This window comes from Furipterus horrens, unplaced genomic scaffold (genome assembly GCF_987537825.1).
Source record: "Furipterus horrens unplaced genomic scaffold, mFurHor1.1.pri manual_scaffold_17, whole genome shotgun sequence".
Classification (NCBI taxonomy): Eukaryota; Metazoa; Chordata; class Mammalia; order Chiroptera; family Furipteridae; genus Furipterus; species Furipterus horrens.
The window spans coordinates 59,165,680-59,237,768 of NW_028327187.1; the positions used below are offsets into that span (position 1 = coordinate 59,165,680).

A 72,089-nucleotide genomic window follows, 5' to 3' on the forward strand; every position below is an offset into this window, starting at 1 on the left:
TAATTTCTGACTTGTGCTCTAAATCTAAAGGGGATGTTCCTAAAAGAGATTTGGAAGGGTCTCCCATAAACTATTTCAAAAGGGCTTAATTTAAGCCCACTTCTGGGTGCTGCTCTAATTTGGAGCAAGGCAATAGGGAATGCCTGGTCCCATTACAAATGTGTTTCCTGGCATATTTTCACCAGTGTCTTTATTGTGTGGTTCATTTTCTCAGTCTTTCCCATACACTGAGGCTCCAAGATGCATATAGTTTCCACTGAATTTGTAGTGCCTCTCTAATCTTCTGGGAGATCTCTGAATGATGGTCCATTGTGTCTCTGAATGCTATGAGGAACACCAAACCTAGGGATCATTTCTTTAAGTAAAATTTTGCTACCTCAATTGCTTTCTTCATTCTAGTGGGTTGTGCCTCTACCCATCCAGAAAGGGTGTCCACAAAAACTAATAAAAATTTGAAGTATCCTCTGGTTTTAGGTATCTGTGTAAAGTCTACTTGCCAGTCTTCAAATGGGCATAACCCTTTATATTGTACTTCCTTTTCTGCTGGGGCACATTGTGTTGTAGGAGTATTTTTGGTGCATATTTGACAGGCTTGGGTAATCCTCTGAATGGTCCTTTGCAAATGAGGGCCCTTCAAATGTGGCCTAATGAGGCCATCAGAGCATCCCTTCCATAATGGTCCTTCATGTAGGTGTCTGAGGATGGGATACACTAGAACTTTAAGTAGTATGATCATACCATGGGTGTTGATCTTTCATATAGAATTTAGGTCAGTGTTAGGATCCTCATTCACAGGCCCATTCCTCATCTCATTCTATATAATGGGGTTTCAATTTTGACAAGTCCAAGCCGGGGATCAAAGCTCCCAGGTGTGGTGACCCTTCGGTGGCTTGTCGGGCTGCTTTGTCAGCAGTTTGGTTTCCCTGGCTTGTTTGGGAACCAACTCTTAGGTATCCTGGGCAGTGTGTAATGGCAGTCTGGTTCAGTAGATTCACTGTCTCTAGCAATTGTAAAATCTCTTTTGCATGTTTGACATCCTTGTTCCCTGAGATTAAGATACCTCTCTCTTTCCATATTGCCCTACGGGCATGGACTACCATGAAGACATCTTGGGAGTCTGTGTAGATGTTAACCTTCTTTCCCTGGGACAGTACTGAGGATCTGGTGAGGGATATCAGTTCAGCCTTTGGTGCTGAGGTTCCTAGTGCAAGGGCTTGGGCTTTTATTACCTTGAACCCAGCTCATTGTTGGCCATTGTCCATGAAGCTGCTTCTGTCTGTATATAGTTCCCAGTCTGGTGGTCTAGTAGGTCTGACCTGCTGGAATAACTTTGGTCAATGATTTCCAAGCAGTCGTGCTTGAGGGCTGAGTCTCCCTCTGTGTCTGGGAGCAGGGTGGCTGGGTTCAGGTTGTGGTAGCCTGCAAGGTAACGTTTGGGTTGTCTAGCATAATGGCCTGGTATTTTCCCATGCACCCTACCATTAGCCAATACCCTTCTTTCTGTGATAATAGCATTTGACCTTGTGTGGTACTAATACCATATTAGGCTGCCCCAAAGTGAGCTTCTCTGCTTCCTGTAAGCTGTCACAGGTAGCTGCCACTGCCAGTCTTCTTAGGTATTGCTAGCTATCAATAAATAATCTATGTATTATAAAAAAACCTCCTGATTTCAATTGAATATCCCTTATGTCTTTTGATAATACTCCTCCAAATATAGCCAGGGAGTTCTTAAATCCTTGTGGCAACATGGTCCAATAGTATTGAGGCATAGCTTTAGTTTCTGGATCCTGCTATTCAAAGGCAAACAGTAGTTCAGCCTGTTCATCTATTGGGGTGCGGAAAAAGGAATCCTTCAAATCTAGAACTGAAAACCATTTGCTATCTCCAGGCACCATGGTCAACAGAGTAAAGGGGTTGGATACCATAGGATGAATGTCCTGAACAATGTCATTTATAGTTCTAAGATCTTGTACAAATCGATATTCATCTGAGTGGGGCTTTTTGATTGGCAAAATGGGAGTGTCATAGGGAGACTGGCATGGCCGAATTAGTCCTGATTTTAATAATTTCTGCAATACTGACTGAATCCCCTCTAAAGCTTCCTTTTTAAGGAAATACTGTCCCTTCCATGGGATCCACACCCCTTTTAGATTAATTTTTATGGGTTGGATGTTACCCACTTTTCCTGGGGTTCTGTTGCCGCAAATGGTTTGATCGACCTGCTCATTGGTCTCAGGTGGGAAGAGTTCGCCTCCAGAACCTTCCAGGCAAGTCAGGCATTCCTCAAGCTGGATAGCATGTTCCAGTGAGACCTCTACATATAACTGCTGCTTTTCAGGAGAAAAAAAGTTATTTGTGCTTGCAATTTACAAAGTAAATCATGCCCCAACAATGGAATGGGGAAATCTGGCAGACAGAGAAAAGTGTACATAAGCTTTCGATCCCCAAGCTGGCATTCTAGAGGTTGAATGAACACCTGTTTTTGAAATTGTCCAGACACTCCAGTAATCATTACTGCATCTAAACTTTTCTTGGTTAATTCTGTATTTTTCATTGGATATCTACAAGGAAATCAATTAGATACTCTCCACCATCATTTCTACCCAGGGCTCATGTGGAGAAATAGTAATAGGTCAGGAGATGTCTAAGGGAGCCCCTGGGCCTTCTCATCCATCATCAGACTCCTCTTTTCTTTTTAGCATTTCATGGTGAGGGTTTCTATCCTCTTGATTTCTCCTTTTGAATATTGGGCATGCCCTTCCCCAGTGGCCCTCCTCCTTGCAGTAGGCACATTAATTGGTGCCTAATGGGTATTTCCTCCTTCCTACAGGTTCCATCTCTCCTTCTGGTTTCCTCACCTTGTTTCTAGGGACAGTGTGACCTTTCCTGACTTCCTTGCTCCATAGGCATTGTAAACTTCAAAGGCTATGTCCACAAACTGGGAGGGATTCATTCCCAATGTCCCATCTAAATGCTGGAGTTGCCTTCTGATATCTGGGACACTTTGCCCAATAAAAGTCATATTTACCATCCCAACATTTTATGGTACCTGTCAGTCAGCATCAGTGTGCTTTCGATAGGCCTGATAGATCCTTTTTAAGAATTCAGAAAGATCTTTATCTGTTTTTTGTTGAATGGCCAGTATCATACTCAAGCTTTTTTGCTTAGGCACCCCTTTCTTAAGCCCTTTCAATATGCATCTTTTGTAATGTTCTAGGAAGGTTAGGTCCCCACTATTCGGTCCCACTTGGGCTCTGTCAAGGGAATGGCCACAGCAGGGCTGGGGGTATACCATTGGGATTCTCTTTGTGGAGGCATTCAGCCTCTTCATTAGCCTTATTTATAACCAGCCACCTTTCAACCACCATTAGCAGAATGTTAAGGAAAGCCTGTACATCTGCCCATGTTGGATGATGAGTGGCAAAAATGGATATGAAAAGGTCTGCCATTTTCTGAGGATCCTCCCTATATGAAGGGTTGGAATTCCTCCAATTCCATAAGTCTGAAGTAGAAACAGAGTATGAGCCCAATAGTAACCAGTGGGCTGGCCTTCCTGATTTACTCTGCCTATAGGGTATTACCTCAAAGGGAATTTTCTTGCTCTGGACAGGGATACTTCATGGCCAAATTGGGTGCCCTGACAGGTGTTTGAAGGGAAGACCCCCTCATCATACAGGGGTGGGGCCATGGCTCTCTGGGCCCTATTTCTAAAGTATCTAGTACTGGGAGTGGTGATGGGGCAGTATTGCTTCTAGTAACCCTGTGTCCCCTGGGTTCGGGGCATTAATGAGACCTATTTCTTCATTTCCCTTTACTTCCTGTGTCCTACTATCAGGGAGGGTTTTTGAGGCCACTTCACCTGTCCCTGCTGAAACCTCATTATACAACAAGATAAACACCTTAACATAATGTACTTTGACTTACAGTCAAGATGGAGGTGTAGGTAGACATGCTTCACCTCCTTGCACAACCATAGGGGGAATTACAACCAGATCTCAAAAACAAGTAACAACCAGAACCATCAGAAAATTGAGCTATATGGAAGTCCATCAACCAGGGATTTAAAGAAGCCACATTCATCCATCAGGGTAGGAGGGATGGAGTCATAGAGATGAGGTGGAGAGGTGGTGTGGCTCGGATAAGCAATGGTGGTATGGCAGTGGCATGGACGGTTCCACATTCATGTATGGTAGATAAAAGTAAGGAGGGATACCCTGGGGCCAGACCACACAGCCCAGGGTTCCAGCACCAGGAAGATAAACTTCCATTACCTCTAGCTGTTAAAACCAGTAGGTGCTGAGGCAACATAAGAAACTGCTGGATTTTCACCACTTAAAGGGCCTGCATGGTCCCAGAACGTACATAAACCCCAGGGCAGAAATTGGAAGAACACCAATCTCATAGAGGAAGTGGGTGAAGTGACTGGAAATGGGGTGAGTGCCAGGAAAATTGCCAGAAGCCAGGCAGCAACATTGTCCTTTCTCCGAGTCCTGCACCACAAAGAAAGCCACGAAACAGTGAAAAAGGTGGACCTACCCTACCAAAGGCTCCACCCCACATGATCTATAAGTGCCTTTGCTACATAGGTCATGCTACTAAGACAGAGAGTCAAAACAGCTCTACCTAATACACAGAAACAAACACAGGGAGGATGCCAAATTGAGGAGGCAAAGAAATATGGACCAAATGAAAGAACAGAACAAAACCACAGGAAAAAAAAAAAAAACTAAATGAAATGGAGATAGCCAACCTATCAGATGCAGAGTTCAAAACACTGGTGATAAGGATGCTCAGAGAACTCACAGAGTATGGTGAAGGAGAGGAAGATGGCGGAGGAGTGAGGGGAGTCTGCACTTTATAACTCCCAAGACCCGTCTGTAGTTTGGACTAATTGCAGACAGAACATCTCAGTGAGCATCTGGACACTGGCAGGAGTTGAGCCTTGGCACTGCTGGATTAGAGAAGACCATCTGGGAATGACCTGTTTGGTGAGGATAGCGGAGAAAAAAGGGACGAGATGGGATTTCTGACTGGGTTGGCTTCCTGAGCTGCGGCTGGAAGTACACAAAGACTTTTTAGTGACCACAGGCTTCCCCAGAGAGGAATTGGGAGGAGAGCGGGTCTCTGCTCACTGGCAGAGCCAGGAGTGGGCCAGGTGTCATCTGGCACTGAGAGACAAGAAACAGCATACTGCTGTGTATGTAAGAACGTGTTTTTCCTTTATATTTTTCTCTTGTATTCTGTGGAGAGGGGAGGAGAGATTGGGGATGAGAGGAGATTCTTGAGGAGCGCAGGCGCAGAAGTGCACTTGCCCACTCCCCAACCCTCCCCTTGGGTCATGCGAGTGCACACAAGGAGGTGCCTTTGTCTGTTGGCCAAGGCGTGCAACAAAGTCGCTGGCTACACGTCCAGGTGCCCTTTGGGCGCACCCCAACGGGCATAAAATCAACGTGCCAGTGGGCGCAAAATCAATTCTCTGGGCATGCAGGAGACCATGCACAGACATCCCTGGCCCACCCCAATAGGCGCCAAACCAACGCACAGAACACTTGTGCAGGTGCTACTCATGCCCTCCCAAGCGGCTGCAAGAACAGCGGGCAGCCACAAGTCAAAGACGCCCACTTCCACCATGCACAAGTGTCCGGGACCCCGCCCAAGGGGCAAGAAACCAACTCCCAGGGCACAGCTCAGCAGGCTTGAGGCCAGCGTGCAGGCCACTGTGTGCGCGCACATGCGCACGCACACAAGCAACCCGGCCAGCTCCAACAGGCGCCAAACGAACGCGCTGGCCAAGGTGCACGGGGGTTACCCGGGTGCGCGACCAACACCGCACGCAGGCACACACTGCTGCCACCATGATCAGGAACCTCTGGCCCTCCTCAATGGACTAGGTGTGGATCCAGAAAAAGAAGACGGCACACAAAGGCTGAACTGAGTAAAAACTTTCTTTTTAAAAAATTTTTATTTCTATTTTGGTTCTTTTTATTTGTATTTTATTTTATTTTAATTTTTTAAATTTCTTATTTTTTATTTTAATTTTCATTTATTTTTTATTTTTTTAAACTATCTCTTTAATTTGTTTCATACCATCTCTCCCTATCATCCTTCCTCTTTAATTTTTGTTTGTTTGTCTGTTTTGTTTAGCCTCCCTTTCACACTAAATATATAGCATATAACTACTATATAAATCTAATACTATACAATTCTACTTTCTTACTATATTCTGCATTCACCCCTCTCTTTTTTTGTATTATTAACATACAATGTAAATATTACTTACTGTCTTGTATAGTGTCGACACTACTTGATACTATTATTACTCTATCATCCCCCTCTCAAAAATCAACTTTTTCTTCATTAAAAACAACTATTATCTATTCTTCCTATAGTATAATAGCCCCAATCTCTCTACATTTATATTAATACTGGCGCATTTGCTGCAGATAGTGGGATAGAGGGTGGGGAATATTTTTGAGGTTGTAGGTTTCCTGCCTGGGCTGTGTGCTTACGTTTTTAACAGCATTTCCACAAAAGAACTCAAGACAAGGTGGGCAGAATGACTCTCAATCAACTAGCCAGAGGGAAAGTCCCACCAAAGAGCACCTGAAATATAACCAGACGGCATAAACAAATGACATAAAGGGTATCCCAAGAACATCAGGCTTGGGAGATCAAAGAGACTGCACCACTGAAACCCCCAGATCTCCTATAAAGAATCTCATACCTCAAAGGAGAGAAATCAAAGCAGACAAATCCAAAAAACAAAAACAAACAAGAAGAATCCAACATGGAAAGATGCAGAAACAACCTCCCAATGAAAGGGAAAGAGGAAGCCCCAGAAAGAGAGGTAGATGGAATAGACATAGCCCAAATGTCAGACATGGAATTCCAAATAATGGTGGTGAAGAAGCTCAATGTACTCGACAACCTCAAAAACAACTACGACAACCTCCAAGGAAGTTACCAGCAGCTCCAAGAAAATTACAGGGAACTTGCAGAGAACTACACCAGCATTGAAAAGGACACAGAAACTATTAACAAGAACCAGGAAGAAATGAAGAATACAATCTCTGAACTGAGAAACACAGTAGAATCAATCAAAAGCAGGCTAAACGGAGCAGAGGATCAGATCAGTGAGTTAGAGGACAATGTAGGAAAAAATTATCAGACAATACAACAAAATGAAAAAGATTGAAAAAGTATGAAGAAGGTCTAAGGGGATTACAGGATAACATGAAACAAAACAATATTCAGATCATAGGAATACAAGAATGAGAAGAAAAACAAGGGATAGAAAATCTGATAGGAAAAGTAATGTCAGAAAATTTTCCTAACCTGATGAGAGGAAAAGTCATGCAAGTTCAAGAAACACAGAGAGTCCCAATGAAGTGGAACCCCAAAGGCCCACTCCAAGGCACATCATTATTAAAATGGCAACATTCAAAGACAAAGACAGAATCCTAAGAGCAGCAAGAGAAAAACAGCAAATAACATACAAGGGAGCTCCAATAAGGCTATCGACCAATTTCTCAACAGAAACACTACAAGCCAGAAGGGAATGGTCAAAAATATTTCAAGCAATGAAAAACAAAGGACTACAACCAAGAATACTCTACCCAGCAAGGCTCTCATTCAAAATGCAAGGTGAAATAAGGAGTTTCTCAAACAAAGGAAGACTAAAGGAATACATCTCCACCAAACCAGCATTGCAAGAGATGCTAAAAGAAGTGATCTAAGAAGGAGAAGGAAAAAAAAAAAAAAAAAAAAGAGGGAAAGGAACACAGATACAAAGGGAAATAAATAAATACATGTCAATAATAACCTTAAATGTAAATGGATTAAATGCTCCAATTAAAAAACATAGGGCCCTGGCTGCTCTGGCTCAGTGGATTGAGCATCGGCCTGTGAACCAAGTGTCACTGGTTCGATTCCCACTCAGAGTACATAATTAGGTTGCATGTCAGTTCCCGAGTTGGGGGCGCATGAGAGGAAACCACACAGTGATGTTTCCCTCCCTCTCTTTCTTTTTTCCCCTCTCTCTAAAATAAATAAATAAATGAAAAGACATAGGGTAGCAGAATGGATACGAAAACAGGACCCACATATTTGCTGTCTACAAGAAACAGATCTCAAAACAAAAGATTTACACAGACTGAGATTGAATGGATAAAAAAAAGTATTTCAAGCAAACGGACATGAAAAAAAAGCTGGGGTAGTAATACTCATATCAGACAAAACGGATTTCAAAGCAAGGGCCATAAAAAAAGACAAAGACATTTCATTATATTTAAGGGAACAATCTATCAAGAAGATATAACATTGATAAACATATATGCACCCAACATAGGAGCACCCAAATATATAAAGAAAATACTAGAAGATCACAAGAAGAATATTAACAGCAACACACTCATAGTAGGAAACTTTACACTCCATTATCAACAATAGACAGGTCTTTGAAGCAAAGAAACACCAAGGATATACAGGCATTGAACAACACACTAAACCACATGGAATTAACTGATATATATAGAACTTTTCACCCCAAAGAAGCAGAATATACATTCTTTTCAAATGCATGTGGGACATTTTCAAAGATAGACCACGTGATAGGACACAAAAGGAGCCACAAAAAATTCAAGAAAATTGAAATTATATCAAGCATCTTTTCAGACCACAATGCCTTGAAACTTGAAATCAACCTCAGAGGAAAAAAAAAAAAATCAAAGACATCCAAACACATGGAGAATGAATAACATGTTACTAAAAAATGAATGGATTAAAAATGACATCAAAGAAGAAATCAAGTTTATGGAAACTAATGATAATGAACACACAACAGCCCAAAACCTATGGGACACAGCAAAAGCAGTCCTAAGAGGGAAGTACATAGCAATACAGGCATATCTGAAAAGGATAGAAGAATCTCAAATAATAAATATAACCTGAAAGTTACAGAACTGGAACAATAACAACAACAAAGCCTAGGGCAAGTAGAAGGAAGGAAATCCTCATGATTAGATTAGAATTAAATGACATAGAGATTAAACAAACAATTCAAAATATCAACAAAAGTAGGAGCTAGTTCTTTGAAAAAATAAACAAAATCCACAAGCCTTATGCCAGGCTTATCAAGAAAAAAAGAGAAAAGACCCAAATAAACAAAATCAGAAATGAAAGAGGAGAAATCACAACTGGTACCACAGAAATACAAAGGATTTTAAGAAATTACTACAAACAACTGTATGCAAGCAATTTGACAACCTAGAAGAAATGGACAAATTTCTAGAAACATATAACCTTCCAAAACTGAATCAAGAAGAAGTAGAAAGTCTCAACAGACCAGTAACAAAGAAGGAAATTGAAACAGTAATCAAAAGTCTTCTGGCACACAGAAGCCCTGGACCAGATGGCTTCACAGGCGAATCTTACAAAATATTTAGGGAAGAACTAACTCCTACCCTCCTCAAATTATACCAAAAAATTCAAGAAGAGGAAAAAATACCAAACTCTTTTTATGAAGCCAGTATTACCCTAATTCCAAAACCAGGACAAGACACAACAAAGAAAGAAAACTACAGGCCAATATCACTGATGAACATAGATGCTAAAATCCTCAACAATATTGGCAAACAGGATCCAGCAATACATCAAAAATATCATACACCATGATCAAGTGGGATTCATCCCAGGGATGCAAGGGTGGTTTAATATTCATAAATCAATAAATATAATACATCACCTAAACAAAATGAAAGAAAAAAACCACATGATCATATCAATAGATGCGGAAAAAGCATTTGATTTAGTAAAACACCCATTAGTGATGAAAACACTCAGCAAAATGGGAATAGAGGGAGCATACCTTAACATAATTAAGGCTATATATGAGAAAACGGAAGCCAACATCATACTCAACAGACAAAAACTGAAAGCATTCCCCCTGAAATCAGGAACAAGACTAGGATGTCCACTCTCTTCACTCCTATTCAACATAGTGTTGGAAGTCCTAGCCACAGCAATCAGACAAGAAAAAGAAATAAAAGGCATCCAAGTTGGGAAAAAAGAAGTACAACTATCATTATATGCAGATGACATGATAGTATACATAGAAAACCCTATAGACTCCACTAAAGAACTACTTGATATAATAAGTGAATTTGGTAAAATAGCAGGGTACAAAATTAATATACAGAAATCTAAGACATTTCTGTACATCAACAATAAAATATCAGAGACAGAGACAAAAAAGAAAATACCATTTACTTTTGCAACAAGAAAAATAAAGTACCTAGGAATAAACTTAACCAAAGAGATAAAAGACCTGTACATTAAAATTACGTAAATTGAAGAAAGAAATTAAGAAAGATACAAATAAATGGATGGGAAGTATCAACATCATCAAAATGGCCATACTACCCAAAGCAATTTACAGATTCAATGCAATGCCTATTAAAATACCAATGACATATTTCACAGACGTAGAAAAAATACTTCAAAAATTCATGTGGAACCAAAAAAGACCCTGAACAGCCAAAGCAATCTTGAGAAAGAAGAACACAGCAGGAGGAATCACAATACCAGACATCAAACTATACTACAAAGCCACTGTGATCAAAACAGTCTGGTACTGGCAAAAGAACAGACATATAGATCAATGGAACAGAATAGAGAGTCCAGAAATAAACCCAGGACTATATAGTCAACTAATATTTGATAAAGGGGGAAGGAACATAAAATGGAGTGAGAAGAGCCTCTTTAACAAATGGTGCTGGGAGAACTGGACAGGGATGTGCAAAAAAATGAAACTAGACCACCAACTTACACCACACACGAGAATAAACTCAAGATGGATCAAAGACTTAAATGTAAGCCATGACACCATAAAAGTCCTAGAGGAAAACATAGGAAGGAAAATTTCAGATATCTCACGTAACAATATTTTCACGGCTACATCTCCTAAGACAAGAAAAATAAAGGAAAAAATAAACAAGTGGGATTACATCAAACTATAGAGTTTCTGCTCAGCAAAAGAAAGCATCAGCAAGATGAAAAGGAAACCAACCATATGGGAAAACATATTTGCCAATGATTTCTCAGACAAGGGACTGATCTCAAAATATATAAAGCGCTTATACGACTTAACATCAAGAAAACAGACAACCCAATTAAAAAATGGGCAAAGAACCTGAACAAACACTTCACTGAAGAGGACATACAGAAGGTCCATAGACACATGAAAAGACGCTCAACATCACTAGCCATCAGAGAGATGCAAATAAAAACCACAATGAGATACCACCTCACACCAGTCAGAATGGCCATCATCAACAAATCAACAAACAACAAATGCTGGCGAGGATGTGGAGAAACGGGAACCCTACTGCACTGTTGGTGGGAATGCAGACTGGTGAATCCACTGTGGAAAACAGTATGGAATTACCTCAAAGAACTAAAAATGGAACTTCCTTTTGAACCAGCAATTCCATTGCTAGGATTATACCCGAAAAATCCTAAAACCCTAATTCAAAAGAACTTACACACCCCTATATTCATAGCAGCACTATTTACAATAGCTAAGTGCTAGAAACAGCCTGAGTGCCCATCTGTAGATGAATGGTTCAAAAAACAGTGGTACATTTACACAATGGAATACTATGCAGCAGAGAGAAAGAAGGATCTCCTGCCATTTGCAACAACATGGATGGAACTAGAGAGAATTATGCTTAGTGAAATATGCTAGTCAAAGAAATAAAAATACCACATGATATCACATAATACAGGAAGCTAAAGAACAACATAAAGAAATGAACTAAATAGGACAAGGAGCAGAATAACAGTCAATAGGGGGGTGGGGGGAGGGAGAGAAGAGGAATAATTAAGGGAAGGGTTTAGTCAAGGAACGTGTATAAATGACTCATGGACATGGACAATGGGGAGGGATATGATTGTGGGAGAAGGGGTGGGCTCGGTTGGGGGGAGCACTGGGGGAAAAAATGGGACAACTGTAATTGAAAAACAAAAAAATAAATAAAAAATAAAAAGTAAAAAAATAACAAAGGAAAAACGAAGGTTACACAAATTGAAATAAAGAAAAATATACAGGGAACTAACAGTGTAGGGAGGGAAGCTCGATTCAAATCAACAATTTGGAACAAAAGGAAGAAATAAATATTCAATCAGAACAAAATAAAGAAACAAGAATACAAAACAAAAAAACAAAAAACGCGGAGAGGCTGAGGAACTTGAGACAACTTTAAACATACCAACATTGGAATCATCCAAATCATAGCAATGCCAGAGGAAGAAGAGGAGAGCAAGAAATTGAAAACTTATTCAAAAAAAGAATGAAAGACAACTTCTCTAATTTGGCAAAGGAAATAAGACATATAAGTCCAGGAAGCACAGAGAGTCCCAAATAATTTGGACCCAAAAAGGACCACACCAAGGCACATCATAATTAAAATGCCAAGGGTTAAAGGTAAAGAGAGAATCTTAAAAGCAGCAAGAGAGAAGCAGAGAGTTACCTACAAAGGAGTTCCCATAAGACTATCAGCTGATTTTGCAAAAGAAACTCTGTAGACAAAAAGGAGCTGGGAACAAGTATTGAAAGTGATGAAAAGCAAGGACCTACAATCTAGATTACTTTATCCAGCAAAGCTATCATTTAGAATGCAAGGGCATATAAAGTGCTTTCCAGACAAGGTAAAGCTAAAGGAATTCATCATCACCAAGCCATTATTACATGAAATGGTAAAGGGACTTATTTAAGAAATAGAAGAAGATCAAAACTATGAACATTAAAATGACAACAAATTCACAACTATCAACAATTCAATCTAAAAAACAAAAACAAAAACAAACTAAGCAATCAACCAGAACAGGAACAGAATCATTGGTATGTAGATCATTTGGAGGGTTATCAGCTGGGAGGTGGAAGGGGGAGAATGGAGGAAAATGTGCAGGGATTAAGAAGCATAATTGGTAGGGACAAAATAGACAGGGGGATGTTAAGAATAGTATAGGAAAGGGTGAAGCCAAAGAACATACAGGTACGACTCATGGACATGAACTAAGGGGGGGATTGCTGGAGGGATGAGGGTACCAGCTAAGGGGATCAAAGTGGGAAAAATTGGGACAACTGTAACAGCATGATCAACAAAATGTACTTTAAAAATATAACGGATTTCATCCCATTTGCAAAACGATTCCAATTGCATGATGGTATAATTTAGGAAATAATTTAGCCTCCCCCCACAGTCTAAAATATACGTAGGCCATATATTGTTATAATAAAAAAAAAATTACTCCTTTGACATTGGATGATGGCTGTACACAGACCAATTTGCTAAAGTTCAGCCCAGCAGGCTCCCTCCAGGAGCCGAAATAGAACAGCCCTCTATGGCCTGACATACAGGCCCACAACTATAACCATGATAAGGCCACAGGCAAACTGGGAACATATAAACAGAACTTCAATTTACAACTCCATTATTCCAAATGAGTGCTCACAAGCAAGTCTTCTACCAACTGGTACCATAAACAATGGCTCCCAAACAGTACACCCCCGAAAAAACTGGGGTGATCCTTGCACAGTCTTAGAGCCTGCCTCCTTCCCAGACCTGTTTCCTTCCACCAGCCAGGAATTTAAGTTGGCCAACATCTTGAGCAGGAGTGCAGGGAAATACCTGGAGACTGGGAAATCTCCACAGTTCCACTCTTAGGGTTGGCCTGCCAGAGGCAGCTAGTGCCCCACATTGGGTAGCATTTCTCTTACTGAATTAAATTGGGGTTAATCTGCCTACCATCACCCATAGGCAAATTCTGGAGGCAGAGTTTTGGTGAGAAAATGAAAGAGGTCTTTTACTCAAAAGCTGCACAACCTGGGAGGATGGCAGGCTCCTGCCTCAAAGCCCACCCCCTCCAGAACACCCAGAGGAAAACCTAACCACCCTCTGCTGGACCCATATAAAGCTGTACCCAGAGTTCCTTCTGCTGTTTAAAAATACCGTCTTCAGGAACTGCGGGTGGCTGCTGCACAATCATCCAGGCGGCTTGGCTTGTTCCAGGTTGTAGTCCAGCTTTAGGCCTCATGTGGGGCCAGTGCAAACATCAGCCACATGGCTTCCAGGGCCCACTGGTACCATGAAGCACCAGCCCACATGTTGACATAGTGGGTCTAAGAGAGTGTGTCTCTCCCTTCCCTTGGTTTATGTAACCTACACCTGTGGGCCAGGCTGGGTGCTCAAATTTTCATATACTTCAGAGGGTCTGCCTGCCCTAACCAATCTTGTCTTTTCCCAGGCTAGACTGACAGATCTTCACAGACTGGAAGGGAGTAGGAAGACTTCTCCCTTAGCCAATCACTCTTGCTAACCTTGTGCATGCTGAGCACAATAATTTCTTCCTACCACATCTTGCCCAGGGGCAGGGAGCATCCGTCCTCAAGAGCCATGCTAGCATGGTTACCCAGGCAACTTGGCAATGCCCCTACAGCCCCTCCCCTCTGCTCCTCTTGCACTCTGGGCACCAGCTAGGTTACCAGCACCGGACAGGTTACCAGTATTAACTGTGTGAACAAATTGCTTAAAATCTCTCTCTCTCTCTTCCCTTCCTCATTCTGTTTCTCTAAAGAACCCTGACTAATGCAAACCCTCATGTCCATCAACAGATTAATGGATAAACATAATGTGGTATATCCATGCAATGGAGTATAATTCAGCATAAAAAGAAATGAAGTATTGATACATGCTACTACATGAATGAACTTTGATAACATTATGCTAAGTAAAAAAAGCCAGAAACACAAAAGGTCATATATTTTATGATTCCATTTATATGAAATGTCCAGAATAGAAAAATCCATAGAGATAGACAGTAGATTAGTGATTGTTCTAGGCTAGGAGGAGGGGAGAATGGGGGCGGTACTTAATGGGATTAGGATTCTTTTTGGGATGATGAAAATATTCTGGAACTAGGTAGTGATAATGGCCGCACAACTTGGTACTAAAACCACTGAATTGTACAACTTAAGTGGGTAAATTGTGTGGTATGTGAATTATATCTCAATGCATCCATTACTTATAGAATGAATCGTATCCATTATAAATCTCTCCTATCCTTTCTCTCCACCACGCATGTAAGTAGAGCTTGCCGACTGCCTGGCGAACCATTTATCCCCAAATTCCATGCTGCATTTTGTGATAGTACTTCTTTCCCTTCAATGCTGAGATCATCATTATAACTGATTTTAAAAAATAAAAATGCTAGGGGTAAGGACTGCAGGGAATTTATTTGTGTTTTGACTCCAGGCCCAGATGCCACCTATGGAGGATATTTACAAGGTAGTGGATTAGAACAGTAGGCAAAAACCTTGGTCCTCAGGGAGCTTATAGGGAAAAGAGAGGCACAGAAACAGTGAATGATTTTGCATCAGGTATTTTTAAAGAATTCTAACAATCCAAACTGATTATTCTTTAGAAGAAAGCCATTCTTCCATCCTAGCTACTGATTCTCTGGGCCTTGCACATCACCCCACTAACTAGTGTTCTGTGAATTGACTATTAGCCACTTGCTGCACATCTCTTTCCTTTCCCCTTCGCGTAGGGATGCCAGGTACCTCTTACAAGTCAGCTCTGGTTGCAGTGGCTCTGAAAGCTCAAACCTGTCCCTGAGCCTTATATGATTCAGAGGGTTTCTGAGTCCTGATAAAGATGTCAAGAGCTTTTAGTCCAATTTTCTGTTCCTGCTGAATTGAGAGTTGTAGGTAGGGGTGGATGGGGAATTAAATCTTGGACTACCTTTTCCTGCAGAACTGTGATTCTGCAAGAAGAGGAAACTGACCCCAAACACTACCTAGCATTCAGGGAATAGGCAGCCTAAGGGTATCAACAGTTCCACCGTCTCTAGTTCTAAGAAGAGTAAAGGACTGAAGTCTGGATATTGCCTGAAAGAGGAAAGAGAGTTGGACAGAACAGGGAGAATTCTCAGTTTCTCCCAGCAGGGCAAAAGGAACAGGGAAATAAGAGACCAGAGGATTTAGTGACCTAAAGCGCCAGAGAGTCCTGGGGCTGAAAATAGAGAAGGTGGTGGGTGAGGGGGATCAGATGGCAGGGAATTTACAGGTCTATACCAGCCATAGGGAAATCCCAAAAAAGTATAACAGCAGGGGTTCTGCCTTCAAAGAACATATGGTAATTTAGTTGTGGAATAAAAATTAATACATTTGAAATAATTGGTAATATGGTGCTGAACTCTGGTATTGACAAAAATGCACTGCAGGAACTATGAGAAGGGGCAGATCATGTAGGCTGGCAACCTCTGTGAGCTGAATGACTGAGACAGTGGGTGTCCCAAGGAACTTTGTGCCTACAGCTTTTAGAGGTGAGTGTGCCTGATTCTTGTGTGGTTTCGTGGAAGAAGCATAGGGGAGGAGGCTTCGCCGTCATTACTGTTTGTCAATCACTAATGTCATCAACAAGAACTACAATAAACATTAATTGAGCATTCCTCTCTGGGTCTGCACTTCTGTTGGAGTAGTAGGGCAAACACAGAAGTTGTTGAAGGACTAGGACAAGAGAGCATGTGCCAGTAGCACAAAACAGAGGGAAAGTGAGGGTTGGGGAGGTGAGAGAAGGCTTCCTGGAGGAGGTAGTACAGGAATATCTTGGAGCTATTGCTAGTAAAGTGTCGTAATCTTTTTGCTGGTGGAGGGTCTTGCCTTCGATGTGTTAAAAAAAAAGGACGCCTGTACCTGAGTTGACCCTTAAAGGAAGGTTAGGGTTTGGACTATAGAGAAAGAATGAAGGGGGTTATAAATTGCCTCAACAAGGTACAGAGGTGGGAGTGAGCAAGGCAAATATGATTAAGTGAGAAAACCTGCTGGACTGGACGAAAGGTAATGTAAGCAATACAGTTGGAGAGGGAGGTACTAGTGTGATAATCATAGGGTCTTGAATGGCAGACAAAAGGAGTTATTTTGGAACAAAGTAGGAAGGCCTTGTAGATTTATGTACTTGGGGAGTAATGAGGGCACAGGGAAGGAGAAAAGGCAAAGGAAAAACACTGGGATTCTACATTCTTCCTAGCTTCAGTCTCCAGTGTTAGGGTTACCGACTCATCCTACCTCAGCAAACTGAGATGAGTTTGTCACCTTACTTCAGTTCCATCTTGAGAAGAGGCTCATAAGAAGCCTCTAAGAGGGTCTGCATCATATACTGTTGGTGGAGAACCTTGTGACAGTTGGAAAGTCCCAGCCAATCAACACCACGTGTGAGGTGTTCTCAGTGTTGTGCTGCCTTGTGAAACAGAAAATAGAAAAGATCAGCATGCTAGACCAGCTGGTAGCACAGGTGCAGACCAAGATGAGGCAACTATTTCAAAGACAACAACTTTAGAAGTTGATCTATCTGAATCAGCCCTGGGGCAAGGAGGCAGAAATTGCAGGGATCTTAAAAACCAACACAACAAGACTGACTGTCTTTCATCATTTTGGTGGCTGCTACTTGGCCTCTCCTAACATAGATTGTTTTCACTAACTTCCTGCAGCAAAAGGAGATTGGCACAGTCTCTGCTACATTTATATTACTACCAGGATGCAGATGTTTTCTTTTTCTCTGGAGCTTAGAATTATGCAAATGAAAACAAAAGCTCATTGAGGTGCTCTTAAGAATCCAGGCAATTTTCAAAACTCCAAGACACCCTCTTCGTTTTAATTAACAGCTATCTTGGCTCCTTTCCAGTTTATTTAGAATTTGGCACCTCTTCAGAACCTTCCAGCCAAAGACCTGTAAGTCATTCTGAAGTTCCTATCCTGGCCTCATTTTGCAAGTGGAGAAATCAAGGCATATAATATGAGCTTTCAGTGTCTGTGGGCTAACCTTGAGTCTTGACACCCCCGTATCTTCTCCTGTCTTCCCTCTACTACATATGGTCTTGCTTGGAAAGAAACCACTATGGCGAATTGCCTCCCAGGTCTTCCCCAACCCCACCGTGATATTATCTGGAGGGCAATAGGACCTAGGGAGGTTCAACCCTAAGGCCTAGAGAGACACACCTGCCTAACCGCGTGGGTTGAGCGAGTGTGGGAGCAAGTGAGTTAGGGAGGGCGGGGTAGAAAAGGGCGTCTGCTGTTTGGGGGGAAGAGTATACCTGTGGCTCCCTCAGGGTTGGAGAGTCGTGGTGAGAAGTGCTTCTGAAGATTGGCCCAAGCCCTTTTGTGTCGCGCCTCTCCAGATCCAACGGGACGTCCCGCCCTGGAACTCACAGGCTGGCTTTGTTTAGCCCCAGTTCTCCCTCCCATTTCGCTGGCCACCGTCTTCAGTGCCTTAGTTCCCGCAGCCACCATCCTCTCACAGCTGAAGTAGGACCCCGGCAGCGGACAGCACTCAAGTTTGGCGACATCTGCCCAGTCAGGTTCGCGCCCCGCGCGTCGTACTTATCACAAGCAGTTTCTTCGTGGGGAAAAAGCCCCTCCACCTTTCTCTTAATTCTGTAGCGTTTTTCTCCCCGAAAACTGCGCTGAAGGACAGGGTTGTAGTTTTTCTCAGGCTGCTGGCGGCTTCCGTGGGGGCGGAGCTTGCGAAACCCGAGGAGCGTTCCCACTGAGACCCCTCGATTGAGCGCGGGTCCTGAGAGAGCACCCGGCGAGAAGGCGAGCTGATAGCCACAACCCCGCAGTACCTGGGGTACCTAGATATTAAACCGAACCCGCGAGGGTACACTCAGGCTTTGCCCCCTCTACTGCCCATGCTCAGTTCTCGGCTAATTTGAAAGGGTACACTGGTCAGGTCTCCTGGAGAACAGTTGCTGAGTGTTGGTGTCGGATCTTGTGGCTATCCTTCCACCTGCAGGGCTGAGAAAGGAGGAGCCTACAAGGAAGCAGTTGTCTCCATGGCCATTCAAACGCCTGGAATTGGACTCTGCATGGGGCGCTAAATTGCTTGCTTTTGCCTTGTCCCAGTTTTACAGCACGTATATTACGACTGGAAACCTGAGCCAATCCAGAATCAAGTTCAAAGTGGTACTCCTGGGCTCTCCATCCCAGACTCCAACAAATCCAATTTGAGACTAGAAGAGAGGGTTCTCTTGCTCTAACTAGGTAGGAGCTCTCCATTCTGGAATTAGGCTTGACAGCTCTCCTAACCAATAATTGGACTGCAGTGACTGTAGGGTTCTCTTAGGAGGTGGGGAGAGGGTTCTCTCCGAAGAGCAGACCAAGACGCTCAGAAACTCAAAATGGACCGAGTTTATGAAATTCCTGAGGAGCCAACTGTGGATCTGATTTCATCTCTGGAGGAAGATGTTATCCGTGGCGCCAACCCCCGATTTACCTTTCCATTTGGCATACTTTTCTCCACCTTTTTGTACTGTGGTGAGGCTGCATCTGCCTTGTACATGGTTAGATTCTATCGAAAGAATAGTGAGACCTACTGGATGACATATACCTTTTCCTTCTTTATGTTTTCGTCCATTATGGTCCAGTTGACACTCATTTTTGTACACAGAGATCTGGCCAAAGACAAGCCACTATCATTGTTTATGCATCTAATCCTCTTGGGACCTGTTATCAGGTGAGTAACTTTTTCATCTCTTCCCGCCTTCCTTCTCCTCCTCTTCCCGACACCCCTTGTGCAGAGAAAGATGAAGCTAATATTTACAATGTGTTTAAATGATTCCCTCATTCCCTCCCACTGTTAGCTTCCCTGCCTACCCCCCCCAAATATTACCTGAAATCTTAAATGCCACCATGATGAACATGTGGCATGTACCCGTGTTCCAAAAGTATATATGGTACCATTGATAAGACTTCATTAAACAATGTTTGCTCTCTGAATTTGAGTTGTGAATATTGGTATGGGACCAACTGATGTGGTCACCTTGTGCACACAGGCCATACTTAGCTTAAGAGTGTGTTATTTTGACTGTCTTTTAGATGCTCTGTAAATTGAATGAAAGTTCCTTTCCCTCTCCATCCCTCCTCTCATTCAGTTTCTTTACCTTGAACTGCTTGTGCTTGTGCTGCTACCATTTTAAAATTTCCCAGAGTTATTTGAAAATATTTTAAGCTATCTGTGGTCATCTGGTACCACAACCCACTGTAGTTTTTTTTTCTGTACATTCATTGGTGTCTTGTGTATCTCTTTGTATCCTTCTGAAGTAAAGGTGTATGGTTAGAAGGAAGCAAAGAAAGATATTCCATCTGGATGCTGTAGCACAAAGTAATAGCATGAAGTCTTTCCATTCAGGTTGCCTTGAAGGTACAAGAATGTGCCTTACCCCAGCGAGGTAGTCATCTGTATGAGTAGTCTCATCTAGACACCATGGAATTTTCCAGATAGGGAGACATTGCAAAACTTATGAGGTCAGGAGAAAGGAATGGATCAAGTTTGTCTTGATTGCAAGAGAGGCAGAAACCTGTAGTCAGCTGAGGAATATGAGTCAGAGTACTGATATTGTAATTACAATGGGAAGATACCCATATAGAAATAAACACAGTCCGAAACTGATTAAGGATGGAACTCCCCCTTTAAAAATGTTAAACAGTATATGTTTAAAAGGGGAGGAACTGATTAGGTTCCATGAGAAAAAATATGGGATATCAACAGAAACAGTGATCTGGAGTTCAGGAGACCTGGTATCTAACCCTCCCTCTGTCACTGACATTTGAATAGCCTTGGTGAAATCTCTGAAGATGCCTTTGGCTAGATCATGGGTCTCAAACACTTACAGAGGCCAGGCACACATCACAAATGAGTGAAATGGGTCAAGTATGAGAAAGACAGTAGCTTCATTTGTGGTGACAGAAGAAAATAAAGCTCAATGTTAAATGATGGAGAGTAGTGAGGATTATGGCAATCTGGAGTTCACATCATCTGCCTCCTTTGAGGTGCCCACTCTATAGCTCCTACCCATTGTTTCCCTGTTGAAATTGAAATCCAGTATTGCCATATCTCCCAACTTTTCAGGAGAAGCTCCCAAAATATGATTTTATATGAAGTACCATGATTTTAAATTTTGGCACCTGACTAATTAATGAAAAATGTGATATAGAACAACAAACTATAGCTGCTCGTTAGATGTGTCTCAGCTGGCCTATATACAATCTTTGGGCTAGGTAATCTAAAAAGGTCCTTTTCAGTTCTAAATCTTCGAAGTTAAGCTGTTAAAGGAACACCTCATCATCAACTTGGAAGCGAGAAATTTAGAGCCCTTCACTAGAGGAGCATAGGAACCATTCTTCTCTCCTTTTTCAAATTTAATATATTAAGTTAATAGATCAAGCACTCTCAAGATGCAAATTTCAGCAAGTTCCACATCAGCTCCCAGTTTTGACTTCCCCTGTTTGCTTTCTGGCCTCCCAAGCCATCTTTGATTTGGATCATCCATGTGGAGTGTTGAGTACTTTATTTTATGTTTGTCATTTAGCTTCCACTAGAAATTATTGTAAAGGGTTTATAATCTCAGCTAGCCCCACAGTAGGGAAAAATAATTAAAAGCTCATAAATGTTATCCTTGATATGCTTATTTTCAAGGCAAATCACTTTTTAGGTAGGTAGGAACTAGATTGGTGTTATTAGGCACATGAAGATGTTTGGAGAGCCTGGCTCCCTTATATAAATACAAAGTTAACTTCTGGAAATGAAAATGTACTCTAATTTACTAAAACTTATAAGCAAGACAAACACCCTTAATTAAACTTGTAAATATTGTTAAGAATAGAAGCATCAACAGAATTTTCTACGCCACTGCCTCATTCAATATTTTATTCAGTGATAGCATTGATGGACTTAGGTTAAAATCTAAAATCTTTTGTTAGAAACACCCTTAGGCATTTTCTCTGCATAGGAAGAGAATGTTGCTTTTTTCTTTACTGTTATCTCCTTCCATCTTTTTCCTCTCCTGGCTTTTAGAGTTTGTCCCTAGAAAGTGGATGTGTCAAACTACATACTTCAGACTGGTGCACAAACACCCATCTCAAAGGGATCCCATGGAGAATGGCAGCCAGCGCATGTTCCTCTTGGGAGCCAAAGGCCTAGAGAGCATATACATCTCTGCTTGTCCTTGGTCTATTTTTCTTTTAAATTACATTGCCGTTATTATTATTCTCTCCTCCCATGATTTCTCACCCTGTACTCTCCCTTCTCTTTCACTTACTCAACAAATACCCATTTATCAAATACCCACTGTGTGATAAGGGTGGTGGGCAAGATAACTATCTACCTCCTCCCCTCTGTGCCATCAGTCTGTCAGGAAAGATGGCTTAATTTTCACCCCAACTTCCCTTACTTATCATAAGAAATAGTCAACAGTTTCCATTCATTTCAGGGTGAATAGAGGAAGTGATAATTCGGATGTTCCAAAACAAGATGTTCTAGCGGCTCCTCTCCTATTCATCATACTAGAACTGTGAATGACTTCTGATTTATATAGGTGACATGGGAGGGGTACAGCAGGAAATGTGCTCTAATAACTGTTTCAAGGGTGGTAGGCTCTCATGAGGAAGTTTTCCTCTTTGTAAATAAATAGTGGAGCTTAAAAGGCTCTTGTCCCCAAATAGGTCAAGAGGTCCCAAAAGCAACCTGTAGAGAGATCTTTTGAGGTGTCCTAAGTATATAATACATTTGGTTCTGAGTTGTCAAGAATTTTTAAGTACCTTTGTTGGTCAGTGGCTTTTCTGTGTATTTGAGAGGTTTTTTTTTCCAGATCCTCTTCAAAAAATTTTGGCTGAGACACTCATAGTTGTGGATTTTGTCTTGAAAAAGCAGAACACAAAAGCCCAATTATGGAGCTGAATGCTTTGAATAGGAACACTTTACCTCAGGAACTTGAGGTGTCATGACAACCAGGGACTTTTTTAACTTCATTATTCTCTCTCAGCACATTGTTTACTTGATATCTTAAAAGTGTTTAAGGCACTTATTTAAATCATAGGCTTATTATTAAGGAGACAAAGCAATTCCTTAACCCCTCAAAGAAACACTTCTGAAATGTTCTTAGGTCAGTGGATGATAGACTGAAAATAATGGGTTTAGACTCAAGTAACTTGTAGAAGGCATGACCAACTCTTTGACTCACAAGAAATGAATAGAATGGGAGAGAAGGAATGGCAAAAAGTAGTACACTTCTCGGAGTTATTTTCCCCTCCTCACTAGTACCTCCCTTCCCAGGACAGCTTTAGTTAAGTTCCTGTGATACTTTACTTCTGCAGATGTCTGGAGGCCATGATTAAGTACCTTACACTGTGCAAGAAAGAGGAGCAGGAGGAGCCATACGTCAGCCTCACCCGAAAGAAGATGCTAATAAATGGCGAGGAGGTGATGACAGAATGGGAGGTGGGCCATTCCATCCGGACCCTGGCTATGCACCGCAATGCTTACAAACGTATGTCACAGATCCAAGCCTTCCTGGGTTCAGTGCCCCAGCTGACCTATCAGCTCTATGTGACCCTGATCTCTGCAGAGGTCCCCCTGGGTAGAGGTGAGTGGAGTCAAGATGGGGGAGGGCTCCACTTAAATCAATGGTCTCAGAAATCTAGACCTGAGCTGTCCAATACACTAGCCAACAGTTTCCTGTGGCTATTAAAATGAAAAATTAAATAAAAAATTTACACTCTCAGTCATGATGGCTATATTTCAAATGATCAACAGCTATGTGTGGCTAGTGGTCACTTATTGGACAGCACACACAGTACAGAACATTTCCACCATTGCAGAAAATTCTGTTGGACAGCACTGATAGATAGTCAAGGAACTTGGGGATCCAGACATCTCAGGCCTGCCAGATTTCTTTAACTGGGATAAGTTATTTAAACTAAAAATGCCATAGATAAGCACTCTCTAGGCTAAATTAAATCCTCTCAGAGGAATCTAGTAATACCAGTAGTCAGTAGAACATTTTTACTAGCCCAGAGTATTTAAATAATACTGACAACTGGTTGGTTGGTTGTTTGGTTGGTTGGTTAGTTTAAGGATGACCATACTTACATAAGAGGTTCCCAAATACTACTGATCATGAAGCTCTTATATTTTCTCCTCAGACATAAATCAGTCTGAGTATAGGGAGGGTAAGAATCTGTATTTTTAAAGATACCCTGTTGATTCTGATCAGCCACATTTGAGAATGAGTGATTTAATATCTTTTCCCAAATCCGGTGGGGAGAAATTTCTAAAAGGGTTGTGGATTGAATACTGAGTCAGACCTGGTTCCAGTTCTGACCTTCTTTGTGATCTTCAGAGGAAGTTACCAAAGAAGTCTCTGTCTTAATTTCCCATTTGTGAAAGAGAGATCCTGAGATGAGTAAGACCTTTGTCAGAAGATGAAATGTGACTCAGTGTTTTCAAAGTCAAGATAAAGTACTGTTAATGAGTTTTAACAGCCTGAGTTTAGCCTGCTTGGGCTGGAGCTGGGTACAACTTGGGACCATTTCCTTATTATTAGGTGCTGAACCTACTTAGCAAAACCCCATGTTTCAAATAAATGTAAAAAGGAAGTTTTCCCTCTTTTGTATTTTTCTCCACTAAGAATTGTTCATGAAGCTCTATTAGACTTGAAGGTTTTCACATACCTAGAATAGACAATACTGGGAGGAGAAAGATCTCTGGAAATGATGATGATTTTCCTCCTGAGAATTTTGAGGGTCATCAAATCATCTAATTAAAATATTTATACATTACAAAGGTAATACATGCACAAACCAATTGACCTACAGGTTATTATATATGCACATAAAAATGTCTGGAAAGACATGCAAGAAACAATTTACCTCTGGGGAGTGGAAATGAGCAACCAACTTTATATGCTTCTATATAGTTTGAAATTTTTATCATCATGTTTTATTTTTATTTTTGGTCCTTTTTAAATTTTAAATATTAATGTTATTTTTATCCTTGTTATTTAGTTATAAAAATTTAATAAGGTAAAGATTTAAAACCATACAGAATATATATAAAAGAGATATAATTTCATTTCCCAAAGGTAATCTCTGTTAACTATTCAGTATATATCCTTCCAGACTTCATTTTACTAGGTAAATATAAACATACATACAACATACATATGTATGTATATTTTTGCCAAAAAAGGATATTAAACATTCTATTCAGCCACATGTCTTTTTCAAAAGTAAGCCAGTATGGTTTTCTTCAACAGTTATTTATACCTACATATATAATAATAATAATGGTAAATATATATATATTCCCTTATATGAATTGGACAAATTCTTAATTCCCTAATCTTGTATTGTTAGGATTAAAGTTTGTTTCTAATTTTTCCATGCAAAACATTCTTTCTGATTATGAACTATGCTCCAATGAATATCTGTGTATTGGAGTGAGATTTTATATGATAAATTCTGAGCAGTAGAATTGCTAAATAAAAGGAATGCATGTTTAGAGTTTTACCAGTACTGCCAATTGACCCTCCCAAAAGGTTGTATGAATTTATATTCTCACGAACTGTGTATGAATATGCCTGTTTCTTCATATCTAAAACTAAAAATTATTTAATTGCGTAATTATAAAATAACCAATTTTAAAAATAATTTGCGTTCTTTATTATGAATGAAGCTAAGCATCTTTTCATGTTTGGTCATTGTGTTCATTTTTTTTTAAATGCGATTTACTGATTATGCTGTTACAGTTGTCCCAATTTCTTATCCCTTTGTTCTCCTCTACCCAGTGACCCCCTCCCTCCACTTGTGCCCCCGCCTTAGTCCATGCCCATTGTTTGTGCATATAGTTCTTATCAACATCTTCCTGTATATTCCACTCCCTCCTACTATGCTTCTTAATTCCTGTACCATCTCCCTCCCATTCCTCCCCTCCCCCTACTCACTGACGTCCCCCCCATAATATTCCAGATTCCTATAATTCTCTTTCCACTCTCGTTGCCTACTTAGTTTGCCTTTGTTTTGGTTCCCTAGCTTCTGTTGTTGGTGGCTGTGATACAGTTTTCTTTTCTTTTCTTTTCTTTTATTTTTATTTCTTAATTTTATTTTTTTGGTTTTTCAATTACAGTTGTCCCATTTTTCCCCCAGTGCTCCCCCCCACCCAGCCCACCCCTTCCTCCACAATCATATCCCTCCCCGTTGTCCATGCCCATGAGTCATTTATACACATTCCTTGACTGAACCCTTCCCTTATTTATCCCCCTTCTCTCCCTCCCCCCCACCCCCCTATTGACTGTTATTATGCTCCTTGTTATATTTAGTTCATTTCTTTCTGTTGTTCTTTAGTTTCCTGTATTGGGTGATATCATCTGGTGTTTTTATTTTTTTAGATGGCTTATTTCACTATGCATAATTCTCTCTAGTTCCACCCATGTTGTCGCAAATGGCAGGAGTTCCTTCTTTCTCTCTGCTGCATAGTATTCCATTGTGTAAATGTACTGTTTCTTGATCCACTCATCTACAGATGGGCACTTAGGCTGTTTCCAGCACTTAGCTATTGTAAACCGTGCTGCTATGAACATAGGAGCACATAAGTTCTTTTGAATTAGGGTTTTAGGATTTTTGGGGGTATAGTACTAGCAGTGGAATTGCTGGTTCAAAAGGAAGTTCCATTTTTAGTTCTTTGAGGTAATTCCATACTGTTTTTCATAGTGTCTGAACCAGTCTGCATTCCCACCAACAGTGCAGTAGGGTTCCCACTTCTCCACATCCTCGCCAGCACTTGTTGTTTGTTGATTTGTTTATGATGGCCATTCTGACAGGTGTAAAGAGGTATTTCATTGTGGTTTTTATTTGCATCTCTCTGATGGCTACTGATATTGAGCATTTTTTCATGTGTCTATGGACCTTTTGTATGTCCTCTTCAGTGAAGTGTTTGTTCAGGTCCTTTGCGCATTTTTTAATTGGGTTGTCTGTTTTCTTGATGTTAAGTCGTATAAGCGCTTTATATATTTTGAGATCAGTCCCTTGTCTGAGAAATCATTGGCAAATATGTTTTCCCATATGGTTGGTTTCCTTTTCATCTTGCTGATGTTTTCTTCTGCTGAGCAGTAACTCTTTAGTTTGATGTAGTCCCACTTGTTTATTTTTTCCTTTATTTCTCTTGTCTTAGGAGATGTATCCATGAAAATATTGTTACGTGGGATATCTGAAATTTTTCTGCCTATGTTTTCCTCTAGGACTTTTATGGTGTCACGGCTTACATTTAAGTCTTTGATCCATCTTGAGTTTATTCTTGTGTGTGGTGTAAGTTAGTGGTCTAGTTTCATTTTTTCACACGTCCCTGTCCAGTTCTCCCAGCACCATTTGTGAAAGAGGCTCTTCTCACTCCATTTTATGTTCTTTCCTCCTTTATCAAATATTAGTTGACCGTATAGTCCTGGATTTGTTTCTGGACTCTCTATTCTGTTCCATTGATCTATATGTCTGTTCTTTTGCCAGTACCAGACTGTTTTGATCACAGTGGCTTTGTAGTATAGTTTGATGTCTGGTATTGTGATTCCTCCTGCTGTGTTCTTCTGTCTCAAGATTGCTTTGGCTGTTTGGGGTCTTTTTTGGTTCCATATGAATTTTTGAAGTATTTGTTCTAGGTCTGTGAAATATGTCATTTGTATTTTAATAGGCATTGCATTGAACCTGTAAATTGCTTTGGGTAGTATGGTCATTTTGATGATGTTAATTCTTCCCATCCAAGAACATGGTATTTGCTTTCATTTGTTTGTATCTTCCTTAATTTCTTTCTTCAATGTTACGTAATTTTCAGAGAACAGGTCTTTTATCTTTTTGGTTAAGTTTATTCCTAGGCACTTTATTTTTCTTGTTGCTAGAGTAAATGGTATTTACTTTTTTGTCTCTGTCTTTGATATTTTATTGTTGGTGTACAGAAATGTCTTACATTTCTGTATATTTATTTTGTACCCTGCTATTTTGCCAAATTCATTTATGATATCAAGTAGTCTTTTAGTGGAGTTTATAGGGTTTTCTAGGTATACTATCATGTCATCTGCATATAATGATAGTTTTATTTCTTCTTTCCCAATTTGGATGCCTTTTATTTCTTTGTCTTGTCTGATTGCTATGGCTAGGACTTCCAACACTATGTTGAATAGGAGTGGAGAGAGTGGAGAGCGTTGTCTAGTTCCTGATTTCAGGGGGAATGCTTTCAGTTTTTGTCCATCAAGTATGATGTTGGCTTCCGGTTTTTCATATATAGCCTTAATTATGTTAAGGTATGTTCCCTCTATTCCCATTTTGCTGAGTGTTTTCATCATAAATGGGTGTTGTACTTTATCAAATGCTTTTTCTGCATCTACTGATATGATCATGTAATTTTTGTCTTTTTTTTGCTTAGGTGATGTATTATATTTATTGATTTGCGACTATTAAACCATCCTTGCATTCCTTGGATGAATCCCACTTGATCTTTTTGATGTATTGCTGGATCCTGTTTGCCAATATTTTATTGAGGATTTTAGCATCTATGTTCATCAGTGATATTGGCCTGTAATTTTCTTTCTTTATTGTGTCTTGACCTGGTTTTGGGATTAGGGTAATACTGGCTTCATAGAAAGAGTTTGGGATTTTTACCTCTTCTTGGATTTTTTGGAATAGTTTGAGGAGAGTAGCAGTTAGTTCTTCCCTGAATGTTTTGTAAAATTTGTCTGTGAAGCCATCCAGTTCAGGGCTTTTGTGCGCCGGGAGATTTTTTGATTACAGGTTCAATTTCCTTCTTTGTTATTGGTCGGTTGAGAATTTCTACTTCTTCTTGGTTCAGTTGTGGAAGGTTATATGTTTCTAGAAATTTGTCCATTTTTTTCTAGGTTGTCAAGTTTCTTGCCATACAGTTGTTTGTAGTAATTTCTTACAATCCTTTGTATTTCTGTGGTATCAGTCGTGATTTCTACATTTTCGTTTATGATTTTGTTTATTTGGGTCTTCTCTCTTTTTTTCTTGATGAACCTGGCTAAAGGCTTGTGGATTTTGTTTATTTTTCAAAGAACCAGCTTCTACTTTTGTTGATCTCTTGAATTGTTTGTTTAGTCTCTATGTCATTTAATTCTGCTCTGCTCTTGATGATTTCCTTCCTTCTTATTGCCGTAGGCTTTGTTTGTTGTTGTTCTAGTTCTTGTAACTTTAGGGTTATATTTTTTACTTGAGATTCTTCTATGCTTTTCAGATTTGTCTGTATTGTTATGAACTTCCCTCTTAGGACTGCTTTTGCTGTGTCCCATAGGTTTTGGGCTGTTGTGTGTTCATTATCCTTAGTTTCCAGGAATTTTTGATTTCTTCTTTGATGTCATTTTTAATTCATCTATTATTTAATAGCATGTTATTCATCCTCCATGAGTTTGGATGTCTTTGCTTTTTTAATCTGAGGTTGATTTTTAGTTTCAAGGCATTGTGGTCTGAAAAGATGCTTGATATGATTTCAAATTTCTTGAGGCTTGTTTGTGTCCTATCATGTGGTCTATCTCTGACAATGTCCCATGTGCATTTCTAAAGAATGTATATTTTGCTTCTTTGAGGTGAAAAGTTCTATATATATCAGTTAAGTCCATGTGGTTTAGTGTGTTGTTCAATGCCTGTATATTCTTCGTGTTTCTTTGCTTTGAAGATCTGTCTGTTATTGATAATGGAGTGTTCAAGTCCCCTACTATGAGTGTGTTGCTGTTAATATCCTTCTTGTGGTCTTCTAGTATTTTCTTTATGTATTTGGGTGCTCCTATGTTGGGTGCATATGTGTTTATCAGTGTTATATCTTCTTGATAAATTGTTCCCTTAAGTATTATGAAATGTCCTTCTTTGTTTTTTTATTGACCTTGCTTTGAAATACGTTTTGTCTGGTATGAGGACTGCTACCCCAGCTTTTTTCTCATGTCCTTTTGCTTGGAGTACTTTTTTATATCCCTTCACTTTCAGTCTGTGTAAATCTTCTGTTTTGAGGTGTGTTTCTTGTAGACAGCAAATATGTGGGTCTTGTTTTTCTATCCATTCCGTTATCCTATGTCTTTTAATGGGAGCATTTAATCCATTTACATTTGAGGGTTTTTTTGACATGTATTTATTCATTTTCCTTTGTACCTGTGTTCCTCTCCTCTTTTTTTCTTATTTTTCTTAAAACATTCCCTTTAGCATCTCTTGCAATGCTGGTTTGGTGAAGATGTATTCTTTTAGTCTTCCTTTGTCTGGGAAACTCCTTATTTCTCCTTTTATTTTGAATGAGAGCCTTGCTGGGTAGAGTATTCTTGGTTGTAGGCCTTTGTTTTTCATTGATTGAAATATTTTTGACCATTCCCTTCTGGCTTGTAGTGTTTTTGTTGAGAAATCTGTCGATAGCCTTATCGGAGCTCCCTTGTATGTTATTTGCTGTTTTTCTCTTGCTGCTCTTAGGATTCTCTTTGTCTTTGAATGTTGCCATTTTAATAATGATGTGCCTTGCAGTGGGTTTTTTTGGGTTCCTCTTCATTGGGACTCTCTTTGCTTCTTGAACTTGCATGACTTTTTCGCTCATCAGGTTGGGAAAATTTTCTGTCATTACTTCTTCTATCAGCTTTTCTATTCCTCGCTCTTCTTCTTCTCCCTCTTATATTCCGATGACCCTGATATTATTTTTTTCACATGCTATCCTGTAATTCTCTTACATCTTGTTCATATTTTTTCAATCTTTTTTTCATTTTGTTGTATTGTCTGGGAATTTTTTTCTACATTGTCCTCTAACTCACTGATGCGATCCTCTGCTTCGGTTAGCCTGCTTTTGATTGATTCTACTGTGCTTTTCAGTTCAGAAATTGAATTCTTCATTTCTTCCTGGTTCTCATTAATAGTTTCTATGTCCTTTTTAATGCTGGTGTAGTTCTCTGTAAGTTCCCTGTCATTTTATTGGAGCTGTTGTTAACTTCCTTGGAGGTTATTGTAGTCGTTTTTGAGGTTGTCGAGTATATTGAGCTTCTTCACCACCATTGTTTTGAATTCCATGCCTGACATTTGGGCTATGTCTATTCCATCTACCTCTCTTTCTGGGGCTTCCTCTTTTCTTTTCATTTAGAGGTTGTTTCTGTATCTTACCATGTTGGATTCTTCTTATTTTTGTTTTTTGGATGTGTTTGCTTTGACTTCCCAGCTTTGTAGTATGAGATACTTTACAGGATATCTGGGGCTTTCAGTGGTGCAGTCTCTTTGATCTCCTGAGCCTGATGTTCTTGGGATACCCTTTATGTCATTTGTTTATGCTTTCTGGTTATATTTCAGATATTCTTTGGTGGGACCTTCCCTCTGGCTAGTTGATTGAGAGTCACTCTGTCCACTTTGTCTTGAGTTATTTTGTGGAGATGCTGTTAAAAACATAAACACACAGCCCAGGCAGGAAACCCACGCCCTCAAAAATATCCTCCACCCTCTATCCCGCTCTCTGCAGCAAATGAGCCAGTATTAATATAAATGTAGAGGGGTTAGGGTTTTTATACTGTAGGAAGAATAGATAAAAGTTGTTTTTAAAGAGGAAAAATATTATTTTTGAGAGAGAAGATGATAGATTAATAATAGTAGCAAGTAATGTCGAGATTATGCAAGACAGTAAGTAATATTTACACTGTATGTTAATAGTAAAAAAAGAAAAAGAGGTAAGAATGCAGAATATAGTAAGAAAGTAGAATTGTATAGTATTTGATTTATATAGTAGTTACATGGTATATATTTAGTGTGCAAGGAAGGCTAAAGAAAACTGACAAACAAATAAACAAAATTAAAAAGGAAGAATGAGAAGGAGAGATGGTATGAAACAAAGTGAAAGTTTTAAAAAACATTTAAAAAATAAAAGGAAAAATGAAAATTAAAATGAAAAATAAGAAATCAAAAAGAATTTAAATAAAATAAAATACCAATAAAAAGACAAAAATATAAATCAAAATTTTAAAAAAAGAATGTTTTTACTCAGTTCAGCCTTTGTGTGCCGTCTTCTTTTTCTGGATCCATAGCTGGTCTATTGAGGCAGGCCAGAGGGTCCTGATCCTGACGACAGCAGTGTGCATCTGCGTGCGGTGTTGGTCTTGCACCCGGGTAACACCAGCATGCCCTCAGTGGCCTGTGAGTTCGTTTGGCACCTGTTGGAGCCGGCCGGGTGCTTGTGCGAGCACGCACCTGCGCGCCCAAGGTGGCCTGCACGCCAGCCTCAGGCCTGCCGAGCCGCGCCCCGGGAGTTGGTCTCTCGCCTCTTGTGGCGGGGCCCCAGACACCTGTGTACAGTGGAAGTGTGCTTCTGTGAGTCACCTCCGCCTGCTGTCCTCATGTTGCAGCCACTTGATGTGCCTACACCTGACTGGGCAGGCGCAAGTAGAGCTTGTGCAAGTGGGCTGTGCGCCGGCCTGGTGCCTATTGGGGTGGGCCAGGGGTGTCTGCGCATGGTCTTCTGTGTTCCCAGCAGGCCGACCCTGCGCCTGCTGGCGTGCTGATCTTATGCCTGTTGGGGTGTGCTGAGGGGCACTGGGACATGAGGCCAGCGACCTTGCTGCGTGCCTGGGTCAGTGGATTAGGGCTCCTCCCTGTGCGTACCCGCGCAACCCAAGGGGAGGCTTGGGGTGTGGGCAAGTGCACTTCTGCGCCTGCACTCCTCAAGAATGTCCTATCACCCCCAACCTTTCCTCTCCTCTCCGCAGCACACAAGAGAAAAATATAAAGGAAAAACACATTCTTACATACACAGCAGTACGCTGTTTCTTGTCTCTCAGCGCCAGATGCCACCTGGCCCACTCTTGGCACTGCCAGTGGGCAGAGACCGCTCTCCTCACAATTCCTCTCTGGGGAGGCCTGTGATCACTAAAATGTCTTTGTGTATTTCCAGCCACAGCTTGGGAAGCCAACCCAGTCAGCAATCTTGTCTCATTCCTTTTTCCTCCACTATCCTCACCAAACAGGTCATTCCCAGATGGTCTTCTCTGATGCAGCAGTGCCAAGGCTCAACTCCTGCCAGTGTCTAAATGCTCACTGAGATGTTCTGTTTGCAATTATTCTAAACTGCAGACAGGTCTTGGGTGCCAGAAAGTGCAGCCTCACCTCACTCCTCTGCCATCTTCAAACCTCCATAGTTTTCATTTTAATGTTCATAGTTTTGATCCTCTTTCTCCTAAACAAGTCCCTTTAACATTTCATATAACAGTGGTTTGGATCTGATGAACTCCTTCAGTTTTACTTTGTCATGGAAGCACTTCCTCTGTCATTCTACTCTGAATGATAGCTTCACTAGATAGAGTAATCGTGGTTGTAGATTTTTGATTTTCATAACTGAATATTTCTTGCCAGTCCCTTCTTTCCTGCAGAGTTTCTTTTTAAGAACTCAGCTGATAGTCTTATTGGGACCCCATTTGTACATAATCTTTTTCTCTCTTGCTCCTTTTAAGATTCTCTCTTTATCCTTAATTTTTGTCATTTTGCTTATAATGTGTCTCGGTGTGGTTCTCCCTGGGTCCGGTATTTTTAGAACTCTGTGCTTCCTGGACCTGTAAGTCTATTTCCTTACCCAAGTCAGGGAAGTTCTGCTTCATTATTTTTTCACATAATTTTTAAATTTCTTCTTCACCTTCTGGCAACCCTATGATTCGGATGTTCGCCCACTTATAGCTGTTCCATAGGTTTCTGATCCTCTCCTCATTTTCCTCACTTTTTGTTTCCTCTTTCTGCACTGGTTAACTGTTTATTCCTTCCCTGTGTTCTGATTTGTGGATTGGATCCCTGGTTTTCTTTCCCTCACCACTAGTTTTGTATGTGTTTTTGTTTGTTTCAGCATGACTTCTCCATCTTGTTTAAGATCTGCTGTTAGGTCTATAAGCATTTTTATAACCAAAGCTCTGAACTGTGTCTCAGAAAGATTTCCTATCTGCTGCTACATTAGATTAGATATTTGCTGTCTGGTCAGCTGCATCACTGGGATCTCTGTCATGATCTGTGCCATCCTGACAGTTTTGTGTTTACCTTTGCTTCCAGTGCAGCGCTGTCACACCTCCTACACTATAGGGGATGGAGCCCCATGCACTCATCACAACTAGGCAACCCTTCTCACCATGCTATGTCGTTTTCTGTGGGGGAGTGGTCCAAGATAAATTCTTGTTGTTCACTCTCCACTGAGAGACTCGGAGCCTCCTACTCCATCCCCTTCTGGCCTCTTGGACGAAAGCCATGGGGGTCTGCCTTCCCTGGCATTAAAATCACAAGCTGATGGGTCTGGTCTGCAGCTGGGGGTGCTCCCCAGGCCCTTCTTGCCTCCCCTTAAATACAGGTTTCTTTGCTTACCGCCGTCCCGCTGCCATCAGCACTCCTGCCACCGCCAGCACATCTTAACCGCTCCAATCCCGGCTTTGCCTCTCCTACCCTTCCAGACAAGCACCAGTTCTTTATAACTTCATTCGATGAACCTCCTTTTATTTTCTGGAACTTCTGGTTATTTCAGGTTTTGCTGTAGTTGTATTCCTTCTTAGTTGTGGATGGAGATGGACCATGTCAGTCTAGGCCTCCATCTTGGGCAGAAGTCTCCTGTTTATGTTTGCCTCTGTGTCTTAGGTAGAGCTTTTGCTCCTGTTATGTTGTGAGGGGCGGAGCCTTAGGGATTTGTCAGTACAGGGTGACCCGTTTCACCACATTGTGGTGCTGTCTGTAGGGAAGGGGTCTGAGAAGGAACAGTGCCGCTTGCCCAGCACTCACCCCTTTTCCAGGCACTTCTCCCACTTCTGAATGGGACTGGTGCCTCTCTAGCTATTGCCCTGCCTGTTGTTTCAAGAGTGGATGGGTCTACAGATGTTCTAGGACTGTGGGGGCCCTTTAAACAAGCAGACTGCTGATAGGCTGGCAGTTTCAGCCTCCACTCCAACCCCCACTGCTTTGCACAGTCAAAAGCAATGAGGCTTTATTTTCCCTGGTGCTGGAACTGTGAGCTCTGTGGTCTGGTCTGTTGCTGGGAGTGCTCTCCAGGTGTCTCTCTCCACTATTTAAAATGCGTGACTGCACTTTCCACTGGCCTACTGCTCCCACCACTGCTGCTGCTGCCATCACACTGTATCCTCTCTGCCTGGGCTTCACCCCTCCTACTTGTCTGGATGAGTATTTCTTCTGTATATCTTTGTTTGTTGGACTTTCATATAGCTCACTTTTCTGGACTTTCTTGTTGTCTCTAGTTTTGAGGTAGTTGTATTCCTTCTTAGTTGTGGAAGGAGATGCAGCGTGTCTGCCTAAGCCTCCATCTTGGCCAGAAGACTAGCAAGTTACTTCTTAACAGCAATTATGTTATCATTTTTATTAATTTGTAAGAGCTATTTACTTATTCTGGCTAATAATCCTTTTTTAAAGATTTTATTTATTTATTTTTAGAGATAGGAGAAGGGAGGGAGAAAGAGAGGGAGAGAAAGGAACAACATCAGTGTATGGTTGCCTCTCACATGTCCCCAACCAGGGACCCAACCCACAACCCAGGCATGTGCCCTGATTGGGAGTTGAACTGGGGACCCTTTCATTTGCAGGCTGTTGCTCAATCCACTGAACCACACCAGCCAGGGCTGTTAATTCTTTCTCTGCTGTGAATAAGTATGTAGTTATGTACTGTATTGGCCCTTGGCTGGTTTGGCTCAGTGGATTGAGCGTTGGCCTGCGAGCTAAGTGTCGCTGGTTCGATCTTCCAGTCAGGGCACATCAGAGAAGGAAAACTCTGACTCCAAAAAACCTCCGCTGCCTTGCGACATACCTCTTCAGGGGAAAGGCTAAGGGAGTAAACCCCGACAGAAAATCCGGAGCCGGAGTCCCTAAGGCGGTTTGATGTTGTAGTCAACACCGGCAACTCCTGCGGCGCACCTGAAGCCAAGCTGTATTGACTCCGTCTTTCCCTTGGATCCCTCAGCTGCGAAGAGAGGGGGGGGTCTGCTGCATGGGCAACAGCAGACCCTCCATATCACCCTGCCCAGGCTCTGTAGCTTCAGCTTCACTGGAGAGGACACTCCAGCGTCATCGCAAGATGTCGATTCAACACGGGAGGAGACAGATACTGTGTCACTCCCGAGTCGGACTGCACAGCCATTCTCGGCGGTGCAGATAGACTCTTAAGAAGCTACACCATCGTCTCTCGAGACGGACGGCTGCCGACGATGTACTGTATACATTTGCATCATGTTTTTGTGTACACACATTTTAAACATGTGTTTGCATGTCATACACATAATGTGCAGTACATGTGTAACATGCAAAAGATCAACAATATACTTTTATCTTCTGGCATTCTGAAGGATTATATTTTTATATATTCAAAGTATTGCCTTTAGATCTTGTGCCTTTTTTACAAAGGCCTTTCACAAATCATATCTGAAAGAGCAATTTAGCCTGATCTTCCAAATACATGATTTTCCACAATCAATTTTTCGATTCCCCCACAAAAAAAACAAAACAAAGCAAACAATAACAACAACAAATAAAATAACATTTCATTGAAACTGTGTTGGGATTACATTAAATTATTTAGGCTGCTTTGGAGGCAATGTACATCTTTATAGGATCAATCAATTTCATATTAGAAGATAATATATCTCTTCATGTCAGTAAATATTTTTAAATCACTTTATTGAAGTGTGATTGACAAACAAAAACCTCTACCTATTTAATGTATACAACTTGATGATTTTGGTGGTAAGTATACCTCCATGAAATCTTACCACAATTTATGCCGTAAGTGTGAAAGACTTATAGCAAGAGATCTCTTACCGTAGAACTTGCATTTATGTAAGGCTTATTTCTAGGTAGTCTATCAGTTTTAAAATCACATGATTTCCAAAGTCTCAGGGTAGTGCCTAAGTAAATGTACCCCCTACACTTTTGGTAATAGGGGATGCTGCTGCTGCTGCTGTTGATGATGATGATAGGAGTTAGTAGATAGCATTTGCTATGTTCTAGACATTTCTCTAAGCCATGTACATGTAATTATTTTATTTAATCTTCATAACAATTCTATGAGAAAGTTATTCTTATTATCTTCATTTTACAAATGAGGAAATAGAAGCACTGAGAAGTTAAGCAAATTCCCCAAGGTTCCATAAATAATAGGGAGAAAAAATTGGATTGAAATTTAGGATGTCTGCCTTTAGAGCCTGTGTTTCTAACCATATTACTATGCAAAGGATGTAAAGGAAGCTTTCTCGGGGCCTTGTTTTCAGTTCTTCATGATTTCTCCTATTAAAAACTTCCTGACAATGCCATTTCTTTTAAAGTTTTGTAAACAACTTTTTGGTTTAATTTCCACCCCCATCTTCTCCTTGCTACCCCTTTTCTAATTCCTTTTTCTACTGGAGGCCATCTGGTTTAGCATAGATGACCAAATTCACTAGCAGCATTATGATCTCTTATGGCATGAGTCTATTTGTAGGGAGACAGGAGGTGTTTTTACATTTATTGGAAGCATCAGCCTTTCCTTCTTTTATTACAGCTACTATCAATAAATTAAATGAATTTCAATTTAAGAGAGAGCATTACAACACTTGGAGAGATGTACATATGCTCTGATGTCCCAAGTTTTGAACATCAAGTCTTGTGGATGGGACTGAGAGTAGTATGTAAAGCTAAGATTATATGAAATAATAATGTTGCATACCTTAAACTAATATAATGTGATTTGTCAGGTATATGTCAATAAAATTGGAAAAATATAAAAACTAAAGCTAAGAATAGACACCTTAAGAAAATCTGCCATTGAAGTCTTTGAGATTCCAACATGACTTAAAGTTGAAAAAGATGTAGGAAACAAAGCGGCAGTTCCTTTTGGGTTTCTATGGGAATGTTGTCACTTTTCTTGCAGATTATCTCCAGTGCTCTACTTCCCTGGATGCAGTGTTTTTATGGAAACAGAACACTCTAGCTGTTTTGTGTTTTGGGCATGTACCCCTCAAGTCCCCTTATTCTCCTTGAGAACACTAGATTTTTCTTAGTTTCCAGTAACCTTTGATATAAAGGAAGAAAAGGAAAGGGCCGTGGTGTGATCTGTAGTTGAGATTTAGTATAGCATGTTAGGAAGTATTCTAACTCTTCACGCCTCTGCTCCAATATACAGTGTATGGATATTATAGGCCAAGAAGTTAAGTTTTTATATTTTAAAGCACTATGCTTGAAGTTTGGTGATTCCTAAAATATACCAAAGCATTGAGGTGACAAATCGCCATTGCTGATGATTAATATAAACAACTCTAGAGTATCGCAGTGAATTGGGGGAACTGAGGCACAGATACTGAGTGATTTTTACAAACTTCCACACAGCTGAACCAAGGCCTCTCTAAATTCAGAATTTTTCATTAAGTCAAAAACATTTATTGAACACTTACTATATTCCAGGCAGTATGTTAGGCTCTGTGAATGCAGCAGTAAACAAAATAGACTTGGTCCCTTCTGCCCTCATGAAATTTCCAGTATACATTTTGACACATCCTAGAAGCACCCACAAACAAAATTAGTTTGTTGAAGAAGATACATATCAAGGAAGAAACTTCTATGAATGAAGGCATTCTTTGTGAATTTCTTAAGACTGTTTTTTTTTTTTTTTTCAGATAAGAGTATTTTCTGCCTCCTTCATTGTTTGCTCAGAAACCTGTTTCATCAGATAGATGCTGTCCTATCTCTTTATATGTATTCCTCTGGTGTTAGTGGACTCTCAATTCTAGTTTTGAGATCCACTCTTTTTTTAAAAGTTCATTGTGTATGTTTATATGATTATTAAAATACTAAAGTACAGTATATGTTTATCATGGGAAATTTAGAAAATAGAGAAACAGAGAAAAGATTTTAAAAATAGATATAATCCCTATTATGAAAATGTATATTTTAGTTTCTATTTTTTTTGTGCATGCTATTGTTTACCTAGCTGTGTTCATACATGAGTTTGCTCTTAACTGGGGCCCTCAAGTCTCACCTATCATCTCTCTGGATCTCTGGGTCAGAATATAAGCTTCACCAACATTGACTGAATGCCCTTTTTTTTTTCTTCTTACAGCTGTGCTAATGGTCTTTTCCCTGATATCTGTCACCTATGGAGCTACTCTCTGCAATATGTTGGCTATCCAGATCAAGTACGATGAATACAAGATTCGCCTTGGGCCACTGGAAGTTCTCTGTATCACCATCTGGAGGACATTGGAGATCACTTCCCGCCTTCTGATTCTGGTGCTCTTCTCAGCCACTTTGAAATTGAAGGCTGTGCCCTTCTTATTGCTCAACTTCCTGATTATCCTCTTTGAGCCTTGGGTTAAATTTTGGAGGAGTGGTGCCCAGATGCCCAATAACATTGAAAAAAACTTCAGTCAGGTTGGCACCCTGATAGTGCTGATTTCCATTACTGTCCTCTATGCTGGCATCAACTTCTCTTGCTGGTCAGCTTTGCAGTTGAAATTAGCAGACAGGGACCTTGTTGAAAAAAGTCAGAACTGGGGACATATGAGCCTGCACTATAGTGTGAGATTAGTAGAGAATGTGGTCATGGTCCTGGTTTTTAAGTTCTTTGGCGTGAAAGTGTTACTGAATTACTGTCATTCCTTGATTGCCTTGCAGCTTATTATTGCTTACCTGATTTCCATTGGCTTCATGCTCCTTTTCTTCCAGTACTTGCATCCATTGCGCTCACTCTTCACTCACAACATAGTGGACTGCCTCCACTGTGTCTGTTGCCACTGGCACTCTCGGGACAGGGTTGAAAATTTGGAGCCATCCTTTGATGCTGAAGAAAGACAAAACATTGTCTGATTCTATCTTCTGGGTATTTGGAAATGTGTTTGGGGTGGCCAAGAGCAACTGTGAAACTGAAGGAGAGGATGAGGCTCATAGGTGAGTACCCACCAGGATATTTTCTTGAGTTTTCTGGTAACCCTTTCAGAAGAAGGAGCAGCCCCCAAATAAGTTTCATTTCTTTAAGATTGACTGCTATGTTTGGGCACAAAGGTAGCCACCACATATCCAGAAGGGTCATAGATGCCATTTATATTTCTCCCACTCAGGTCATCTGTCTTGCCTCCCTACAGAATTACTTATCTTTACACACCTTAGGCTCTCTGTGACCTTCTAGAGATGCTCATTTGCCTACAGTGCATTACTGAGCTTTCCCTGGGCTGAACTGAAGGCCCAGATTCCAATCAGAATATATCCTGACTGATAAGAGGATGCGACCAGTTACTATTTATGGATGTCTCTCAAGAAGCAGTTTGACTAATGTGGAACCTGTAACTGGAAATGTGCCTGGGGTCTTTAATTTCAATGGGAAATTAGTTAAAAAGAAAACCCCACTATTAAAAGAGCTTCTCCCCAAAGAGATTAGCTCTCCATTAGGATTTTACTAGTGCTCATTCATCAAGGACCTGTCTTTTCAGTGGCCCGTTGTAGGCACACTCTGAGGAGGGAGTGTAGAGTAGGATTCCTTCAGGGCATATACCAGAATGACTTTTTCTTGGGGTTCTGCATGGGCCTACAGCTTGTACCATGGAGTGGTTGAGTGAAATCTCTCATTTTGTGCCTCATTATCAAGGATTCCCTCCAACCCTGATTTTCTGTGCTTTTTGCATTTTACTACTTGATATGAACCTCAGCAAAGTTGAACTGTAATTTTAAATGTTTCTAATATGTGAAAGAAATAAATATTTTATTGTGTCTTCTAATGTCTTGAATATTTTGTTGATTTTTTAGTGATACAGAAGGTAATAATAGCTGGGACATCACCTTCATGTTGTTTGGGGTTGGGATGGAGGCTGACACTCCAACGTAGAGTGAAGGCAGAGGAGGGAGACCAGATCACAGTAAACCATCTAACACAGGATTTTATTTTCTAATTAAGAGTATATGTTTATCATTCTCATATCCCCAATGAATGAATGCAGGTCTCTTTCTCATGTATCTCAGTGTGTACATCTCAAATCATTTGGGTATTTTGATGGGGATGTCACTTGGACGCCTCTAAGGTAACAAAGGAAGTGAGGTTACTATAACCACTGCCAATTGAGACCAAGAATCCTGGCATTTACCTAACTAATGCTTGCCCCTCACAGACCAGGTAGCTTAGGAGAATTCATTAGTAGCATGTTTTAAAACATGCAATACCTGACTATTTAGTATCATAATTGCTGTAGGAATTGTGAATAGTCCAACCTAAGACTTTTCATTTCCCTTTCTTATTCAGTGTCAGCACATGTTGCAGGAGCTCCCCCTTCTAAATAAGCAGCAGGGCTGTTAGCCAGAATTGTCCTATTTCCTGGCATATCTACTGTGGTTTTCCCATCTTCAACCACTGTTGGAGGCTAAAAGAATTGGATAGTACTTAATTTTGGGGAGACTGGAGTGACTTCCTTTGGAGCAGTGGAGATTCCCTTTTTCAGCCCAACTTTCTCATTCCATCTTTCATGATGAAGAGACTTCAGTGATTATGAAAAGCTCACACTGCTGCCTTCTGATTCCAGGTGAATTTGAAAGAAATAATCTATCAGACTGTTACAGTCAAATGAATACCAGAAGAGAGATAAAGGCAGGACCCTCACCATTGAAGCAGAGGAAGACATGTTTCACCCAATGGGCCCAGTGATCCTGAGCCTGGTCCAATAAGGCTACCAGGCATTCTGAACAACACAAACAAAATTATGATAGTGCAGGAGGCAGGTAGCCCTTGAAAGTCTGTGTATGTCATCTCCATTAACTGGGAAAAGGAAAACCTTGAGACTGTATATTCATCCCAAGTCCTGGAAGGGGAGGAAGATTACAGTACCCAAAGAAAAGCCCTTAAAACAATGTTGGTTAACTGCCTGCCCCCTGTCATGTATGCAAAATGAAAAAGTAGTCTGGAGCAAGATAAGGATTCGGGATAACAGACTCCCACACTATGCCTACATTTGGGTAGTCAGGTCTCCCCAGAAAAGCTGGCACCACCTTTACTTTCCAATCAATATGTAACTCCCCCATCCCATCCCACCAACTATTTAAGTCCTCAGAACAAAGGACTCTCTCTTTTCTCTTGGCCACGTGGGAGACCCTCGCCTCTGGCCACTCCTCTTTGGGCCCTTTTGCCACACGGGGGGAACCTGGCCTCCCAGCCTCTGGCCACACTCTCTCTTTTCTGGCCACGTGGGATATGGCCATATGGGTGCTGGTCACCCTTTGGCCACCCTTGCTTTTGCTACCCTTGCTTTTGCTCTCCCATTCACTGATAAACTTTGTATGCATACTAATAGGCTGGCTGATCTGTAATTCTTTACTGTGTCAGAAAGAAGAACCAGGGTCTTCTCTGGTAACAAGATCTCTAGAAGAACACACTGCTTCTTTGGAATTCAAACAAGAATTTCTCCCTGGTGGTTAATATGCCCCCCATTAAAAGCAGAAGCAATGTGGAGCTATAATTTGGTCCATAAAAGCCATGTGAATCAGCTATTAAGGAGTGGGTGCTCTGGGAACATAGAGACATACTGAGCTTGGAAGGCCAATTAGAGCTAGAGTAGAGATACACAGGGCGGAAAAGCATGTCTTGGTACTGAACCAGGCATATTTTCCCAGCCTCAGTGACTTAATATCCCTGGAATGCAGGAAGTTTAAGGTAAAGGGTGTGGAGAAGTTTCTGACCTGAAAAACGTACTGCACTTACCGGAGAAGAGACTAGTGATACATCATGCAAATGAATCCTCAGAACTTTCTGTAGGCAGGGTTCTTTCTGTTCTACATCAGTCTTCTAGATACACAGAAGACAGAATTGTGGAATATGGTGGTAGGGTAGGAGAACTTCCCCTTTTCACCAGCAAATGCTTTTAAAATTAACTACACTCTTTTTACCCTCTGAAATCATAAAGCAACGCAGGGTAAACATGTAGAGGCAAGTCTGACTGAGTGGGACAGGAGGCCAGCAAGTCGGGCCAGCAAATCAGTCTTGGAAGAGGAAGGCAGAACCACAAAGTTGGGGAAAAGGAGAAAGCAACTGTGACAACAGTTTTTCTCATATTGGAAATTAGGTTGACTAAGTCTGGGTGAATGGACATGGTAAAGAAATGTATTAAAATCAGCAATTGTCAAATCTCGTGCCACCACAAGAATTTTTAAAGCATGCAATATATGACTATTTATTCAGGGGCATTGACTTCTGTTCCCTTAGGTTGTCAAAAAACAAAAAACAACAAAATTATTTACAGACTAGCAAAAAAATATATAGGTATGCTGCAGAATTTTATTAATTAGTTTATATGTGGCATGAAATGAAAAAGGTTGAAAATTGCTGATGTAAACTAATTGTTGTCAATTCTATTTGCTCCAAAAATGCTTTAAAGACTATGGGCATAGAACTGTGAGGCACTGTAGGAGAATTATATAATAGCTAATATTAATGAGCACTCACTATATGTCTAACATTGTGCTATATATACATTATTTCATTCAATCCTCAGAGCAACCCTTATGAGGTAGGTACTGATATTATCCTGCATTTTGCAGATGAAGATTCGAAGGTGTAGAAAAATGAACTGCCCAAGGTCACAGCTAGTGTCAGCACTAGGATTCAATCTTAGGCACTAATGCTCCAGAGCTTACACTCTTAATCATGATACAAGCCTTTAAATCCTCTTAGGTATTTTGTGACATTATTTAAATATGTCAGTGATTTCAGGAATATTTTCTGGGCTATAGGTAGATTCATATCAAACATTGTTTCTGAAAAACACACCTTATTGCGGGCACAACTCAATTCACTTTAGAGAGAGGAGTCAATTCTTAACAGTCTGGGATGAAAAGCGAGTGTGGATTCACATGTACTTGTAGGTTGGAGCTGAAAGTGGAGATGGGGTGGGGGAGAATGGTAAAGGGACCCATTTCCTTTCTAGTTTCAGGATTTTGCTTCATATATGTTATTTTTTTAAGTATATTTTATTGATTATGCTATTACAGTTGTCCCAATTTTTCCCCTTTGCTCCCTCCTGCCCAGTACCTCCCTTCCCTGCAGCAATCCCTACCCTTAGTTCATGTTCATGGGTCATGCATATAAATTCTTTGACTTCTCCATTTTCTGTATTATTTTTAACTTCCCCCTGTCTATTTTGTTCTTCACCCTCTCAGCTGATAACCCTACAAATGATCTCCGTATCTATGATTCTGTTCCTGTTCTGGTTATTTGATTTGTATGTTTGTTTTTAGATTCAGTTTTTGGTAGTTGTGAATTTGTTGCCTTTTCAATGTTCATGGTATTGATCTTTTTCTTAATTACATTTCCTGTAATAATGACTTGGTGGTGATGAACTCCTTTAGCTTTACGTTGTCTGGGAAGCATTTTATCTGACCTTTCATTCTAAATGATAGCTTTGCTGGATAGAGTAATCTAGGTTGTAGGCCCTTGATCTTCATTATTTGAATACTTTTTGCCTGCAAAGTTTCTTTTGAGAAATCAGCTGATAGTCTTATTGGAACTCCTTTGTAAGTAACTCTCTGCTTTTCTCTTACTGCTTTTTTTATTCTCTCTTTATCTTTAACCTTTGACATTTTAATTATGACATATCTTGGTGTGGTCCTCTTTGGGTCCAACTTGTTTGAGACTCTCTGTGCTCCCTGGGCTTGCATGTCTACTTCCTTTGTCAAATTAGGGAAGTTTTCTTTCATTCTTTCAAATAAGTTTTCAATTTCTTGCTCTTACTGTTTAACTTCTAGGATCCTTATGATTTAGACGTTGACGCTATTGGAGATGTCTCAGAGTCTTCTCTACTTTTTTTTCAGGTCATCTATGATATTTTTATTTTTTATTATTATTTTTTTATTTTTATTTTATTTTTTGGTTTTTCAATTACAGTTGTCCCATTTTTCCCCATATCTCTCCCCCACCCAGCCCACCCCTTCTACCACAATTATATCCCTCCCCATTGTCCATGTCAATGAGTCATTTATACACATTCCTTGAGTAGACCCTTCCCTTACTTATCCCCCTTCTCTCCCTCCCCCCTCCCCCCTATTGACTACTATTCTACTCTTTGTCCTATTTAGTTAATTTGTTTGTGTTGTTATTTAGTTTCCTGTATTAGGTGATTTCATATGGTATTTTGCTTTCTTTGCCTGTCTTATTTCACTAAGCATAATTCTCTCTAGTTCCATCCATGTTGTTGCAAATGACAGGAGTTCCTTCTTTTTTTCTGCTACTTAGTATTCCATTGAGTAAATGTACCACAGTTTTTTGATCCACTCATCTACAGATGGGCATTTAGGTTGTTTCCAGAACTTAGCCATTGTAAACCGTGCTGCTATGAACATAGGGGTGCGTAAATTCTTTTGAATTAGGGTTTTAGGATTTTTCGGGTATAGTCCTAGCAGGGGAATCGCTGTTTCAAAAGAAAGTTCCATTTTTAGTTTTTTGAGGTAATTCCATAGTGTTTTCCATAGTAGCTGAACCAGTCTGCATTCCCACCAACAGTCCAGTAGGGTTCCCGTTTCTCCACATCCTCGTCAGCACTTGTTGTTTCTTGATTTGTTGATGATGGCCATTCTGACAGGTGTAAAGTGATATCTCACTGTGGTTTTTATCTGCATCTCTCTGATGGCTACTGATGTTGAGCATTTTTTCATGTGTCTATGGACCTTCTGTATGTCCTATTCGGTGAAGTGTTTGTTCAGGTTCTTTGCCCATTTTTTAATTGGGTTGTTTGTTTCTTGATGTTGAGTTGTATAAGGTCTTTATATATTTTGGAGATAAGTCCCCTGTCTGTGATGTCATTGGAAATATGTTTTCCCACTTGGTTGGTTTCCTTTTCATCTTGCTGATGTTTTCTTTTGATGAGCAGAAACTCTATAGTTTGATGTAGTCTTGTTTGTTTATTTTTTTTCTTTATTTCTCTTGCCTTAGGAGATATATCCGTGAAAATATTGTTACATGAGATATCTGAAAATTTCCTGCCTATGTTTTCCTCTAGGACTTTTATGGTGTCATGGTTTAAATTTAAGTCGTTGATCCATCTTGAGTTTATTCTCGTGTGTGGTGTAAGTTCGTGGTCTAGTTTCATTTTTTTGCATGTCCCTGTCCAATTCTCCCAGCACCATTTGTTAAAGAGGCTCTTCTCACTCCATTTTATGTTCCTTCCTCCTTTATCAAATATTAGTTTACCATAGAGGCCTGGGTTTATTTCTGGACTCTCTATTCTGTTCCACTTATCTATATGTCTGTTCTTATGCCAGTACTAGATTGTTTTGATCACAGTGGCTTTGTAGTATTGTTTGATATTTGATGTTGTGATTCCTCCTGCTGTGTTCTTCTGTCTCAAGATTGCTTTTGCTATTCGGGGTCTTTTTTGGTTCCATATGAATTTTTGGAGGATTTGTTCTAGGTTTGTGAAATATGTCATTGGTATTTTAATAGGGATTGCATTGAATCTGTAAATTGCTTTGGGTAGAATGGCCATTTTGATGTTGTTGATTCTTCCCATCCAAGAACATGGTATTTGCTTTCATTTATTTGTATCTTCCTTAATTTCTTTCCTCAGTGTTACGTAATTTTCAGAGTACAGGTCTTTTATCTCATTGGTTAAGTTTATTCCTAGGTACTTTATTTTTCTTGTTGCTATAGTAAATGGTATTTACGTTTTTGTCTCTGTCTCTGATATTGTTGGTGTACAGAAATGCCTTAGATTTCTGTATATTTATTTTGTACCCTGCTATTTTGCCAAATTCACTTATGATATCAAGTATTCTTTTAGTGGAGTTTATAGGATTTTCTAGGTATACTATCATGTCATCTGCATATAATGATAGTTTTACTTCCTCTTTCCCAATTTGGATGCCTTTTATTTCTTTTTCTTGTCTGATTGCTGTGGCTAGGACTTCCAACACTATGTTGAATAGGAGTGGAGAGAGTGGAGAGCGTTGTCTAGTTCCTGATTTCAGGGGGAATGCTTTCAGTTTTTGTCCATTGAATATAAGGTTGGCTTCCGGTTTTTCATATATAGCCTTAATTATGTTAAGGTATGTTCCCTCTATTCCCATTTTGCTGAGTGTTTTCATCATAAATGGGTGTTGTACTTTATCAAATGCTTTTTCTGCATCTATTTATATGATCGTGTTATTTGTGTCTTTCGTTTTGTTTAGGTGATGTATTATATTTATTGATTTGCGAATATTAAACCATCCTTGCATTCCTTGGATGAATCCCACTTGATCATGGTGTATGATCTTTTTGATGTATTGCTGGATTCTGTTTGCAAAAATTTTATTGAGGATTTTAGCATCTATGTTCATCAGTGATATTGGCCTGTAATTTTCTTTCTTTGTTGTGTCTTGTCCTGGTTTTGGGATTAGGGTAATACTGGTTTCATAGAAAGAATTTGGGAGTTTTCCCTCTTCTTGGATTTTTTGGAATAGTTTGAGGAGGGTAGGAGTTAGTTCTTTCCTAAATGTAAAATTCGCCTGTGAAGCCATCCGGTCCAGGGCTTTTGTGTGCAGGGAGATTTTTGATTACTGTTTCAATTTCCTTCTTTGTTTTTGGTCTGTTGAGACTTTCTACTTCTGTTTGATTCAGTTTTGGAAGGTTATATGTTTCTAGAAATTTGTTCATTTCTTCTAGGTTTTCAAATTTCTTGCCACGCAGTTGTTTGTAGTAATTTCTTACAATCCTTTGTATTTCTGTGGTATCAGTCGTGATTTCTCCTCTTTCGTTTCTGATTTTGTTTGCTTGGGTCTTCTCTCTTTTTTTCTCAATGAGCCTGGCTAGAGGCTTGCCAGTTTTGTTTATTTTTTCGAAAAACCAGCTCTTAGTTTTGTTGAACTTTTGAATTGTTTGATCTCTATGTCATTTAATTTTGCTCTGATCTTGATGATTTCTTTCTTTCTTCTTGCACTAGGCTTTTTTATTGTTGTTGTTGTAGTTCTTGTAGCTGTACGGTTAGATTTTTTATTTGAGATTCTTTTATTCTTTTCAGATATGCCTGTATTGCTATGAACTTCCTTCTTAAGACTGCTTTTGCTGTGTTCCATAGGTTTCGTGCTGTTGTGTGTTCATTGTCATTAGTTTCCAGAAATTTCTTGATTTCCTCTTCGGTGTCATTGTTAACCCATTAATTATTTAATGTCATGTTATTCATTCTACAAGAGTTTCGGTTTCTTTGATTTTTTTTTTCTCTGAGGTTGATTTTTAGTTTCAAGGCATTGTGGTCTGAAAAGATGCTTGATATAATTTTAATTTTCTTGAATTTGTTGAGGCTTGTTTTATGTTATATCATGTGGTTTATCTTTGAAAATGTCCCATGTGTGTTTGAAAAGAATGTATATTTTGCTTCTTTGAGGTGAAAAGTTCTATATATATCAGTTAAGTCCATGTGGTTTAGTGTGTTGTTCAATTCCTGTATATTCTTCGTGTTTCTTTGCTTCGATGATCTGTCTATTGTTGATAATGGAGTGATAAAGTTTCCTACTATGAGTGTTGTTGTTAATATCCTTCCTGTCTTCTTCTAGTATTTGCTTTATGTTTTTGGGTGCTCCTATGTTGGGTGCATATATGTTTATCAGTGTTATATCTTCCTGATGGATTGTTCCCTTAAGTATTATGAAATGTTCTTCTTTGTCTCTTCTTATTGCCCTTGCTTTGAAATCCGTTTTGTCTCATATGAGGACTGCTACCCCGGCTTTTTTTTTTTTTTTTTTCAGGTCCGTTTGCTAGGAATATTTTTTTATATCCCTTTACTTTCAGTCTATGGAAATCTTTTGTTTTGAAGTGTGTTTCTTGTAGATAGAAAATATGTGGGTTCTGTTTTCTTATCTATTCCGTAACCCTATGTCTTTTAATTGGAGCATTTGATCCATTTACATTTAAGGTTATTATTGGCATGTATTTATTCATTTCCCTTTGTACCTCTGTTTCTCTCTTCTTTTTTTTCTTCTTTTTTCTTAGAACAACCCTTTAGCATCTCTTGCAATGCTGGTTTGGTGGAGATGTATTCTTTCAGTCTTCCTTTGTCTGAGAAACTCCTTATTTCACCTTCTATTTTGAATGAGAGCCTTGCTGGGTAGAGTATTCTTGGTTGTAGGCCTTTGTTTTTCATTGCTTGAAATATTTTTGACCATTCCTTTCTTGCTTGTAGTGTTTCTGTTGAGAAATCGGTTGATAGCCTTATCAGAACTCCCTTGTATGTTATTTGCTGTTTTTCCCTTGCTGCTTTTAGGATTCTCTCTTTGTCTTGGAATGTTGCCATTTTAATTACGATGTGTCTTGGAGTGAGTTTTTGGGGGTTCCTCTTCACTGGAACTCTCTGTGCTTCCTGAATTTGTATAACTTTTTCTCTCATTAGGTTCGGAAAATTTTTTGTCACTATTTCTCCTGTCAGTTTTTCTATTCCTTGTTCTTCTGATTCCTCTTTAATTCCAATGATTCTGATATTTTTTTTCTTATGCCATCCTGTAATTCCCTTACTTCTTCATCGTACTTTTTCAATCTTTTTTCATTTTGCTGTATCTTCTGGGAATTTTTCTCTACATTATCTTCTAATTCACTAATCCGATCCTCTGCTTCATTTAGTCTGCTTTTGACTGATTCTACTGTGTTTTTCAGTTGAGAGATTGCATTCTTCATTTCTTCTTGGTTCTTGTTGATAGTTTCTATGTCTTTTTTTATGCTGCTGTAGTTCTCTGCAAGTTCCTGTAATTTTCTTGGAGCTGTTGGTAACTTACTTGGGGGTTGTCATAGTTGTTTTTAAGGTTTTCAAGTATATTGAGCTTCTTCACCACCAATGTTTTGAATTCTATGTCTGACATTTGGGCTAGGTCTATTCCATCTACCTGTCTTTCTCGGGATTCCTCTTTTCTTTTTATCGAGAGGTTGTTTCTGGGTCTTACCATGTTGGATTCTTTTTGTTTATGTTTGTTTTTTGGGTTTGTCTGCTTTGACTTCCAACCTTTTTGGTATGAGATTCTTTATGGGAGATCTTGGGGTTTCAGTGGTGCAGTCTCTTTGATGTCCTGAGCCTGATGTTCTTGGTGTACCCTTTATGTCGATTTGTTTATGCTTTCTGTTTATATTTCAGATGCTCTTTGGTAGGATCTTCCTTCTGGCTAGTTGATTGAGAGCCACTCTATCCACTTTGTCTTGAGTTCTTTTGTGGAGATGCTGTTAAAAACATAAACACAAAGCCCAGGCAGGATACCCACACTTTCAAATATATCCCCCACCCTCTATCCCGCTGTTGTCAGCCAACGAGGCAGTATTCATGTAAATGTAGAGAGATTAGAGCTTTTATACTATAGGAAGAATAGATAAGAGTTGTTTTTAGGGAAGAAAAATATAATTATTGAGGGAGGGGATGATAGATTAATAATAGTTGAGACTATGCAAGACAGTAGGTAATATTTACATTGTATGTTAATAACAATAGAAGAAAAGGAGTGAGGAATGCAGAATATAGTAAGAAAGTGGGATTGTATAGTATTGGATTTATAGAGTAGTTATATTCTATTTATTTAGAGTGAAAGGGAGGCTAAACTAGACACACAAACAAATAAACAACAATTAAAGAGAAAGGATGAGAGGGTGAGATTGTATGAAACAGATTAGAGGTATACTTTTTTTTTCTTTTCCTTTCCCTTTAAGGAAGAAAAAAGTTAAAAGGAATGTCTTTACTCAGTTCAGCCTTTGTGTATTGTCTTCTTTTTCTGCATCCACAGCTGGTCTAATGAGGCGGGTCAGAGGTTCCTGTTACTTGCAGCAGTGGTGTGCGCCCATGGTGGCCAGCACAGCGCATTCCTTTGGTGCCTGTTGGAGCTAGCCAATGTGCCTTTGCGCACGCACACCTGTGCGCGCAAGGCAGCCCGAGAGCTTGCCTCAGGCTTGCTGAGCCGTGTTCCAGGAGTTGGTCTCTCGCCTCTTAGGGCGGGGCCCCAGACACTTGCGCACAGTGGAAGTGAGAGATTGGCGCCGATTGAAGCCTGCCAAGGTGCTTTTGCGCTCACATGTCCGTGCGCATGCAAGGCAGCCCGAGAGCTAGCCTCAGTCCTGCTGAGCCTTGCTCTGGGAATTGGTCTCTCGCCTCTAAGGCTGGGGTCCTGGACACTTGTGCACAGTGGAAGTGAGCATCTGTGAGTTGCTGCCGCCTGTTGTTCCTGTGCTGCAGCCATCCACTGTTCCCACACGAGCAGAGCCTGAGCAAGTGGTCTGCGCTCCTGCCTGGTGCCCACTGGAGCTGGCCAGTGGTGTCTGCGCATGGTCTTCTGCATGTCCAGTGGGCCCTCCTTGGGCCTGTTGGGGCACTAATCTTATGTCTGTAGGGGTGTGTCCGAGGGGCACCTGGACTCATGCCCCTGTGCACCTGGGCCAGTAAATGAGGGCACTTCCCTATGTGCACCATAGCGACCCAAGGGGAGGGTTGGGGAGTGGACGAGCGCGCCTCTGTGCCTGCGCTCCTCAAGAATGTCCTACCACCCCCAAACTTTCCATCCCTCTCCGCAGTCCACAAGAGAAAAATATAAAGGAAAATTACGTTCTCACTTGCACAGCAGGCAGAGATCCGCTCTCCTCCCAACTCCTCTCTGCGAAAGCCTATGGTCGCCAAAAAGCCTTTGTGTACTTCCAGCTGCAGCTTGGGCAGCCACCCCAGTCAGGAATCCCAACTCGTCCATTTTTCCTCCGCTATCCTCACTAAACAGGTTGTTCCCAGATGGTTTTTCTCTAATCCAGCAGTGCCAAGGCTCGACTCCTGCAAGTGTCCAGCTGTTCACTGAGATGTTCTTTCTGCAATTAGTCCAAACAACAGGCGGTCTTGGAAGCCTGAAAGCGCAGCCTCCCCTCACTCCTCCACCATCAGTAATTTCCCCAGAGTCTTCTTATACTTTCCTCATTTTTAAAAATTTTTGTTTCTTCTTTTAGTTCTGGTCGAATGTTTGTCTCTTCCTACTGTTCCAACTCACTGATTTGAATCCCAGCTTCCTTTCCTTCTCTCTTGATTTCCTATGGACTATTCTTTATTCCACTTAGTGTGGTTTTCATTTCTTTCCTTATGCTTTTGCCATTCTCAATGAGATTTCTGAGCCTCCTGATCACCAGTGTTTTGTAATCTGCATCTGATAGGTTGGCTATCTCCACTTTGCTTAGTTCTTTTTCTCGTGTATTCTGTTCTGTGCCTCTATTTAGCATTTGTTTCTGTGTATTAGGTAAAGCTGCTTTTACTCCCTGTTTTAGTATCATGGCCTATGTAGAAAAGGCACCTGTAAATTGTGTGGGGCGAAGCTTTAGGTAATTTCCAGGGCAGGGTAACCTACTTCACTGTTTTGTAGCTATGTGGCAAGGGCTCAGTGAAGGGACAATGCTACTTTCTGGCTTCTGCTTGTTTTCCCAATGCTCACCCCATTTCCAGTCATTTCACCCCCTTCCTGTGTGTGACTGGCTCCCTTCCAACTGTTGCCCTGGTGGAGTGGTGAATCCTGGAATCTATGGGTTTGCACATGTTCTAAGACCATGCTGGCCCTGTAAGTTGTGAAAATCCAGCAGTTTCTTTCACTGCCCCAACCCCCACTGGTTTTTACAGCCAGAGATTATGGTGATCTATTTTCCTGGTGATGTAACCCTGGGCTGTGTGGTCTGGCCTGGGGATGGCATTGATTGCTCCCAAGTTATCCCTCCCACCTGTTCTGCTGCTGCCACTGCCACCTTTCTTCAATCTCTGCGACTTTGCTCCTACTACCCATCTGGATGAATTTGTCTTCTTTAAATCCTCGATTGTTGAACTTCCATGCAGCTCAATTTTCTGATGGTTCAGGGTGTTATTAGTTTTGAGATATGGTTGTATTACTTTCTATGGTTGTGCAAGGAGCCAAAGAGTGTCTGCCTACAGCTCCATCTTGACAGGAGTTTGCCTCCTGTATGTTCTTAAACACACATATTCCAGATGCTGGTTGTGGGGATAAAACCAGATTGAACAATTTCCACTCAAGTTTGTATAAATTCTTCCTCCAGAAGCAAGTGATCAGAGCAGGGCAGTGCTGAAATCCATTCTTTTATACTTTCTCTTGCCAACACTGCCCTTACTCTCACTGAGAATCTGACTTCTTGTTCTTAGAGCAGACTACAGAATATAGATAGTGGAGAATAATATCCTCCCCTCATGTGCTGTTACAGTTCTGAGAGCCTAGGTCAACCTTCAATGTCTTTCAGCTAGCCGCCTCAAGCCTGCACCTCAAAAGGTCATGGTCCTTAGCATTACAGAGTTTATTGCTATTTCACAATGTGGGGGTGGAGTGGGCAGCTGTAGGGTAGAGTACTCACCAAGACATTCCATCTGAACTCATGGGGCTCTCTGTCTGAGAAGTCCTTTGTTACAAAAGCAGTTGGCCCTCAAAAATAGTTACCTGCCCCAGAATGGGAATTCTTGTTTACTGAAGCATTTGCTATTGGGCTTTATTATTATCTTCAGGGGAAACATATGCTCATAGTCTTATGCGTTTCCTCATGAAGGACTGGAACCATAAGTCACACACCTTAGACCTTAGAGGCTCTGGGGTTCTCAATGAAAGTTACTTTATGAGCCTTGGGAACAAAGCATAGAGCATGTGAAACTGGGAAGTAGCAAGGCCAGCCTAGGTGAGAGATGAGAATTAAGTGTGAAAATTAAAAAAAAAACAAAAAAAACACATTTCTGTGTATGGAAGTGATATAAGAAGAGCGCTGCATAATATTCAATGCACATTTATATATTGTTACTGTTACTGTTGTATCATTACTAGGACAAGTCATCTGAGTTGTACATAAAGATTTATATTGTTCTAACCTTCAACTCATCGAACAATTATTAAATTCTTATTTTGTGCCAGGAAAACCTATTTGGATATCTCAAAGGGCTTTATAGAGGCTCAAAGGAAATCACAAATATCAAGTTTAAGTGATATTGGAGATAAAAAGGCACTCTCATGCATTCTTGGTATGAGATTAAAGCATTGGCACAAATCTTTGGAAGGCATTTTGTCAGTATTTGTCAAAATAAAACGGGCATGCTTTTTGTCTCAGAATTTTAACCTTTAGGAATTTTTCTTACAGAAACATAGCCACAGTTGTATAAAGAGATATGTATAAGAATGTTCATTCCAGCACTTTGTAATGGCAAGAAATTTGTAACAGCTTAAATAAGAAAATAATGAAATTATAGCAATTCTATAACTGGACTACTATTTAGCTAATTAGAGAAAATGGGGTCACTGTACAGCAGTACTGAGTGAAAATAAAAACGTGGAAAAAGCAAGAGAAACAAATGTATAGGATGAGGTTATTGAAGAATTACTTAAAATTTGGTCAAGATGGAGGCATGGTAGACATTCTTCACCTCCTTGCACAACCAAAAGAAGAGTCACAACTAACCTCAAAACAAAAACACCCAGAACTGCCATAAAACTGAACTATATGGAAGTCCAACACCCAAGGGTTTAAAGAAGCCATATTCATCCAGACAAATAGGAGGGGCGGAAATGGAGAGCGAGGGCAGAGAGGACATGGTCTGACCAGAGAGATGGGAGAAGTGGCAACAGAATGGGCAGTCCAACATTCGTGTTGTGAATAAAAATCAGGAGGCATACCTTGGTAGCGACTGATCCCAGCCCCAGGCCAGGCCTCACAGCCCAGGGTTCCAGCACTAGGAAAATAAAGCCTCATGACTTCTAGCTGTAAAAACAAGTGGGGGTTGGGGTGGCAGAGAAAACTGCCTGTCTTTCAGGAGAGTCCATTTAGGGGGCCCACACGGACCAAGAATGTATTCAAACCCACGTACTCTGGGAACCAACACCAGGGCAACAGCTAGAAGGGTGCCAGTAACATATGGGAGGTGGGTGAAGTGACTGGAAATGGGGCAAGTGTCACACAAGCCTCCAGAAGCCAGGCAGTGGCATTGCCCCTCTTTGACCCTTCCCCCACACACAGCCACAAAGTGGTGAAGCAGGTTGCCCTGCTGTGGCGATTACCTAAGGCTCTGTCCCACACTATTTACAGGTGCCTTTTACAGGGAGTCAAAGCAGCTCTACCTAATATACAGAAATAAACATAGGGAAACTGCCGAATTGAGGAGACAAAGAAATATGGCCCAAGTGAAAGAACAGAATAAGACCCCAGAAAAAGAACTAAAAGAAATAGACATAGCCAACCTATCGGATGCAGAGTTCAAAACAGTGGTGACCATGATGCTGATAGATCTTACTGGGAATGGCAAAAGCATAAGGGAAGACATGAAGGCTACAATAAGTGAAATAAAGAAAAATCCACATGAACCAACAATGAAGAGAAGGAAGCCAGGATACAAATCAATGATTTGGAACATAAGGAAGAATTAAACATTCAACCAGAACAAAAATGAAGAAAAACTAATGCAAAGAAATGAGGAGAGTATAAGAAGACTCTGGGATATCTCCAAAACTGCCCACATCTGAATCATAAGGATGCCGGAAAGAGAAGAAGAGCAAGAAATTGAAAACTTATTTGAAAAAATAATTTTTAAAAACTTCCATAATTAGGGAAAGGAAATAGACATGTAAGCTCAGGAAACACAGAGTCCCAAACAAGTTGGACCCAGAGAGGACCACACCAAGATATATCATAATTAAAATGCCAAAGGTTAAAAAGAGAGAATCAAAAAAGGAGCAAGAGAAAAGCAGAGAGTTACCTACAAAGGAGTTCCCGTAGACTGTCAGCTGATTTCTCAAAAGAAACTTTGCAGGCAAGAAGGGCCTGCAAGAGTATTCAAAGTGATGAAAAGCAAGGACCTACAACCTAGATTACTCTATCCAGCAAAGCAATCATTTGTCATGGAAAGGCAGATAAAGTGCTTCCCAGACAAGGTAAAGCTAAAGGAGTTCATCACCACCAAGCCTTTATTATATGAAATACTAAAGGGATTTATTTAACAAAAAGAAGATCAAAACTATGAACATTAAAATGACAATGGGAGGCTACTTCATCACAATGTGACTGGTAGGAAGTGTGAAGACACGAGAGGGCTGATTGGGCTCCCAAAGGCGGCAGCTGAAGGGACAGAAAAACATCTCAGCAGCCAGGGGTTTCCCATCTGGGCTTCCCTGCCTACAGTAACAGAACCAAGAGTAAAATAGCATCTAGCTCTGAAAAAGAAAAGACCACAGGGTTTTTTGCTGGCCCGAGATCGCTGGAGATACAAAGAGATACTTAAAGAAACCGTGCACAAAAAGACATTGGCACCCACTTACCCTGAGCTCTGCAGAGGGAAAGCAGAGTGAAATAGAGATGCTTAAGGAAAGTTTGAGGTGGTGGCTTTGCGGAGAGAACTGAGGGAGCAGCTGAAGGGGTCCCAGTGCTGACTCATCTCCCATACTTCAGGCACACCACTTCCCTCCAAGTGGCATCAGCCTTAGTGAAACAATAGCCCCACCTGTAGAAGTTAACCTGCCATGCTTGGCAGTGCTTAAGCCTGACAGATGATCACAGATTGAATAGATCAACAACTGAAGGAGATGTACAAAGACAGTAGAACCCTGGTAGTCTTGAACAGGCTGCCTTGACCTAGACTGGGACACGGTCTGATGTCACCAGGGGTGGATCCAGGAAGTAAAAAAAGTGCACCTCTACAATAGTATATAAGATGTGGTGGGCAGAGTGACTCTCAGTCAGCTAGTCAAAGGGAAGAACCCATGATAGACCAAAACAACAACCAAAAACCCAACTATGTCCAGAAAACCCATATAAATGATAATAAAGGACATCCCAAGAGCATCAAGTCCAGGAGATCAAGGAGACTGCACCACTGAATCCCACAGGTCTCCTACCACAGAAGGTCACACCATAAAGACGGAGTCAAAGCAGATCAATCCAAGAAGCAGAAAAAACAAGAAGAGTCCCCTAAAATGGGGAGACAAAGAAATGACCTTCATTAACAGGAAAGAAAGAATCTCCAGAAAGAGTGCGAAATGAAATAGAAGAAAGCAAACTATCAGATATGGAAGTCAGAACAATGGTAATAAGAAAGCTTAATGAGCTCAGTGAGCTCAAAGAAAACTACAAAGAACTCCAAGGGAACTATAAAGAACTCCAGGGAAGCTAAAAGGAACTTACTGAGAACTACACCAGCATGAAAAATGACATAGGAACTATTAATAAGAGCCAGGAGGAAATGAAGAATACAATTTCTGAATTGAAGAACACAGTAGAAGCCATCAAAAGCAAGCAAGATGAAGCAGAGGATTGGATCAATGAGCCGGAGGACAACGTAGAAAAACATTTCCAGACAGTGCAAGAAAATGAAAAAAAAAAAGAAAAGACTGAAAAAGAATGAAGAGGTTTTAAGAGAGATGCAGAACAGCATGAAACATAATAATATCTGTATCAGAGGGATACCAGAAGGAGAAGAAGAGGAGCAAGGGATAGAAAACCTGACTGAAAAAGTAATGACAGAAAACTTCCCTAACTTGTTGAGAGAAAAAGTCACAAAAGTCCAGGAAGCACTGAGAGTCCCAAACAAGATGAACCAAAGAGGCCCACTCCAAGATACATCATAATTAAAATGGCAAAATTCAAAGACAAGGAGAGAATCGTAAAAACAGCAAAAGGGAAATAGCTAATAACATACAAAGGAGCTCCAATAAGGCTATCAGCTGATTTCTCAACAGAAACATTTCAAGCCAGAAAGGAATGGCAAGAAATAGTCCAAGCAATGAAAAGCAAAGGCCTTCAACAGAGACTACTCTACCCAGTAAGGCTCTCATGCAAAATGTAACGTGAAATAAGGAGTTTCTCAGAAAAAAAGAAGTCAAAAAGAATACATCTCCACCAAACCCACATTGCAAGAAATGTTAAAGGGTCTGCTTTAAGAAGATGGAGAAACAGAGAGGAACACAGGTACAAGGGGAAAAAATTACAATGAATAAGTACCTATCAATAATAGCCTTAAATGTAAATGAATTAAATGCACTGATCAAAAGACATAGGGTAGCTGAATGGATAAGAAAATATGACCCACATATATGCTGTCTACAGGAGACCCACCTCAGAACAAATCTACACAGACTGAAAGTGAGGTGTTGGAAAAAATGATTTTAAAAAACTGTACATGAAAAAAAAAGTTGGGGTAGCAATACTTATATCACACAAAATAGATTTCACAACAAAGTCCATAAAGAAAGAAAAAGAAGGACATTTCATAACACTTAAGGGAACAATTCATCAAGAAGATATAATCCTGGTAAACATATATGCACCCAATATAAGAGCACCAAAAAATACAAGAAAATTTTGGGGAGAATTCAAGAAGGATATCAACAACACACTCATAATAGAGGACTTTAGCACTCCATTGTCAACAATGGACAGCTCTTTCAAGGAAAGAAACACCAAGGATGTTGTGGCACTCACTGAATAACACTTTAGATCAAATGAACTTAATTGATATATACAGAACATTTTACCCCAAAGAATCAAAGTACATATTATTTTCAAAAGCACATGGAACATTCTCAAAGATAGATGACATGATAAGACACAAAACAAGCACCAACAAATTCAATAAAATTAAAGTGATATCAAAGATCTCCTCAGCTCAAAATGACTTGAAACTGGAAATCAATCTCAAGGAAAAAAATTTAAAAAACATTCTATTCATGGAGAATGAATAACATGCCATTACATAATAAATGGGTTAACAATGACATCAGGGAAGAAATAAAATTTTGGGGGAACAAATGATAATGAACACACAACAGCCCAAATCCTATGGGACACAACGAAAGCAGTCCTGAGAGGGAAGTTCATAGCAAAACAGGCCTGCCTAAAAAGGACAGAAGAATCCCAAATAAACAACCTATCCCTACATCTACAAGATCTAGAGGAACAACAATAAGGAAAATCCAGAGTAGAAGGAAGCAAATAATCAAGATCAGAGCAGAATTAAATGACATAGAAACTAAACAAAAAATTCAAAAGATCATAAATCCAGGATCTGGTTCTTTGAAAAGATAAACAAAATTGACAAGCCTTTAACTAAATTCATTAAAAAAAAATAAGAGAGAGAACCCAGATAAATAAAATCAGAAATGAAAGAGAAGAAATCACAACCAGTACCACAGAAATACAAAGAATTTTAAGAAATCACTATGAACAACTATATGACAACAAATATGAAAACCTGGATGAAATGGACAAATTTCCGGAAACATATAATCTTCCAACACTGAATCAAGAAGAAGCAGAAATCCTAAATAAACCAATAACAACTAGTGAAATTGAAGCAGTAGTCAAAAAAACTCCCGGCACACAAAATCCTTGGGTTGGATAGACTCAGAGGTGAATTTTACCAAACTTTAAGGAAAAACTAACTCCTATCCTCAAACTACTACCAAAAATCCAAGAAGAGGGAAGATTCCCAAACTCTTTCTATGAAGCCATAATTCCAAAACCAGATCAAGACACAAGAAGGAAAGAAAACTACAGGCCAATATTGCTGATGAACATAGATGCTAAAATATTCAAGAAAATATTGGCACACCAGATCCAGCAACACATTAAAAAGGTCACACAACACAATCAAGTGGGATTCATTCAAGGTAGGCAAGGATGTATAATATTCTTGAGGGAAAACGGCACACAGTCTCTCTGAAAATGCCTTTGGTACCCTTGGCATGATGTTCTAGTCCTGACCAGCGGCACTTGGCACAGGTAAAGATTGCCTTGTTTACGTAGGAGCTGTGGACAAATACACAACACTCCTCCTATGCCTCAGGTTTAGTCATCAGCACACCTTCACATGTAATGCTCTGTGGAAGATATCTCCTTTTAATTACTCGACCAGCCTTTGAAATTACAGGAACCTTTTCTCTGGTTGGAGAGCCTAGAGCTTAGTTCTAAATGGCAGATGGGGGCGGGTAAGCCTTGGAAGCAACTTGTAAACTGTCTCTTCCTCTTGGTTTTGTGCGTTTATGATTCCCCACAGGTATACAAAACAGAAACCTACAGACTGTTAACATGCAGGTTTCCATTTTGATGGGTATAATTGGATATAGTATAATTATACTAGATATACCCCTGGCTGGTTTGGCTCAGTGGATTGAGCGTCGGCCTGCGAGCTAAGTGTCGCTGAGTCAGGGCACATCAGAGAAGGAAAACTCTGACTCCAAAAAACCTCCGCTGCCTTGCGGCATACCTCTTCAGGGGAAAGGCTAAGGGAGTAAACCCCGACAGAAAATCCGGAGCCGGAGTCCCTAAGGCGGTTTGACGTTGTAGTCAACACCGGCAACTCCTGCGGCGCACCTGAAGCCAAGCTGTATTGACTCCGTCATCAATAAAGATAATGCACCACATAAACAAAATGAAAGACAAACATCACATCATATCAATAGATGCTGAAAAATCACTTGATGAAGTACAACACCCATTTTTTATAAAAACACTCAGCAAAGTGGGAATAGAGGGTGCATACTTCAATATAATAAAGGCCATGTATGAGAAACCTGAAGCCAACATCATATTCAATGGGAACAAACTGAAATCTTTCCCCCTAAGATCAGAAACAAGACAAAGATTCCACTCTTTCTACTTCTATTCCACATAGTTTTGAGAGTTGTAGCCACAGTACTCAGACAAGAAAAAATAAGTAAAAGGCATCATAATTGGAAAACAAGAAGTAAAATTGGCATTATTTGCAGATGACATGATAGTATACATAGAAAACCCAAGCAAGAAAGGGCTGGCAAACAGTATTCAAGGTGATGAAAAGAAAGGACTTACAACCAAGATTACTCTATGCAGCAAAGCTACCATTTAGAATGGAAGGGCAGAGAAAGTGCTTCCCAGATGAGGTAAAGCTAAAGGAGTTCATCACCACCAAGCCATTATTGTATGAAATTTCAAAGGGATTTGCTTAAGAAAAAGAAGATCAAAATTATGAACATTAAAATGACACAAACTCACAAGTATCAACAACAGAATCTAAAAAATAAAAACAAAATCCAACTAAGCAAACCAGAATAGGAACAGAATCATAAGTATGGGGATCATTTGAAGGGTTATCAGCTGGGAGGGGGAAGGGGAGAAATGCAGAAATGGTGCAAGAATTAAGAAGCATAATTGGTTGGTACAAAATAGACAGGGGGAGTAAAGAATAACATAGGAAAGAGCGAAGCCAAAGAACTTATATGCACGACCCATGGAAATGAACTAAGTGGGGCGGGAATGCTGGAGGGAAGGGTGTACTGGGCAGAGGGGGGCAAAGGGAAAAAATGGAACTACTGTAACAACATAATCAATAAAATGCACTTAAAAATTAAATTAAAGTAAATATATGTGAAAATGATTCACAAAATGTCTGCCCTCAACAAGTTTAAGATCTGGTTAGAGAGGGAGACATGTACTGCATATAACTAACTAGAAATATAAGTCAAATTATGACAGATGCCCTTCAAGTAAGGAGACTTATCATCTATTGAGTGCTTATGAGATACCAAGGTCCATGTTAAATTACTTATGTTCTTTCACTTCAGCATCACAATGATTCTCAGAGGTAGATGCTATCTATCTCCATTTCTCAAATGATGAAGCTAAAGCTGAGACTGAATTGCCCAAGGTCACACAACTATTAAGGAAATGAGCAAGAATTTAAATCCTGATCTTCCTGGATCCAAAGTTCATATTCTTTTTGTTCTACCATGCTGCCTGCCATTGATGTTGGATCCTGTAGTCAGGACTGGGTAGTACTGAAGTCAGGGGGTATTTTATACTAATCTTTTGCTTTTTAAATGGGGCAATTCATTCACATATAACACAGAAAGGAATAGGCAAAGGGCTTCTATAACTAATATTTACCCCAAAGGGCTTATGGCTTAGCCTGCTTTCTATGTTTCTCTGCTCCCCATGTACTCATTTTCTTGACTTTGGGCTCAATTTTTTCCAAGTTTATTTAACCCACTTGCTAAAGAGATATTCCTCTTGCCAAAAATCTGCTAGGCGAGCTCCCTTTTCTTCAAGCCAAGAGTGTGGAATTGAACAGACATAGCCATGTCATGAAACTAGACTGTCCCTGGGAGTGGCATGGAAGAATTATGCTTAGGGGGCCACATCAAGAATTCAGTACTAGAGCAGAAAAGCCAGAACGTATTAAACTGAGAATAAAGTTGAAGCTGGGGTTTGAAAGATGAGAAGGTAAATAACAGGGCAATTTTAAAGTCTACAGGTATAAGCTGACATGGAAGCCAGTAGGGTGTTGGGTGTCAAGTCAGGAATGGAAGGAATGCAAGTCCTTGGTGCTAAGTGAATATTTCGGAGTGGGTTTATGGGTTTTATTGCATAATCATTGGAGTTTGCTTCTGCTTGGGCTTCTCCTATATACCCAGCAGTGTCAGTCAATGAGATAAAAGCAGAATTCTATGGAAGCACTGAGGAAAGATTCAATTCTCACTGAGGATCTGAGGTCCACAGGGTATGTGGGGTTTGAAATAAGCCTTCAAGGATAATAGGAATGCTGTTGGTGGTATATAAGGGTGCATTTTAGCAAAGGTAATATTACAAGCAAAAACACAGAAGTGCCAAGGTCCATTGTATGTTCACTGAACAGCAAGTAGTTACAGTGTGGCTGGAGTATAGTGTGCATCTCTCCGTGAGAAATGAGGTTAGAAAGGTATACTGGGAGGTGGGGGAACCATGGAGGGTTTAATATACATCAGCCAAGGATCCTGAATTTGAATCTATAGGCAATGAGGAATCATTAAAGACTTCTTCAAAAATTATAGAAAAATTGACATGTTGGGGTAATAAATGAATTTTGACACATTTATAGATCTCTGTAGCCACCAATACAATCAGAACACAGAACAATTCCAATACCCCCCAAAATTCTCTTATACTACCTCTTTAAAGACACCACATTCCTAACTCCTGGCAGCCACTGATCTTTTCTTTGTCTCCATAGTTTTACCTTTTTTTTCATTTTTAAAAAAAATTATTGTTTTTCTATTACAGTTGTCCCACTTTTCCCCATTGCTCCCCCTCAGCCCTCCCACCCTTTCTCCCAGAGTCAATCCTCACCCCGTTGTCCATTTCTATTAATTATTTATACTAGTTCCTTAACTAGACCTTTCCCCTACTTACCCCCCTTCTCTCTCTCCCCCATCTCCCCTTTAGTCACTGTTAGTCTGCTTTTTGTTTATATGCCTCTGGTTCAATTTTTCTCATTTGTTTGTGTTGTTCATTAGTTTCCTGTATTAGGTGATATCATATGGTATTTGTCTTTCATTGCCTGGCTTATTTTGCTTAGCATAATTCTCTCTAGTTCCATCCATGTTGTCGCAAATGGTAGGAGTTCTTTCTTTCTGCTGCATAGTATTCCATTATGTAAATGTACCAGTTTTTTAACCCACTCATCTACAAATGGGCACTTAGGCTGTTTCCAGTACTTGGCTATTGTAAATAGCGCTGCTATGAACATAGGGGTGCATAGGTTCTTTTGAATTGGTGTTTCAGGATTTTTTGGATATAAGCATAGCAATGTAATTGCCAGTTCAAAAGGCAGTTCCATTTTTAGTTTTTTGAGGAACTTCCAAACCCTTTTCCATAGTGGCTGCACAAGTCTGCATTCCCACCAGCAATGCACCAGGGTTCCCATTTCTTTGCATCTTCTCCAGCACAAGTTGTTTATTGATTTGTTGATGATGGCCATTCTGACTGGTGTGAGGTGGTATCTCATTGTGGTTTTTATTTGCATCTCTCTAATGGCTAGTGATTTTGAACATTCTTTCCTATGTCTATGGACCCTCTGTATGTCCTCTTTGGAGAACTGTTTGTTCAGGTCTTTTGACCATGTTTTAATTGGGTTGTCTGTCTTCTTGGTGTTGAGTAGTATGAGTTTTTTATATATTTTGGAGATCAATCCCTTGTCTGAAATTTCATTGGCAAATATATTTTCCCATATGGTTGGTTCCCTTTTCATCTTGATAATGTTTTCTTTAGCTGAGTAGAAACTTCTTAGTTTGATGTAGTCCCATTTGTTTATTCTTTCCTTTATTTCCCTTTCCTTAGGAGATATATCAGTGAAAATGTTGCTACGTCGGATATCTGAAATTTTCCTGTGTATTTTTTCCTCGAGGACTTTTATGGTATCACGGCTTACATTTACGTCTTTGATCCATTTTGAGCTTATTCTGGTGTATGGTGTAAGTTGATGGTCTAGTTTCATTTTTTTGCATGTCCCTGTCCAGTTCTCCCAACACCATTTGTTGAAGAAGCTCTTTTCACTCCATTTGATGTTCCCCCTTTGTCAAATATTAGTTGACCATATAGACCTGGGTTTATTTCTGGGCTCTCTATTCTGTTCCATTGATCTACATGTCTGTTCTTATGCCAGTACCAGACTGTTTTGATCACAGTGGCCTTGTAGTATAGTTTGATATCAGGTATTGTGATTCCTCCTACTGTGTTCTTCTCCCTCAAAATTGCTGTGACTTTGCGGGCTCTTTATTGGTTCCATATAAACTTTTGAAGTATGTGTTCTAGGTCTGTGAAAAATGTCATTGGTATTTTAACAGGTATTGCATTGAGTCTCTAAATTGCTTTGGGTAGTATGGACATTTTAATGATGTTACTTCCTCCCATCCATGAGCATGGTATATGGTTCCATTTATTTGTATCTTCTTTAATTTCTTTCTTCAGTGTTATGTAGTTTTCTGAGTACAGGTCTTTTACCTCCTTGGTTAAGTTTATTCCTAGGTACTTTATTTTTCTTGTTGCTGTGGTAAATGGGATTTTTCTTTCAGTTTCTATCTATAAGATTTTATTGTTGGTATACAAAAATGCCTTCTAATTCTGAATATTGACTTTGTACCCTGCTATTTCACCAAATTCACTTATTAGGTTGAGTAGTTTTTTTGTGGAGTCTATAGGGTTTTCTATGTACACTATCATGTCATCTGCAAATAATGACAGTTTTACTTCCTCTTTTCCAATTTGGATGCCTTTTATTTCTCTTTCTTGTCTGATTGCCATGGCTAGGACTTCCAAGACTATGTTGAATAGGAGTGGAGACAGTGGACATCCTTGTCTTGTTCCTGACCTCAGGGGGAATGCTCTCAGTTTTCGTCCATGAGTATGATGTTGGCTTCAGGTTTCTCGTATATGGCCTTTATTATGTTGAGGTATCCTCCCTCTATTTCCATTTTGTTGAGAGTTTTCATCATAAATGGGTGTTGTACTTTATCAAATGCTTTTTCGGCATCTATTGATATGATCATGTGGTTTTTGTCTTTCATTTTGTTTATGTGGTGTATTACATTTATTGATTTGCGAATATTAAACCATCCTTGCATCCCTGGGATGAATCCCACTTGATCGTGGTGTATGATCTTTTTAATGTGTTGCTGAATCCGGTTTGCCAATATTTTGCTCAGGATTTTAGCATCTATGTTCATCAGTGATATTGGCCTGTAGTTTTCTTTCTTTGTTGTGTCTTGACTTGGTTTTGGAATTAGGATTATACTGGATTCATAGAACGAGTTTGGGAGTCTTCCCTCATCTTGGATCTTTTGAAATAGTCTGAGTAGGATAGGAGTTAGTTCTTTCCTAAATGTTCTGTAGAATTCACCTGTGAAGCCATCCGGTCCAGCGCTTTTGTGTGTGTGCTGGGATTTTTTTTTATTCCTACTTCAATTTCACTAGTTGTTATTGGTCTATTCAGGCTTTCTGCTTCTTCTTGATCCAGTCTGGGAAGACTATAAGTTTCCAGGAATTTGTCCATTTCCCCTAGGTTGCCAAATTTCTTGCCATACAGTTGTTCATAATAATTTCTTACAATTCTTTATATTTCTGTGGTATCGGTTGTGATTTCTCCTCTTTTGTTTCTGATTTTATTTATTTGGGTCCTCTCTCTTTTTTTCTTGATGAGCCTGGTTAAAGGCTTGTCAATTTTGTTTATCTTTTCAAAGAACCAGCTCCTACTTTTGTTGATCTTTTCAATTGTTAGTTTAGTCTCTTTGTCATTTAATTGTGCTCTGATCTTGATGATTTCCTTCCTTCTACTTGATCTGGGCTTTGCTTGTTGTTCTTCCTCTAGTTCTTGTAGCTGTAGGGTTAAATTTTTTATTAGAGATTCTTCTATCTTTTTTAGGTAGGCATGTATTGCTATGAACTTTCCTCTTAGGACTGCTTTCGCTGTATCCCATAGGTTTTGGGTTGTTGTGTGTTCATTATCATTAGTTTCCAGAAACTTTTTGATTTCTTCTGTGATGTTATTGTTAACCCATTCATTATTTAATAGCATGTTATTCATTCTCCATGAGTTTGAATGTTTTTGAGTTTTTTCCTTGAGGTTGATTTCCAATTTTGAGCCATTGTGGTCTGAGAAGTTGCTCGATATAATTTCAATTTTCTTGAATTTGTTGAGGCCTGTTTTGTGTCCTACCATGTGGTCTATCTTTGAAAATGTTCCATGTGCACTTGAGAAGAATGTATATTTTGCTTCTTTGGGGTGAAAAGTTCTATATATATCGACTAAGTCCATTTGATCTAGAGTGTTGTTCAGTGCCTCAATATCCTTGGTGTTTCTTTGCTTTGAACATCTGTCCATTGTTGACAATGGTGTGTTAAAGTCCCCTACTATGAATGTGTTGCTGTCTATATCTTTCTTGGAGTCTTTCACAATTTTTCTTACATATTTGGGTGCTCCTAAGTTAGGTGCATATATATTTATAAGGGTTATATCTTCTTGATGGACTTTTCCCTTAAGTATTATGAAATATTTTTCTTTGTCTCTTTTTATGGCCTTTGCTCTGAAATCTGTTTTGTCTGATATAAGTATTGCTACCCCAGCTTTTTTTTCATGTACATTTGCTTGAAATACTTTTTTCCATCCCTTTACTTTCAGTCTGTGTAGATCCTTTGTTCTAAGGTATGTCTCTTGTAGACAACATATATGTGGGTCATTCTTTCTAATCCATTCAGCTACCCTATGTCTTTTGATTGGAGCATTTAGTGCATTTCCATTTAAGGTTATTACCGATAAGTACTTATTCATTGTCATTTTCCCCCTTTGTACTCATGTTCCTCTCTGTCTTTCTCTGTTTATTTATCTTCTTAAAGCAGGCCCTTTAGCATCTCTTGCAATACTGGTTTGGTGGAGATGTAGTCTTTTAGCCTTCTTTTGTCTTGGAAACTCCTTATTTCACCTTCTATTTTGAATTAGAGCTTTGCTGGGTAGAGTATTTTTGGTCGTAGGCCTTTGTTTTTCATTGCTTGGAATATTTTTTGCCATTCCCTTCTGGCTTGTAGTGTTTCTGCTGAGAAATCTGATGATAGCCTTATCGGAACTCCCTTGTATGTTATTAGTTGTTTCTCTCTTGCTGCTTTTAGAATTCTCTCTTTGTCTTTGAATGTTGCCATTTTAATTATAATGTGTCTTGAACTGGGCCTGTTGGGATTCATCTTCATTTGGACCCTCTGTACTTCCCGGACTTGCGTGACTCTTTCTCTCCTCCTGTTAGGGAAGTTTTCTGTCATTAGTTTTTCAAAGAAATTTTCTATCACTTGCTTTTCTTCTTCTCCTTCTGGAATCCCTATGATACGAATATTATTACGTTTCATGTTGTCCTGCAACTGTCTTAGAACCTCTTCAGTCTTGTTCAGTTTTTTTTCATTTTGTTGCACTGTCTGGGCGTTTTTGTGTACATTGTCCTCCAGCTCGCTGATCCGATCTTCTGCTTCCTCTAGTCTGCTTTTAATTCCTTCTACTGTGTTCTTCAATTCAGAGATCGTATTCTTCATTTCCTCCTGGCTCTTATTGATAGCTTCTATGTCCTTTTTCATGCTGGTGTAATTCTCAGTAAGTTTCTTGTAGTTTTCCTGGAGTTCCTTGTAGTTTCCCTGGAGTTCTTTGTAGTTTCTGCTGAGGTCATTCAGCTTCTCCATAACCCATGTTTTGAATTCCATATCTGATAGTTCGCTCCCCTCTATTTCATTTAGCACTCTTTCTGGAGATTCTATCTTTCCTTTCAATGGGGGGTTGTTTCCCTGTCTGCCCATTTTTGTGACTCCTATTGTTTGTTGGTGCTTCTTAGAATGATCTGCACTTCCTGGATCTGCCTCTGGCTGTGTCAGATCATGTACCAGTCTGGCCCTAGGCAGCCTGTTGGAGACTTCCAGGGATCTACTGCCTTTGTCTGTCTTCTTTAGTTGTTAATCTATTCAGTCTGTGAGTAGCCATCAGGCTTAAGGACCGTGGATGTGGCAGCTTAATTCCTGTAGGCAGGGCTTTTGTTTTTCCTCAGGCTGATGGCACTTGGAGGGGAATGGTCTGCCTGCCATACTGGAGATGAGTTAGCAGTGGGACCCAGTCGGCTGCTCCCCCAGTTCTCCCTTCAAAGCCACCGTGCCAAACTTTCCCCAAGTGTCTTCAGTCCTCTCTGCCTTCCCTCTGCTTGAGCCAAGCGTAAGTGGGGGCCAAAATACTTTTGTATGTGATCCACTTAAGAGCTCTTTTTCTCCCGCTGTTTCTCTCTGGCTAGCAAGAAACCCTGTGGCTTTTTGCTTTTCACAGCTGGATACTATTTTACTTTCCACTCTGTTGCTGTAGGCTGGAAAGCCCAGCTGGGGGGTTAGACCTTGCCCTTCTCAGGGGAACCCCCAGCCGCTGAGCTGTTTCTCAGTCCCTTTAGATGCCACCCATGGGAGCCCAGCCAGCCTTTCCGCATCTCCACACTCCCTACCAGTCACATTGTGATGTAGCGGCCTTTTCTGTCTCTCTGTGGCTATAAGACTTCTTTCCAGCTAGTGTTCGTTTGGTTATTCCAGATGATTTCTCCAAAATTAAGTTGTAGATTTAGACTGGTCCTGGGAGGTGGTTAGTGTAGCTTCCACTTACTCCTCCGCCATCTTGGATCTCCGGTTTTATATAAATTTTTGAAGTATTTGTTCTAGGTCTGTGAAACATGTCACTGGTATTTTAATAGGGATTGAATTGAATCTATAGATTGCTTTGGGTAGTATGGATATTTTAATGGTGTTGATTTTTTCCCACCATGATCCTGCTTCCATTTATTTGTGTCTTCCTTAATTTGTTTCTTCAGTGCTATGTAGTTTTCTTAGTACAGGTCTTTTACATTCTTGGTTAGATTAGTTCCTACATATTTTATTCTTTTTGAAGCAATAGTGAATGTGATTGTTTTCTTAATTTCTCTTTCTGTTATTTCATTATTGACATATAAAGATGCAACTGATTTCTGGATATTAATTGCGCATCTTGCTATTTTGTTGAATTAACTTATCAGCTTTAGTAGTTTCATGGTGGAATCTTTGTAGCTTTCTATACAGTATCATGTCAACTGCAATAAGGACAGTTTTACTTCTTCCTTTCCAATTTGGATGCCTCTTATTTTTTCTTCTTGTCTGATTGCTATGGCTAGGACTTCCAGTACTGTGTTGAATATGAAAAGTGAAAGCAGACATCCCTGTCTTGTTCCTGATCCTGAAGGGAACATTGGTAGCTTTTGCCTTTTTAGTGTGATTCTGGTAGTGGGTTTGTTATATATGGCCTTTATTATGTTTTGGTATGTTCCCTCTATTCTCACTTTGCTGAGAGTTTTTACCATATGTCTTGCTGACTTTTATCAAATGCTTTTTTTTGCATTTATTGCTATGACCATGTGGTTTTTATCTTTCATTTTGTTTATGTGGTGAATTACATTTATTGATTTGTGAATGTTGCACCAAACTTGCATTCCTAGAATAAATTCCACCTGACGGTGGTGTATGATCATTTTGATGCATTGCTATATTCAGTTTGCTAATATTTTGTTGAGGGTTTAAGCATCTGTGTTCATCAAGGATATTGGACTATTATTTTCCTTCTTTGCTGTGTCTTTATCTTGTTTTGGAATTAGGATAATGCTAGCCTCATAAAATGAGCTTGGGAGTGTTCCCTCCTTTTGAATTTTCTGAAATAGTTTGAGAAGAGGTGTTAGTTTTTCTCAGAATGTCTGCTAGAATTCACCTGTAAAGCCATCCAGTAAACAGTTATTGTTGTTGCGAATTTTCTTTAAAATACTGCCTCAATTTCACTAGGTATCATCCATATATTTAGATTTTCTGATTCTTCCTGATTTAGCTTTGGAAAAATGTATGTCTCCAGGAATTTATCTATTCTATCTAGATTGTCCAATTTATTGGCATATAGTTATTCATAATATTTTCTTACAATCATTTGTATCTCTTTGGTATGAGTTGTTATTTCTACTCTTTTATTTCTAATTTTAGTTATTTGAGTCCTTTATCATCTTTTCTTGTTGAGTCTGGTTAAAGATTTCTCAATTTTGTTTATCTCTTCAAAGAACCAGTTCTTTGATTCATTGATCTTTTGAATCTTTTTTTAGACTCTATTTCATTTATTTCTACTCTGATCTTTATTATTTCTTTCATTCTGCTCACTTTGGGCTTCATTTGATGTTCTTTTCCAAGTTCCTTTAGTGTGAAGTTAGATTGTTATTTGAGCTTTTTCTTGATTTTTGAGATAGGCTTCTAATACTCTGAATTTCCCTCTTACAATTGCTTTCCCTCTGTTCAACAGAGTTTGGTTTGTTGTATTCTCATTTTCATTTGTTTCAAGGTATCTTTTGATCCTTCACTGATGTCATTTTGACCCATTCATTGTTTAGTAGAATATTTTCTAGCTTCCATGTCTTTGTCTATTTTTCAGTGTTCTTGTGATTATTAGTTTCATAGCATTGTAATCAGAGAAAATGCTTGATATGAGTTCAATCTTCTTAAACTTATTGGGACCTGTTTTGTATACTAACATATGGGCTATCCTAGAAAATTTTCTATGTGCACTTGAAAAGTATATATATTCTGCTGTTTGGGGATGAAGTGTTCTGAAGGTATCAATTAAATCCATTTGATCCAGCGTATTGCTCAAGGTCACTGTCTCCTTGTTGAATTTTTGTCTGGAAGATCTATCCATTGAAGTCAATGGGGTGTTAAAATCCCCAACTATAACTGTATTTCTGTCAATCTCTCCTTTTATTTCCATCAAGATTTGCTTTATATATTTAGGTGCTCTTCTGTTGGGTGCATAAATGTTTACTAGGGTTATATCCTCATGTTGGATTGTTCCCTTTATCATTATGTAATGTCTTTCCTTGTCTCTTACTATAGCCTTGGTTTTAAAGTCTATTTTGTCAGATATTGCTACCTCAGCTTTTTGCTTTTCCATTTGTATGAAATACCATTTTCCACCTCTTTACTTTTAGTCTGTGTGTATCTTTTGATCCGAGTTGGTTCTCTTGAAGACAGCATAATATGGGTCTTGTTTTCTTATCCATTCAGCTACTTTATGTCTTTTGTTTGGAGCTTTAAGCCATTTTACATTTAAGTTGATTATTGATAGATACATATTTATTGCCATTTTATTTTTAAACTATTTTCCTCGGGTTTTCTTTTTCTTCTTCTTCTACTTAAAGCAAGCCTTTTAACATTTGTTTCAGTACTGGTTTAGTATTCATAAACTCCTTTAGCTTTTCCTTGTCTGGGAAGTTCTTATTTTTCCTTCAATTTTAAATGAAGAAAAGTAGTCTTGGCTGTAGGTCCTTGCTTTCCATTACCTTGAATATTTCATGCCAATCCCTTCTGGCCTGTAATGTTTTTGTTGAGAAGTCAGATGAGTCTAATAGGAGCTCCCTTGTAGGTAACTACCTGCTTTTCTCTTGTGGCTTTTAAGATTCTCTCCTTATTTTTAAGCTTTGCATTTTAATTATGATGCATCCTGGGGTTGGCCTCTATGTGTCCATGGTGTTTGGGTCTCTGCACTTCCTGAACTTATGGTTCTTCTTCATTCACTAGACTAGGGAAGTTTTGGGTCATTTTTTCAAATAAGTTCTTAATTCCTTGCTGACTCTCTTCTCCTGGTATTCCCATGATGTATATGTAGCTATGTTTCCTGTTGTCCCAAAGGTTTCTTAAGCTCTTGTCATTCTTTTTAATTCTTTTTTTTTCTACTCCGATTGGGTGTTTTCTTCTACCTCATTTTCCAAATCGCTGATTCAATCCTCTGTTTCATCTAACCTACTGCTTATTCCTTCCAATGTATTATTTCAGATATTGCATTCTTTATTTCTGACTGGTCCTTTTTTATTTGTTCTATGTCTTTTTTCATGCTGTTGAGTATCCTTATAATTATTACTCTAAACTCTCTCTGATAAATTG

The 72,089-nt window shown here is 39.8% G+C and overlaps 1 protein-coding gene across 1 annotated transcript; it reads left to right on the forward strand.

The window, feature by feature from the left end:
• The first annotated feature begins 18,142 nt into the window (after positions 1-18,142).
• On the forward strand, positions 18,143-40,602 carry XKRX (XK related X-linked). The gene is made up of 3 exons (XM_090264357.1): positions 18,143-19,571; positions 23,210-23,478; positions 38,952-40,602. Exons 1-3 carry the CDS (start codon positions 19,237-19,239, stop codon positions 39,695-39,697), a joined length of 1,350 nt encoding a protein of 449 aa, XP_090120483.1. The 5' UTR covers positions 18,143-19,236; the 3' UTR covers positions 39,698-40,602.
• The last annotated feature ends 31,487 nt before the right edge of the window (positions 40,603-72,089 follow it).

Excerpts from the sequence above, each read along its gene's own strand:
- XKRX (XM_090264357.1), top strand. The coding sequence starts at position 19,237 with ATGGACCGAGTTTATGAAATTCCTGAGGAGCCAACTGTGGATCTGATT. Across the intron at positions 19,572-23,209 it reads CTCTTGGGACCTGTTATCAG|ATGTCTGGAGGCCATGATTA; the intron begins GTGAGTAACTTT and ends TTACTTCTGCAG. Across the intron at positions 23,479-38,951 it reads AGAGGTCCCCCTGGGTAGAG|CTGTGCTAATGGTCTTTTCC; the intron begins GTGAGTGGAGTC and ends TTCTTCTTACAG.